Source organism: Gigantopelta aegis, chromosome 8 (assembly GCF_016097555.1).
Source record: "Gigantopelta aegis isolate Gae_Host chromosome 8, Gae_host_genome, whole genome shotgun sequence".
Classification (NCBI taxonomy): domain Eukaryota; kingdom Metazoa; phylum Mollusca; class Gastropoda; order Neomphalida; family Peltospiridae; genus Gigantopelta; species Gigantopelta aegis.
Genome location: NC_054706.1, coordinates 7,592,580 through 7,664,668, shown reverse-complemented (window position 1 = coordinate 7,664,668; position 72,089 = coordinate 7,592,580). Strand labels below are relative to the sequence as shown.

Below are 72,089 nucleotides of genomic sequence, written 5' to 3'. Positions count from 1 at the left end.
CAAATCATGAACAAAGTCAACTAGAAACAGGTGGAACCAAGCCTGAATACAGTGTTCAAACCATGAACAGAGTCAACTAGACACAGGTGGAACCAAGCCTGAATAGTGTTCAAACCATGAACAGAGTCAACTAGACATAGGTGGAACCAAGCCTGAATACAGTGTGCAAACCATGAACAAAGTCAACTAGACATAAGTAGAAGCAAGCCTGAATACAGTGTTCAAACCAACAACAAAGTCAACTAGACATAAGTAGAATCAAGCCTGAATACAGTGCTCAAACCATGAACAAAGTCAACTAGACATAGGTGGAACCAAGCCTGAATACAGTGTTCAAACCATGAACAAAGTCAACTAGACATAGGTGGAACCAAGCCTGAATAGTGTTCAAACCATGAACAAAGTCAACTAGACATAGGTGGAACCAAGCCTGAATACAGTGCTCAAACCATGAACAAAGTGAACTAGACATAGGTGGAACCAAGCCAGAATACAGTGCTCAAACCATGAACAAAGTCAACTAGACATAGGTGGAACCAAGCCAGAATACAGTGCTCAAACCATGAACAGAGTCAACTAGACATAGGTGGAACCAAGCCTGAATACAGTGCTCAAACCATGAACAAAGTCAACTAGACATAAGTAGAACCAAGCCTGAATACAGTGTTCAAACCAACAACAAAGTCAACTAGACATAAGTAGAATCAAGCCTGAATACAGTGCTCAAACCATGAACAAAGTCAACTAGACATAGGTGGAACCAAGCCTGAATACAGTGCTCAAACCAACAATAAAGTCAATTAGAAATAGATAGCTGCTTAGGTTTCCAGCTTGTTTCACCAATGTCCAGTGTGCATGGAGATTTACCAAAAATGTAAAAATAGTTAGATAAACTATCAATTAAGGTCTTGGGAGTTTCTTGGTAATGATCACTGTTCTGGTGCGGGCAGACGAGGTAATATATTATAACAAACCAACTATGGGTGGGTTGCTAGTTGTGTCACGTGCTGTACCTATGTTATATACAAGCCAACTGACTCACCCGTGGGAACAGCCTTCACCGCTTCCTCGTAAACCTGGAGACATTCAGCTTCATCCTTCTTGGTCACTCCTGAAACATGATAGTATGATACAAACAAATAGTTTTAAAATATTAAATGTGTTAATAGAAGATTCGTCACTTGGGTTTTTAAATGTGAAAAAGATCAACCGAGTCCATGTTAATCAGTATTATAATTGTATAATTATTAATATAAACAGTGTAGACAGCTATGAAAGAGTCACATTTATGAAAGACACAATGAAATATATTAATTTATTAAATGTGAAAAAGACAGAAATAAATGCTATGGTCAGAACATGAAAACAGTGTATGGAGCTGTGGCAGACAAAACAATATTACACTGAATTATCAACACAAAATGATAAACCAGTTTGAACTATTATCAGAGATAGGTGGGCCCATTGGGCTATTTTTCATTCCAGCCAGTGCACAACGACTGGTATATCGAAGGTCGTGGTATGTGCTATCCTGTCTGTAGGATGGTGCATATAAAAGACACCTTGCTATAAATGGAAAATTGCAGCTGATTTCATCGCTAAGATTATATGTCAAAATTACCAAATGTTTGACATCCAATAGCTGATGATTAATAAATCTCTAGTGGTGGCGTTAAATAAAAACAAACATTAAACCCAGATGCTTATAGAACTAATGTTAAATGTTCAAGAGACCTTCTTTTTCAGGTTGTCCTCGATATCGCTGGTATAAATGTCGTTTTGCCAGAGCATCCCAAGTCAGTGGCAAATTTGAGTACAAGTCTTGCAAACTGAAATGATATTTTTTGAGAATGTTACATTTAAAACATGTTATAAAACATTTTTCCTGGAAAGGTATTGAAAGATTCAGAGAAGTATTTTTTTGAAATGTTACAGATTTAGGACAATGATTTTGAAGTGTTCCATCAATATTTAATATTTAAAAAACACAAAGTGTCAATAATGCCTACTGGTCGCATGGCATTTGACAGGCCGCAACCATAAACAATCGGCCACCAGTTGTAATAAATATAGAGAATGTTTACACTATGATGCTACCCACAAACTCTTCTAATGTCAAGTGAAAAGGAAAGAAAATGTTAAAGTAACACTCAAAATATTTAAATAAAATAAAACTTACACTTGGAACATGTGTTCTTCCTGGTTTTGTGTGAAGTCAAACAGTTTACAGATTGGAATGAATGACAGAAGAAAATTAACATCACCTGAAGATTGGAAAATAAGACAGAAAGGTATTTTCAAGTAAATATTTGTTAAAATCTATATATTATCATTATTTTGAAACGAATTCAACACAATTACATTAAATTCAATCAAACTGGGAAAGGAGCCCAGAAATCACTGAAATAGAAAAATGAATCTAGAATAATACAAGTATAAGCCAAGCCACAAACAGTGCAAAAAAACTAAAACATTTCAGGCATTCATAAATCATCAGAAGATTCCTGTTTCTGTCAACACTATTAACCTAACCCTTTAAAATAACACTCCCAACCCTAGCTTAACACAATAAATATCTCTAAAGCTTTTGTTTAGTACAAACATAACAAAATACACAAAAAGTACAAAGTGGTCTCACCCTGAAGCAAATAACATACAAAGACTGAGTTCTCATACAAATTTAATGATAAGTGTCATTTTAAACTTATGAGAGATGCTGTGTATACTTATTTAAGCTACATGTTTTAAGCTATACACTAACACTATTGACAATGTAATCATTTGATAACCTAGTTATCAACAACCTCCAAAAGTTTAAAAGTTGACAGTTTAGTGAGAAAGAGATTTGTATTACAAACTTAAATAAACAAAGTTCATACCTGAAATGGATTCAAGAGCATTCTTGTAAACTACAAATGCTACTTTCCCCTCAATTATTGCATCATTGTCCTTTTTCTGCAAATAACAACACTTGCTAAATAAGAAAATGTACCTTACACTTTATTTACAGTACGGTACTTGAACTTACGAGCACAGCTAATTTATAAACTTTATTCACAGAATTGGCAAACTGTCAGTTTTACCACAGATAGAGTATACACACATTTACAGCAATTATTTTTCATAACAAGTAATCCATCAACCATCCACTTGTATATTAAACATCTGAAAGTAACTTAAGCTGAATATTGTCAATGAACAAAATAAAATGCTTTTATAACATACTGGAATAATCTAGTGACTCAGTCTGTGAAATAAATTTGCAAAAACAGTGACATATTCAATAAAATTAATGGATTAAGTCATCTAATCAAGCGATTAGATTCTAGTAATAATTTAATTTGCAATAAATATATCTATGAAGGACATAATACTGTAAGAACAGTGCATTTTTGTTTCTTGACACAATAAAACATTATACTTTGACTTGAATATTTTATACTTTGAATTGAATATTCTATACTTTGAATTGACTATTCTATACTTTGACTTGACTATTCTATACTTTGATTTGAATATTCTATACTTTGACTTGAATATTCTATACTTTGACTTGAATATTCTATACTTTGACTTGAATATTCTAATGTGACAGACATTTTAATTCCATCCAGACAGTTTAAACATTAATTTAGATGCTCATGTCCATTCCACTGCGATAAATTCTTCTGAAACTCCTCAAAATAATAAAACAAAGACTTACAACATTTTCAGCAATCCCCAAAAGAGCTTTTCGTTTCCGCAACTAAAAATAAAGTATGAAAACACACAGGCTCTGTTTATTAAAGTAAAACAAACACAAGTAAACTAGTTTGATACACATTTGTCATCAGTAAAAGAAAAACACTAAAAGTATACTTTGTACAGCTACAAACTGATGTAAGCCATATGTACAATGTCAACTACAAAAGACTGAAAATGTGTCACCAAATACAGAAGAGACAGATCCGAGAGTTTGTAAGGATATATGTTAATTGGAACACTGATAGAAAATGAATGCAATTAAGTGTTGATCCAAACTGTCCTGCACAATGTATGCATAATTAACATGAGTGGCTTTACATCATTTTATTACAAAATCAATATTACATGATAACCCAAATAAACAGAATAAGAACTTACCATGTCTGTGTATAAAAGTTCTAGCCTGTAGTACTGAAAAAGGAACACACATATATTAATGCATTAAGTGGTATGTATGCCAGTTAAATATGTTAAACCTGACACAACACTGAAAATATTCTAAGCTTCAATATTGCAGTTACTTAGGGCTTCTGGAATTTTTAGAAAATCCATTAGCCATACGATCAGTTATTTTAAAACTTTAATAGCCACAATTAAAAATTCACTAGAAGCCCTGAGTAACTTTCCAGCTTCTTAAAGAAAACTGTTAAAAGTTGATAATCCTACAGAATGAAAAACAACAGTTATCAGTGTTCTCGCTGTGTAAAAATTAAAGGAGGGGGGCGGCCGCGCGGCACCACATCCTTCAAAAAAATGGGCTGCCCCGCTTCAATGGAGCAGCAAGAACCATGGTTATATTAATACAAAAGCTAAAAAAATAAATAATGTGAAAACACAACCACTAGAGAACACTCATTTGTTAATCATCGGCTATACTGGATGTCAAGTATTTAATACACTCTGACATATAGTCTTGGAGGAAACCACTAGAGAACACTCATTTGTTAATCATCGGCTATACCGGATGTCAAGTATTTAATACACTCTGACATACAGTCTTGGAGGAAACCACTAGAGAACACTCATTTGTTAATCATCGGCTATACCGGATGTCAAGTATTTAATACACTCTGACATATAGTCTTGGAGGAAACCACTAGAGAACACTCATTTGTTAATCATCGGCTATACCGGATGTCAAGTATTTAATACACTCTGACATATAGTCTTGGAGGAAACCACTAGAGAACACTCATTTATTAATCATCGGCTATACCGGATGTCAAGTATTTAATACACTCTGACATATAGTCTTGGAGGAAACCACTAGAGAACACTCATTTATTAATCATCGGCTATACCGGATGTCAAGTATTTAATACACTCTGACATATAGTCTTGGAGGAAACCACTAGAGAACACTCATTTGTTAATCATCGGCTATACCGGATGTCAAGTATTTAATACACTCTGACATATAGTCTTGGAGGAAACCACTAGAGAACACTCATTTGTTAATCATCGGCTATACCGGATGTCAAGTATTTAATACACTCTGACATATAGTCTTGGAGGAAACCACTAGAGAACACTCATTTGTTAATCATCGGCTATACCGGATGTCAAGTATTTAATACACTCTGACATATAGTCTTGGAGGAAACCACTAGAGAACACTCATTTGTTAATCATCGGCTATACCGGATGTCAAGTATTTAATACACTCTGACATATAGTCTTGGAGGAAACCACTAGAGAACACTCATTTGTTAATCATCGGCTATACCGGATGTCAAGTATTTAATACACTCTGACATATAGTCTTGGAGGAAACCACTAGAGAACACTCATTTGTTAATCATCGGCTATACCGGATGTCAAGTATTTAATACACTCTGACATATAGTCTTGGAGGAAACCACTAGAGAACACTCATTTGTTAATCATCGGCTATACCGGATGTCAAGTATTTAATACACTCTGACATATAGTCTTGGAGGAAACCACTAGAGAACACTCATTTATTAATCATCGGCTATACCGGATGTCAAGTATTTAATACACTCTGACATATAGTCTTGGAGGAAACCACTAGAGAACACTCATTTGTTAATCATCGGCTATACCGGATGTCAAGTATTTAATACACTCTGACATATAGTCTTGGAGGAAATCACTAGAGAACACTCATTTATTAATCATCGGCTATACCGGATGTCAAGTATTTAATACACTCTGACATATAGTCTTGGAGGAAACCACTAGAGAACACTCATTTGTTAATCATCGGCTATACCGGATGTCAAGTATTTAATACACTCTGACATACAGTCTTGGAGGAAACCACTAGAGAACACTCATTTGTTAATCATCGGCTATACCGGATGTCAAGTATTTAATACACTCTGACATATAGTCTTGGAGGAAACCACTAGAGAACACTCATTTGTTAATCATCGGCTATACCGGATGTCAAGTATTTAATACACTCTGACATATAGTCTTGGAGGAAACCACTAGAGAACACTCATTTGTTAATCATCGGCTATACCGGATGTCAAGTATTTAATACACTCTGACACACAGTCTTGGAGGAAACCCATTACACTTTTCCATTAGCAGCTAAGGATCTTTTATATCGAGTTTCCCACAAACAGGACATCACATACCACGATTTTAAATATACTAGTTATGGGCACTGATTAAGACAGGGGAAAAACCCCATCAAAGAATGAGTCAACTGAGGCAGCTTGACCCTATGATCTAAAAACCTCAGGTCTACCAAATGAGCTCAATCCCAGCACCACACAATGGGATGAACGTGTTTTGTTGTGATAACCTAACGAAGGTGTTCTTGCACATACAGCAGGTCTAAAAGATGTTAAATTTAAAAAAGGAAACGTAGATGGAAGCTAAAATCACATGAATAAAACCTTGCTGTTTCTGACAAGGAAAGGAAATGTTTTATTTAACGATGCACTCAACACATTTTATTTATGGTTATATGGTGTTGGACATATGGTTATGGACCACACAGATATTGAGAGGAAACCCACTGTCGACACTTCATGGGCTACTCTTTTCGATTAGCAGCAAGGGATCTTTTATATGCACCATCCCACAACAGACAGAATAGCACCTACCACAGCCTTTGATATATCAGTCGTGGTGCACTGGCTGGACCGAGACAGTAGCCCAATGGGTCCACCGACGGTGTCTCTGACAAATGTACTGAGTATCTCAAGCGTGTTTTTAACTATAGAACCCTCTAAAGAACAAGAATTCTGCTGAGGTACATCATGTCAGGGCTAACTCCGGGTGGTCAGAACATTTATCACCCAATTTTTTTCGCCAAATTAAAATAGAATTTGCCAATTGTCCTTAAAATTTGCAATCTGCAAATTTGACAAGTGGCAGAGCTAGCCCTGTATGTCTGTCAATGGTAGGTCACAGTGACCTAGTTATGGTACGTGACACACTGCTAGCCCTGTATGTCTGTCAACGGTAGGTCACAGTGACCTAGTTATGGTACGTGACACACTGCTAGCCCTGTATGTCTGTCAACGGTAGGTCACAGTGACCTAGTTATGGTACGTGACACACTGCTAGCCCTGTATGTCTGTCAACGGTAGGTCACAGTGACCTAGTTATGGTACGTGACACACTGCTAGCCCTGTATGTCTGTCAACGGTAGGTCACAGTGACCTAGTTATGGTACGTGACACACTGCTAGCCCTGTATGTCTGTCAACGGTAGGTCACAGTGACCTAGTTATGGTACGTGACACACTGCTAGCCCTGTATGTCTGTCAACGGTAGGTCACAGTGACCTAGTTATGGTAGGTGACACACTGCTAGCCCTGTATGTCTGTCAACGGTAGGTCACAGTGACCTAGTTATGGTAGGTGACACACTGCTAGCCCTGTATGTCTGTCAACGGTAGGTCACAGTGACCTAGTTATGGTACGTGACACACTGCTAGCCCTGTATGTCTGTCAACGGTAGGTCACAGTGACCTAGTTATGGTACGTGACACACTGCTAGCCCTGTATGTCTGTCAACGGTAGGTCACAGTGACCTAGTTATGGTACGTGACACACCGCTAGCCCTGTATGTCTGTCAACGGTAGGTCACAGTGACCTAGTTATGGTACGTGACACACCGCTAGCCCTGTATGTCTGTCAACGGTAGGTCACAGTGACCTAGTTATGGTACGTGACACACCGCTAGCCCTGTATGTCTGTCAACGGTAGGTCACAGTGACCTAGTTATGGTACGTGACACACCGCTAGCCCTGTATGTCTGTCAACGGTAGGTCACAGTGACCTAGTTATGTTACGTGACACACTGCCAGCCCTGTATGTTTGTCAACGGTAGGTCACAGTGACCTAGTTATGGTACGTGACACACCGCCAGCCCTGTATGTCTGTCAACGGTAGGTCACAGTGACCTAGTTATGGTACGTGACACACCGCCAGCCCTGTATGTCTGTCAACGGTAGGTCACAGTGACCTAGTTATGGTACGTGACACACCGCTAGCCCTGTATGTCTGTCAACGGTAGGTCACAGTGACCTAGTTATGGTACGTGACACACCGCTAGCCCTGTATGTCTGTCAACGGTAGGTCACAGTGACCTAGTTATGGTACGTGACACACCGCTAGCCCTGTATGTCTGTCAACGGTAGGTCACAGTGACCTAGTTATGGTACGTGACACACCGCTAGCCCTGTATGTCTGTCAACGGTAGGTCACAGTGACCTAGTTATGGTACGTGACACACTGCTAGCCCTGTATGTCTGTCAACGGTAGGTCACAGTGACCTAGTTATGGTACGTGACACACTGCTAGCCCAAATTGAACATGCATACAAGGTTTGATGATCCTATATGAATTGATAAGAAAGACATGCTCCGGAAACTTTACAGATGGACATACGGAAAAACGCTAAAGGTAATAACAACACAACACAGTTCGTACGATATCTACTTAATTCTTTGACCCTCTCTGAAAAGATTTTCAAGAATTTTTCTACTATCATCAACATTTTACAAGTTAATAATATTACAGTGTTTTTAAACACATTACCAGTCTCTTTTTGTTATTTTAAATAACTTTAAATGAAAAACATATTAATATCCTCAAGCGTTCACTTTTCATGAGGCTAAGCATACATGCAATGGTTACTAATCACTCCGACAAAAATAAAAAATAAAGCAAAAAACTATTACCTAATTTTTATTCAAAAACTTTCTATGACCCAACAAAATATTCCACAACTTTCCAGTAATTCCCTGACCAGTATGAACCACATACAAGTTGGATGTAAGAGTTACCTCAAGCCAGAGTTTCTTCGACTCAGGATTAAACCGGAGTCCTCTCTGCATCAGACTGCGAGCGTTGTCGGGACTGATGTTTTCCTCAAACTCCCATTTAGCAGCCAGAATCCACAACTCTTTGAACACAAACAAAAACTATAACTTAGCTATCAGTGATACAAAACAGAAAATTAATATGGACTCTGAGTGTATTGCTAAAGCAATAACATGTCCCCTAACAGGCCCAAATATTTTTGGTATCTCCTAAGTCCAAGGGCCATAACCATGCCAAAAATAGGTATATAGCCTTGAAATTCAAACTTTAATTATAACGGTACATAATAAAGCAATAAACAAAATTTCAGACCAATATCTTGAGGCATTCCGATTTTTTCCCTCAGAAAACAAAGTTTTGAATCTCCTACGTTCAAGGACCATAACTCTGTCAAAAATGGGTAAATTGCCATGAAAGTCAAACTTGATCTGTAACAGAACATGATAAAACTATACCAAAAAATCAGTCCAAGACATTGTGATATAACTATCCAGAAAACAATATTTGGATCAGATGAATGGACAGACAGAAGGATGGAGATGGACCTTGAGGGGACTAATAAAGAAAAGTATGGAGGAGAGGGGGGCTAGATGCGTGTTTAACTTATTGTACCAGGTATCTTCATTCTTACAATAAAGAAAGTGTTTGTCCAAGTAAAGCACTTAAACACAGAATGAAAATATTTTTTTCTGCTTTTCAATCATGAGGCAGAAAGTCAAGGACTTTTTAAGATTTGGAACAAACCCAGTCTTGATCTCTGTATCCACAAGAACTGGAACTTTAACATAATATAGAGACACACTAACTTATTTTTTTACATTCAGTATAATTAATGATATGTTGTTGAGACCATGGTAGCAGGGTTACCTAGACCAGTGGTCTACTCAATGATATGTTGTAGAGACAGTCGTAGCAAGGTTACCTAGACCAGTGGTCTACTCAACGATATGTTGTAGAGACAGTCGTAGCAAGGTTACCTAGACCAGTGGTCTACTCAACGATATGTTGTAGAGACAGTCGTAGCAAGGTTACCTAGACCAGTGGTCTACTCAACGATATGTTGTAGAGACAGTTGTAGCAAGGTTACCTAGACCAGGTCTACTCAACGATATGTTGTCGAGACAGTTGTAGCAAGGTCACCTAGACCAGTGGTCTACTCAACGATATGTTGTCGAGACAGTGGTAGCAAGGTCACCTAGACCAGTGGTCTACTCAACGATATGTTGTAGAGACAGTGGTAGCAAGGATACCTAGACCAGTGGTCTACTCAACGATATGTTGTCGAGACAGTGGTAGCAAGGTTACCTAGACCAGTGGTCTACTCAACGATATGTTGTCGAGACAGTGGTAGCAAGGTCACCTAGACCCGTGGTCTACTCAATGATATGTTGTTCATACTGTGGTAGCAAGGTTACCTAGACCCGTGGTCTATTCAATATCTTGTAGAGACAGTGGTAGCAAGGTTACCTAGACCCGTGGTCTACTCAATGATATGTTGTTCATACTGTGGTAGCAAGGTTACCTAGACCCGTGGTCTACTCAATATCTTGTAGAGACAGTGGTAGCAAGGTCACCTAGACCTGTGGTCTACTCAATGATATGTTGTTCATACTGCGGCAGCAAGGTCACCTAGACAAGTGGTCTACTCAATATGTTGTTGATACTGTAGTAGCAAGGTCACCTAGACCCGTGGTCTACTCAATATCTTGTAGAGACAGTGGTAGCAAGGTTACCTAGACCCGTGGTCTATTCAATATCTTGTAGAGACAGTGGTAGCAAGGTCACCTAGACCCGTGGTCTACTCAATATCTTGTAGAGACAGTGGTAGCAAGGTTACCTAGACCTGTGGTCTACTCAATATCTTGTAGAGACAGTGGTAGCAAGGTTACCTAGACCTGTGGTCTACTCAATATCTTGTAGAGACAGTGGTAGCAAGGTTACCTAGACCCGTGGTCTATTCAATATCTTGTAGAGACAGTGGTAGCAAGGTCACCTAGACCCGTGGTCTATTCAATATCTTGTTGAGACAGTGGTAGCAAGGTCACCTAGACCCGTGGTCTACTCAATATCTTGTAGAGACAGTGGTAGCAAGGTTACCTAGACCTGTGGTCTACTCAATATCTTGTAGAGACAGTGGTAGCAAGGTTACCTAGACCCGTGGTCTACTCAATATCTTGTAGAGACAGTGGTAGCAAGGTTACCTAGACCTGTGGTCTACTCAATATCTTGTAGAGACAGTGGTAGCAAGGTTACCTAGACCTGTGGTCTACTCAATATCTTGTAGAGACAGTGGTAGCAAGGTTACCTAGACCTGTGGTCTACTCAATATCTTGTAGAGACAGTGGTAGCAAGGTTACCTAGACCTGTGGTCTACTCAATATCTTGTAGAGACAGTGGTAGCAAGGTTACCTAGACCTGTGGTCTACTCAATATCTTGTAGAGACAGTGGTAGCAAGGTTACCTAGACCCGTGGTCTACTCAATATCTTGTAGAGACAGTGGTAGCAAGGTCACCTAGACATATGGTCTACTCAATGATATGTTGTTCATACGCAGCAGCAAGGTCACCTAGACCAGTGGTCTACTCAATATGTTGTTGATACTGTAGTAGCAAGGTCACCTAGACCAGTGGTCTACTCAATATGTTGTTGAGAATGTGGTAGAAAACAAACCTGACTTCTTGTTGTGAACTTGTAGCATTCTTGTAAACAGCCGACTAACAGTGGCCTTTTCATTCTGTAAAAACAAAAAAGTCTTACAATTTGAAATTAACCCTTTCCTTTTCTGAAAGGAATCTAATGAAAAACAACTTTTAAAGTTAAAGCAGCTGATACTACTGTGTCTAGTTACTAAACAGTGTAAAATATGTCTGGTTATTACAGCTTTTTTTTACCATTGCCATGACTTTCAACGTTTAACTTAAATTATTTATTTTGGCAAATCTAATGCGTGTCTTGTTGTCCTGGTGTTTGTAGTAGTTCAAAATACAGTTTATACAAAACAGACATGGTATTATCTCGAAAAGCAGAATCACATGCTTTAATGCTTTTGTCTGAACCATAATAGAAGCAAGAAATGACAAAATGGGTAATGGAATATTTTTTTAACCATAATAGGTTTGGGTAATGTTATGTTCATGTTTTTCTTGTCTTTACACATTCATATATTGAAACAGACTTTAATATTTTAAAATTAAGAAAAAAAAATACAAAAATAGAACACCTACCCCAGCTTTGGCAAATTGGATGTGAGATAACCAAAGTTTGACATCATACTAAAAGGATAAAATATTCACATAAACAGTGTATGTATTTAACATTGTAAAACATTCACATAAACATTGTAATATATTTAACATTGTAAAACATTTGCATATATTTAACATTGTAAAATATTTGCATAAACAGTGTATGTATATTTTAACATTGTAAAACATTTGCATAAACAGTGTATGTATTTAGCATTGTAAAACATTCACATAAACAGTGTATGTATATTTAACATTGTAAAAAAATTGTATAAACAGTGTATGAATTTAACATTGTAAAACATTCACATAAACAGTTTATGTATTTAACATTGTAAAGCAACCACAACCACCCCAGCAGTCATTATCTTTACAGACAAATTAAAATTTGCAAAACCTATAACCGATCCAAGGACACAAGCACTGTTTTTTCAACCTTTAATACACTTATCTAAAAGAATGGTAGCAGCTATGCAAGACAAATTGATTGATTACATGCATATTTGATTTGGAGATGTTACAATTTTATGTGTCAAATATGGTCTCAAAGTGAAAAAATTAAGTAAGTACTGCACATAAGTTACTCTTTTATTTTCATCATGTTCTGAACACTTATCAATGGAAGAAGACCGGTAGGAAAAGGAACAAAATAAATTGAGAAAATAAGGTTTGAACTGCAGTGCAAAAATCAAATCAGTCCACTTTATCTTCTGAGGCAGCCAAAATGAAAGATATTAGATTCTGTTTTTGATATATATAAATGATATTGTAAGTGATATCACCTCAAATATATGACTGTTTGCTGATGATACTTAACTTTATATAACTGTTGAAAATCCTAATGCATGTTGTAAAATTTTAAACACAGATTTAGAGTGTCTTAATAGATGGGCAAAAAAATTGTTAGTAAAATTTAGTCTTAATATGTTTCAATGACTTTCAGTCGTAAAAATGTAAACACTGATAATCCTAGGTTATTCTTAGACAATGTTCAGATATCTGAGGTTGAGGTTCATAAACATTTGGGTTTAACGTTTCAAAAATCTGGAGAATGGGACTGTCATATAAAAGATATTGTGGATAAGGCTGGTAAAATGATAAATTGTCTTCGTTCATTCAAATTTAGATTATCTAGAAAGGCATTAGAAAAAATATACAGATCATTTATTCTTCCCATATTTAACTATGCAGATATAATTTGGGACAACTGTACTATATATCAGGCAAACACCCTTGAAAATCTCCAATTAGATGCTCTCCGTACAATTTGTGGTGCTGTTAGAGGAACATCTCACCAATTGTTATATAGAGAAACCGGTTTCATACCTTTACTAGAAAGAAGGAAGTGACATAAACTCTGTATGATATATAAACTTTCAAATAACATGTTACCAACTTTTTTAACTTTACAACTACCTCGCTCTGCTGCAGAATGTAATGAATACTACATGCGTAATGCTTTACAAATGAACAAACACGACCCTGCTGTTCCATCTTATTTCTATGAAGGTGATAGATGGCAACAGATTCTACATAGCCGACTCCGTTTGGGTACCAGTGATTTGTATGGTCACAAATTTGTACGACATGTAACAGATACCTCTTCTTGTACTTGTGGCCATCCAGTTGAAGATGCAGAATTTTTTTTATGTTTTTGCCCAATATATGCTGCAGCTCGCAATACCCATTTACTGAACTACTATAATCTCAAGTGTCATACTTTCATATTTAAGTGTCCAAGATAATATCTCTATATTTAAATCTGTTCAGAATTTTCTTATTAATAGTAAGCGTTTCGAGATCAATTAACCATTTAACCATTCTAACTGTTTGCTATTTATTCTTTGTTTCTTCTACACCTTCCTCTCTTCTATTCCCCCAACTATTCGTGTTATCTTTATTGTAATATTGTTTCTAGCCATCTTGATGTATAACATGTATATTTGTTAAATGTAGGGAGAGGCCTTAATATAGGCACTTGCCTGTTGGCCAATCCCAAATTTGATTTGCTAATAAATATTGTTTACACCAAAGATGTTAGAAATTTTAACACATACCTGGAATCTATTGCACACCAGCTGAAAGAGTGAAATAAAATACTTTACATTACATACAATAATTAATTGATAACTCAGGTATCATAATAAATAGATTTAGCAGGATATTTCACTTTTGTTATACATATTAATGCCTGAAAACTGACGGTAGGGTTTGGGGGATTCAAATGAAACCCCTAAAATTATCAGAATCTTGTTCCATTTCAAGGTCTAAGATACGCACCCATGTTATTAAAACTGCACCCAAGTGTGAAATAACCCCTCGTCTTACATGCATATATAAAGAAAGGTTAAACACGAGTCCACAGACTTGATCCACTTGCAAAAATCACAAAATCCCTACATGTATTTCAATATCCATGCTAGTGTAACTTTATTCTCCTAAGTAAAGCCGAAGTAAAAAAACCTCACATTACTACAAATGCTAATTTACTTGTATGTCTGCCAATTGGTTACTGACATATTGAGAAAGAAAACAAATGCACGTTACCCGAAACAACTTGTGAATTCTCTGCATAATGGAAACTTCAATTTCCAGTCTTTTGAAGGCATGGTGAAGTTTCTGAAGAACAGAAAAAGTTTATATTTATTCAATTTATCTACGTTTGTTACACAAATTAGTAACATGACAAGAGCTACAAACACTTGTACCACATTTTATTACCATTTCATGCATCTTAATTTCATTTCGTGTTTGTATTTCATTAAAGTTCAAGCATGCTGTCCTGGGAAGACACGTCAGCTCTCTGGGCCATCTGTCCAGGACAGCGGGTTGATGACTTGAGGTCATGGTTGGTGCACACTGATTACAACTGATGATCGATGATGACATCAGCTCTCAGCTCTCTGGGCTGTCTGTCCAGGACAATGGGTTGATGACTAGAGGTCATGGTTGGTGCACACTGATTACAATTGACGATAGATGATGACATCAGCTCTCTGGGCCATCTGTCCAGGACAGTGGGTTGATGACTTGAGGTCATGGTTGGTGCACACTGATTACAACTGATGATCGATGATGACATCAGCTCTCAGCTCTCTGGGCTGTCTGTCCAGGACAATGGGTTGATGACTAGAGGTCATGGTTGGTGCACACTGATTACAATTGACGATAGATGATGACATCAGCTCTCTGGGCCGTCTGTCCAGGACAGTGGGTTGATGACTAGAAGTCATGGTTGGTGCACACTGATTACAACTGACGATCGATGATGACATTTCAACCAAGTTGTTTACATATATTTTTAGGGCTAGCTCTGGGTAAGCAAAACATTTCGATAAATTGTTTATTAAACTTAAAAAATTGCAGAAATCAACAGTTATTTTCAAAAAAAAAGTCAATTATTAAAAATAATTATTTTGCCAAATTAAAATAAAATTTGTCAACTGTTTTCAAAATTAGCAATTGGCGAATTTGGAGAGTGACAAAGCTAGCCCTGACTTTGCTATTAATAAAATGTCATAACTTTCCACAACTTTTTAAAGGCATTTCCCATGACTTTTCTTTTAAAATACTGTAGGAACAGGAAAAGTTTGAAACACATTTGTCACAATATTTCCTACTTCTGCTGCACCAGCCGCCTTCATCATATAACTGTAATTCTGTCACTTATTTAAAGGATTTTCAGTTTTTCCAATCATCAACATAACATGATCTAATATCAATATTATCTTTTTACACTAACAGCCAGTCTCTTTATATGTCATTATAAATTTAGACATTAACTTTTTTTTTATATTAATTATGAATAAATTTTTATTTTTAATAACTTTCCATGATCTAACTGAAAATTCCACGATTTTCAAGCCTCAAAAATAACATAGTTAAATTCTACGACTTACATGGAGACATTTTACCACAGTATTAACTCACCCTCCACTATGGGAACTTTGTATTTCAAACATATATAATAAACATACATTCCATCATACCATGCATTAATATTACTGCAATAAACTATTTGAAACAAGTGGCGTACCTCCCTTCTGTGCTTCACCATGGCAAGGACATTGATCTCGTACTGAAAATAAAACAAAGTTAAAGTCTATTTAAAGTCTATTTTGTTTAATGATACCACAAAGCACATTGATTTGTCAATTACCAGCTACTGGATGTCAAACATTTGTCAATTACCAGCTACTGGATGTCAAACATTTGTCAATTACCAGCTACTGGATGTCAAACATTTGTCAATTACCAGCTACTGGATGTCAAACATTTGTCAATTACCAGCTACTGGATGTCAAACATTTGTCAATTACCAGCTACTGGATGTCAAACATTTGATACTTATAACATTTAGCAGGGCTTCTAGAAGTTGTATAAAATCCACTAGCCATGGTATCAGTGATTTAAAAAATGTACTAGTCATGATTAAAAATGTACTAGTCCAACTTTACTTTAAGTTAATACAATTTTACTAAATAATAGTAATAATCAGATATGCCATCTAAAGAGGGAAATAGAGCTTAAAACACTATCATTGGGGGGGGGGGGGGGGGGGGGGGGTGTTACAGGATATTGATATAAAATTTACAAAATAGACTTAATTGCAACATTTGACCCAAAAAATTCACTAGCCGTCAGGCATACCAATAGTAGTTATTTACTAGCCCAACATTGAATATCACTAGTCACAGGAATGGGGTTACCATAATCTAGAAGCCCTGCATCTAGCAATAAGTTTTTTAGGCATTTTCTTTTTACCCAGACAGAACAGCACACACCATATACCAATCCTGAGCTATTGATTGCTAGAGGAGAACAATCCAGTGAGAGATGGTATTCAATCCTACAGCTCAAGCACCTCAGGCCAGCATTCTAGTATTTCTACAGACTGTTTCACATCCAACAGCCGATGATTAATAAAACAATGTGCTCTAGTGGTGTCGTTAAACAAAACAAACTGTTTTTCTACCCACTGAGCTCGATCCTGCCCACTAACAAACACCAAGCAAAAACACAATACTGCATCAAGGAGAACCGATCACACTGGGCAAAGGAAATGCTTATTGTATGCATGTATACAACCCACAAAATCACATTTTAATTACACGAAGTATGTACTGAACTGCAGCACACGCACTCTGCTTCAAATAAAACTAACAGCACATTTAACCTCCCCTGCATGATCAAGACCAGTACAGTAGGAATAGATGAGTAGGAACGTGAACCATTTTGCAGAGTGCCTGTTAAATACAATTTATCTTAAACTGAGATGTTTCAAAATGTATCTTGTGTTGTATATATTTATTAGTTAATAAATTAAAGTATTTTATGGGGCCATTCAACAGTTATGTAACACGTTTGGGGGGAGGGGGTATCCCATAATGCATTATAGACATTACAGGTGTGGGAGGCAGGGGTTTGTGAAGAGTTAAATGTGTTTTCAAAACAAACTCTCTGTCATTGCTATTTTGTTATTTAACACATAAATACAAAGAATCAATCTAATAATATTGATCATTATTGTCGTGATAACAGAAAAAACATGGGGTGGGAGATACTGACAAGCATTACAACATTTTACTGATGGAGTTACAAAATGCTACACAGTGGGAAGGGTATAAAACCAGCCAAATTCTGAACTACACAATTGTTTATCAGACCCTATTCTATGTCCATGTTTAAAAGAAATTTAAATGTATTTTCCAACTAAACGTTATTTACAGCACACACCCATTTGCTTAGTTACGTTAAATATATCATATAACAATCAGTGTCACAATTGTTCATTTTAGTGGATGATACTTCTATAGCATTGGTATCTGGGATATCTTTGTGGAACAACCTATGAGATGTCTTTAAATACATATTCCACGTGTGGGATATCAATATATGACACCATAAATCACACATGGTGATCTCTTCAATGGTGAGTAAGAAACTTAGTATAATTACCTGAATGTATTGCAAAAAGTCTTCTTTACACTTTGTTTTTCTTCTCAGTTTGTATTCAAATGCTTGTCGCTTCTTTAAAATTTTCCTGAAAACAACAACATCTGAAGTATGAGATTATATATATAAATCAATATATGTCCCCTACCAGGTCCAATAAATTTTTATATCTCCTAAGTTCAAGAGCCATAATTCTGTTCAAAATTTGCAAATCCCTAAGAAAGTCAAACTTGATCTGTAATGCTATACAATAAAGCTAAACACAAAATTTCAGCTCAATTAATATCTTCAAGCATTGCGGAAAAAGAATCCATAAAACTATACTGGTGGTAAATATTTCAAATGTTTTATTGATGTTTTATTGAGGTTATGTCTTCAGATTAGGTCCAAATATTATGGTGACTTGAGACTTCTCACTACTGCTAATATTAACACTGCGACTTGAGCAAACATTTGGCAAAGAAAACATTAATTTTGCCAGTTAGATTAGGTCCTGCACATTTTTACATGAATTACAACTAACATTGTGACCAGAATAATGGAAATACATGGTAAAGAGTGTTCAGGCCAGCTCAGTTTGTCTTAACATCTCCATCATTTTGGCAGAATGTGAAGATTTGCTCCAGCACAGGGGCCAACTGACCTTTCTGATCCCCTCATATCCGACACATATGGTACTGCATATAAAGTATCCCCACTGCTACTGAAAAGGAACAGCCCACACAAACATGGATTCCCAAATGATGTCAACATTATCATATTTGATATTGCTTTGAACAGGATAAAATAATGTAGTCTGGACATGAAACAGTGGCCTGCTAAAAAGCAGTCCATTTTGTAGATCTAGCACCACAAAGGCTACTCTTTTCAATAAACAGCAAGGGATTTTTTTTTAATATGCACCATCTCACAAACAAAAAACTTTACACCACTGCCTTTGTGACACCAGTTGTGGAGTACTGGCTGCTAGCCTGAGTGTCTGCCATTCGAGAGCTAGTCAGACATGTGTACGGTTATGAATCATATGATCACTCTCTCAGTCAGAGATTAAGCTATAGCGAAAACACGGAATGGCTGACTACCACATGGAAGACAAAGATTCCCGCTCTAATACAACAATAATCCTATGTTTGACACTAAATACCATTACACTGATAATTTTTTAGTTCGCCGATAACAAATATTTTACATAGTAACCACTAATTACACAAACTACATGAAGAAATCTGACAGCACCCTCTTTCAATAACATTCCGATTAAATATCTGACGGGTTTCTTCCTGTAGAGTGTCATACTGTGTATTAGTGGTGAATAAGCAAAATATTTGTTATTGGTGAACTCGAAAATGATCAATGAAAAAGTATTTAGCGTCAAACATAGAATTATCATTGTATTAGAGCAGGAATCTTTGTCTATAGCCCGAGTACTCTGACAGTAAGAGAGCTAGAAAAACATTTGGACAGTTATTAACACTCTACAGTCAGAGACCAATCTATACAAATACTGACCAATCACTGTGCACCAAACGTTAGTCAAAGATTCCCGCCCTAATGTACAACAATCCTATGTTTGACGTTAAATACCTTTAAAAATTACATCAACCATTTTCTTGGTACCTGTCTAAATGTCCATCTAGCTTAGTACACAGGGCACATTATGACAATATTTTTCTTAAAAACCACACTTACTATGTCCCTCCGGACTACGTCTAGCTCTCCGACTGTCAGAGTACTTGGACTACTTTGTCTACTGTGTCAGCCATTTCATCTTTTCGCTATAGAATAATATAAAACTGAGAGAGCGACCATAACCATAAAAATGTCCACCTAGCTCGCAAACAACAGAGTACTCGGGGCTACAACCACCCCACACCTTTACTTTTACAAATGTTTTAGTAAAATAATTAACTTCGGAGTCTTTCCTATTATTATTATACAACTACACGTTGAGTAGTATTGTGTATCACGGCATCACATTAATGCTACACTCACCCACCCCTTTATAAAATGCCAGACTCGCGCCTGACAAAGTGATAGAGTAAACTCGGTAAGACTCTAACTTAGAGTCCAAGTGTTCATTCAGTGTTCTAGTTCCAAACTTCAAAGTAGAAATTCTGTAATATGACGCATTGATCAAACCTTGTTTCAGACTTTTCAAAAAGTCCAATCCTTTGCATTTGCTCCAATTCTGGAATCATTTCCTCAATACTTTGCTGAACAAATTCTGCCATGGTGCCAAAAAGTCTTGTCTAACGTTCTAATGTTACTTCAGATGTCAACAACAAAACCACGTGCTAATATCAAACGGAAGTGCAGCAATATCTTATTTTTCACATGCAAGAGTTTATGCAAGGGACGTAATAAAGATCGTTTTATTTTATTTTTGTTTCGGGTGAGGGAGGGTTAATCCTGAATACAACTGAATAAAAATTGTTTTATTTTAAACAGTACAAACATACGAGAAAATTAGTAGTAACGTATAGTGTTTTTATGTTTACTTGTTTTATTCAGATCGATGACTCAGTCGGTATAGGTTTTGTGTGTTTTATTTTTATTATCTTCCTTTCTTTTTCTAAACTATACCTGGGTGGGGGGTTTTGGGGGGTAATTCTGGCTCTTTAACTTTGCAGACGGTGATCAAACGTCTAGTAAAAATAAAAATAGTACAAAAACATGGATTTGGAATGGTATACCAATTGTTTACTGTTTTAAATCGGGATCAGCCTTAGAGCTTATTTTAATGGGTTGGGGGGTTTTGGGGGGAGGGGTTTGTTTGTTTTTTTGTTTTTTGTTGTTGTTGTTGTTGTGGCTTTTTTAAAATGAAATGGTATATTAACATTTGAGCAGTAAAAACTTTGAATAATCAATAAAAGTTAACAGATTATCCACAGTAATCGCCACTTGTATGTGAGCTGTCGGTATTCCACAATTTATCAAGTTATCCTGAAAAACACATGAGAATATCAGCACACGAGAACGAAATTAAGAAAAATATAGCCTATAATATGGTTCAGTTAGGGTTAAAATATCAAATTCAAGTGACAATAAAATAAAATCTAATCAAATTCATGAGACACGGATTTCTTCTCCCCAAAACCCTTTAAAATTAAAAAAATCTAATGAAATTAATGCATTTGAATGGAATGGGAATGAGAGCAAGCTGTTGTAGCGCACGCCTGTCCTGGGCACAAGTACCGGCCTCAGTCGGTTCTTCCGTCCAGGACAGGAAAGGGTTGGGGTGGGTGAAGGAGGGACCGCCTGCACTGGCAGGTACAAGGGAGCACCAGCAGTCCAACCGTAGCCGGTAACAGGCGGGAGGTGGCATGGTGCTATGTAATTTGGAATGTCCCGTAGGATTAAACCAAGGGAAATGAGTGCGCATTTTGATGAAGGAAGTTTGGTGCAATTTTGATGGATGTTCTAAAGAATAAATGCATTTGAAATATCTCACAGAGGTAATGTACAAACCATATGATCAAATAAAAAGGTGTTCATAGCGGGCAATCGTATATGCCCAAAACTCTAAGTGGCAGATGCATCAGGCGCCTATAAGAGCCTTTAAAGAGACATTCCTGAGTTTTCTGCAATTTCTAAGATGTTATCAACTAACAGACTTTATAACGATTGTAATTACATATCAAATATATTTTTCTGTATAAAATATTAGTGGCTGTGTATTAAACATATTTCTGATCGTTCTAATATTTGTACTATGTTAAATTTCATTTGATTTCCTAAAAAAAAATTTTTTTGACAGCCTACGTACGAAAATATTTTAGGACAAAATCCAGTTTGAGCTTCTTACAAATATTAAGACGACTAGAAACACATTGAATATACAGACACTGATATTCTAAACAAGAAAATATATTTAATATATACTCTTCAAAAAAAGAAACGCAAAAGGGTACAAATGGGTTATAACTCCGATTTTATGTTTCCTACCGGTTCATGCTTTGTGAATATAAGGTCATTGCATGTCCCAAACACATTCCCACGCTTACATTCGATAAAACGCAGCTACTGTACAATAAAGTTCCAAAATGTGAATATTCGCAAAAACGCTGCCACGTGCAAACCATGTCACCACTGCACGTGCGTTGTCTGCACGTGCAACATGAACACCGACAGTATAAAAGTGCAGGGTGTTCGCTTGCCTGGCCTCTGTATCTGGCCGACAGTTGACAATCCAGGACATGCCACGTCTCAGTGAACCGCAGAGAAACAATGCCATCTGCCGACTAGACGCAGGCGAATCCAGAACGGCCGTTGCCAGGGCATTCCATGTGTCCCCAAGCACCATCTCCAGACTGTGGGACCGTTACCAGCAACATGGATCAACACGTGACCTCCCTAGATCCGGTCGACCACGGGTCACTACCCCCGGGCAGGACCGCTACATCCGGGTACGCCACCTTCGGGAACGATTGACTACTGCCACCTCCACAGCCGCAGCAATACCAGGTTTGCGCAGGATATCCGACCAGACCGTACGGAACCGCCTACGTGAGGTAGGAATTCGTACCAGACGTCCAGTTCGAGGTGTCATCTTAACACCACAACACCGTCGACTCCGACTGCAGTGGTGCCAGATTCATCGACAATGGCCTCAACTGCGATGGAGACAGGTGTGGTTCAGTGACGAGTCCCGATTTCTGCTCCGACGTCATGATGGAAGATGTCGCGTGTATAGGCGTCGTGGTGAACGTTATGCGGCAAACTGCGTGCAGGAAGTGGACAGATTCGGCGGGGGTAGTGTCATGGTGTGGGCAGCCATCTCACACACTGGCAGAACTGACCTGGTCCACGTGCAGGGCAACCTGAATGCACAGGGCTACATTGACCAGATCCTCCGGCCACACATCGTTCCAGTTATGGCCAACCCCAACGCAGTGTTCCACCATGACAACGCCAGGCCTCACACAGCACGTCTCACAACGGCTTTCCTACAGAACAACAACATTAATGTCCTTCCTTGGCCATCGATATCACCGGATTTGAACCCAATTGAGCATCTATGGGACGAGTTGGACCGACGCCTCCGACAGCGACAACCACAGCCCCAGACCCTGCCCGAGCTGGCAGCAGCCTTGCAGGCCGAGTGGGCCACCATCCCCCGGGACGTCATCCGTACTCTGGTTGCTTCAATGGGCAGGCGGTGCCAGGCAGTTGTCAACACACGCGGAGGCCACACCCGGTATTGACTCCAGATGACCTTGACCTTGGTGGTGTGTCCTATCACTTACTCACAATGGACTAGAGTGAATTGTGAACAATCCTGCAACATTTGGTAATTATCGGACTCACCATTCAATAATGAAATCAATTCTCCAAATGTTACGACAATGTGGTTTTGCGTTTCTTCTTTTGAAGAGTATATAAGTTTAATCGTAGAAATATTTTATTAGTCGGAAACATCTTACAATGCAGCAAACTCAGGAATGTCCCTTAAAGTCCTTTAACTAAAGACTCGTATACACTGGATGTGGCACGTGTGTGCAGTGTGGCTAAAATATTTTTAAAATACATTCGTTTTAATGAATGTCCATGTACACTGGAATGAAATAATTGTATGTGGTATACATACAGACACACAATGAAAACGCAAAACAGATATTTTTCAATATTTTGTTGTGATTAACGAAAAATATATTTATTGGACTTAAAATAACAATTTATGAGAGGAAGATGGTGGATGATTACCATTCTGGAGAGCAAACTGTAGTCTCGCAGCACGATGTCGCGGTGTCATGATGTTACCAATCTAATTAAAATTCACTCCACTATTATATGTGGATCTAACACCAGCCAGTTGGAGCTCATGTCCACCAATCAAAACCTTACTTGCAGAATCCTGCCAGTGATTTAAAAATAATTTGAAAACATTCCGAATTATCCTGAGGATATACGATATGTTTCATGTGAATTACGAATGCCTTATTTAGACCAGTAGAACTAATTTTAATCGGATTGCTAACAACACTGCGTTGTCCCCAATGTCCAGGTAACATTTCGTCTGTAAATAATAATTTAAATATTGACCAATCACACTTCACCTTTTATAACGTTATTTGGGAGCATACAAATTCGAAAAATATCGGGCGAGTCTATTTTGGTGGCCGCAGTACAGCGAACCATACCAATACGTACGGGGTGGGTTATCAGTCTTCAATTTTACATTAAAAATTATTTATTTAGTTATAAAAAAACCCAACTATATCAGTCTTCAGTTTTACATTACAAATTATTTATTTTATAAAATAAAACATGTTTTACGGCATTCGTAATTCACACGAAACATGTCGTATACCCTCAGGATAATTCGGAATGTTTTCAAATTATTTTTAAATCACTGGCAGGATTCTGCAAGTAAGGTTTTGATTGGTGGACATGAGCTCCAACTGGCTGGTGTTAGATCCACATGTAATAGTGGAGCTAATTTTAATTAGATTGTGATGTTACCGTTGTACGGGCGTCTGCATCCGAGTCCAGCCGTTCTGAGTCGACATATGATCGTCATCGGATGGATAGGCCTTCCATGACGTCCTATCGTGTTGCTTGCTGTCATCGTCGCAGTTCTGAAGCGGTCACGGAGGTGGTGTCATCGAATCTGCCGATCTTGGCGTGGGGTCGTAACGGGACGTTGACCAGGTCGAGGTCGATCACGGACACTCCTAGCCTGTTGATGACGTTCAGCAAGTCTTCCAATAGTTGATGGATGGACTCTGAAGGTCCTAGCAACTTGGCTTTGCGAAATCCCCCCATGAACCATGCCCAAGGCTCGCTCCCTTTGTTCTTCTCCGAGTCGTGGCATTCTTAATATGACGAGGAATACGACACCATTACGTGACTTTTATGTGTCCACATACTGGCATTTCACGTGCATTGCATGCAGCATGATTGAGCATGTAGTGAACGAATTTCACACCATTTTGTGTTTCTGCTATTGTATGTGTAACGAGAACAAATCCAGGATTAAAACCCAGACAAAAGTACCAATCAATGGCTTCCTCTCATAAATTGTTATTTTAAGTCCAATAAATATATTATTCATTAATCACAAGAAAATATTGAAAAATATCTGTTTTGCATTTTCATTGTGTGTCAGTATAGATGCCCAAAACGCACAGGCACTAGCCGCATCCAATCTATATGAGCCTTAAGAGCCAACAACCATATATTTGTATACAGGCCTGTACTCAGGGGGTGTGTGTGCGTGCGCGTACGCACGTAGCCCCCCTCCCCCGTTTTTTTTTTTTTTTTACCAAAGGTCCATATTTTATCTATCAAATTTAGATAACATTATGTAAACATTGTTTGTTTTTTTCTTCGCGTTAAAACTACATTCCCTGGAATATTTTTTATTATTTAAGCATATAGAACAGAAAAAACAATTACGTTTGGTGCATATATGACGCCGCACTACGCTGGCTTATCCAGGTCAAAAACAAAGCCAGTATTTTGAAAGTGGGACACTTTTGACGGGCTCGTACCGATCTCGGTTTTCATTGGCTTATCACAAGTATAGAATTTCCCAACAAGAGATCACGTGAGATTTCGCAATTTTTTTTACAAATTTAACTGTCTTGATTGAGGGGTTGTCTCACATCTCCAAAACATATTTATATCCATAGAGGTATGGTACAACGCCTTTCCAGGGGTCGGTGAGTGGGGGATTTGCCTTGAAATTTTGACAGTGGCCAGCTGTTGGCATACGCGTTACATGTAAGGGGGTGTTACTAATTACGTAACGCTCTAGGGATAGAGGAAGAGGGTACCCTGTTCGATTTACGTAACATTTTTCAAGACTATATGTTATTTTTATTCATTACTTAGACCTAAAAAGGTGGTTTTTGGAAATGCGCGGTCAGTCTAGGATCGATCCCCATCGGCGGGTATACAAAAAGACCATGGTATGTGATATCCTGTCTGTGGGATGGTACATATAAACGATCCCTTGCTATAAAAAAAAATGTAGCTGGTTTCCAAGGCGCGTGTGCAGGGATTTCAGCAGGGTTGGAGTTATAGACTGTGTTGAGCGAAGTTTATATGGGGCCATGCTCCCCCCCCCCCCCCAAAAAAAATACATTTCAGTTTTTTTAAAGCTTGGGCAAGTAAGGGTTTCGACCTCCAATACCCTCCCCCTGCACATGCACCCGATTCCTCTCTAAGATTATGTCAAAATTACCAAATGTTAAACATCCAACAGCAGATGGAAGGAAGGATAGGATATGTTTTATTTAACGACGCACTCAACATATTTTATTTACGGTTGTATGGGGTCGGATCATTATTAAATCAATATGCTTTATCTTTGATGTTGTTAAACACCCCCCCCCCCCCCCCCCAACTTTACCCTTTCCAAATGAAATAATACTTATTTGAATTTTAACTAAAGACTAGTACCGTATCCTCAACCGAACGTTCTTCGTACAGCACAAGATTTCTCTTTTAATTTTTTGAGACGAACCCTACAATTCGAAATCGGCAAACGCACGTGTTAACTGAAACTGACAACAAGCAGTAATTTGTGCTTTGCCGAGCTATGGCGGCACAGGCGACGAATCAAGCGTATACGTTTGACGATGTCCGTTCATAGCGAACACACACAACTTTTTTAAAAGTGCATTCGAGTTTGTATTTCACATTTGTACATGATGTTATAATATGGTAACCAGAGAATGTAACTTTAATTCTTACAAGTCTTAGCAATTGTTGGTCTCATCACGAGGAATTCACACCCCTATTAAAAATCCTGCGTATATTATATGACAAAGCAAAAAAACAAAAAAAACCCCACCCAAAAACAAGACAAGCATGTACAAAAGAATATATGTATATTACAAGCAATAAAAGTACAAAATACAAAATGAATAGGAAAATAATTGCATGTACATTAGTTTACTGTTACAAGCTTCAACATGCTGGGCCCAGCACAAGTCCATCTATAGTAAAATGAAGTGGAACAGCTAATTTACATGTCTGTTATTGTTTTGTCATTTTGTTATTTTTTGTCGTTGTTATTATTTTATTTTGAGGGGGTGTCCAAGGTGGCTGTCACTGCTCCAAGGACTCACATCTCTGAGAGCGACTGTCACAGCTGAGGGTGTGTCAATTCTGAGGGTGAATGTCACATCTGAGGTGAATGTCACATCTGAGGGTGACTGTCACATCTCCGATGGTGGCCGTCAATTCTGAGGGTGACTGTCATAATTCTAAGGGTGACTGTCATAGTTCTAAAGATGACCATCAGCTGAAAGTGACTGTCACAGCTCTGAGGGTGACTGTCACAGCTTTGAGGGTGGCTGTAAGTTCTGAGGGTGGCTGTCACAGATCTGAGGGCGACTGTCACTGCTCTGAGGGCGACTGTCCAGCTCTGAGGGTGACTGTCGTAGCTCTAGGGATGACTGTCACAGCTCCGAGGGCAACTGTCACAGCTCTGAGGGTGACTGTCACAGCTCTGAGGGCGACCGTCACAGCTCTGAGGGTGACTGTAACAGCTCTGAGGGTGACTGTCACAGCTTTGAGGGCAGCTGTTAAAAAATTGACAGGTTGTCACAGCTCTGAGGTCAGTGATAGCTCTAATGATGACATCAGAGTTGCTTTAGCTTCCTTTATTGCCTTTGTGGTAAGCTGGACACTTAGTTCTGCAGAATTCTTTCAAACCATAAACTGATTCAGTGTTGATCATAGTTGCGGCCACAGATGTTTATCTCAATGCATGTATACATTAAAAATAAGAAAATAATTTTATTATTATAATAAAGTTGTTGTTAACATTTAAAAAAAAATAAAAATGGAATGAATATTCATAGATACTGTACAACTATGAATAAAGTTTCAGTGATATAAAACTTGTAGTGTGTGACAAAACAGAACTAAACATGAAAAATTAACATTAAGCAGAGTGCAAACGTTGACAAGGTTGAAAACATCAGAAACATGACCATTTCTCACCTTTTCACTTCATCAAGGAAAGAGAAAAATGAGCCAAACTAAGAGTCAAATGGACAAAATCAATAAATGATACATTACTAACGAAGACAAAGTATAGAGATCCAAAAACCATTAATCACATTGGTTACATACTATGTTTGTAATTTGTCTTCATGGTGTTTTTCTCCATGCCAACCAGTGCCTCACAACTCTATAATAAAGGTCATCAACATGTTGTTTCAAACAAATTTAATTAACAACATTTGGTGATCAGTTGAAAATTTAGTAGCAGCTACTACTGTATTTATCATTTTAGAATGTGCATAGTAAATCGCGACACAATACTGAAAACGTTTGTATAAAAGATCCCTTGCAGCCGTTTTGACAGGAGTAACCCTATGTGGCATCAACAGATTCCTCTGTGTTAAATCAAACATGGTTGACATCAACTAGCGGTAGGGGCGGGATGCAGCCCAGTGGGGATCGATCCCCATCGGTGGGCTATTTCTCGTTCCAGCCAGTGCACCACGACTGGTATATCAAAGGCCGTGGTATGTACTATCTTGTCTGTAGGATAGTGCATATAAAAGATCCCTTGCTGCCAATTGAAAAGAGTAGCCCATGAAGTGGCGACAGTGGGTTTCCTCTCTCAATACCTGTGTGGTCCTTAACCACATATTTGGTGGTTTTTTGTCATCCAGAATTCTGCAAAAATCTATATATTTTTTTATCTCATGGTTATATATTGGTTTCTTTGTCACGAGGAATTCTGAAAAAACCTACATATTTTTAATTTTTAATTTTTTTGTTATCCAGAATTCCAGAAAAACCAAGATGTTTTTATCTCATGATTATGTATTGTTTTGTCCAGCACTACAAAAACCCTCAGATGTTTTTATCTCATGATTATGTATTGTTTTGTCCAGCACTACAAAAACCCTCAGATGTTTTTATCTCATGATTATGTATTGTTTTGTTATTCAGAAGTCAAGAAAAAACCCACCAATGTTTTTCAATTCATGATTATGTATTGTTTTTCCATCCAGAACTCTGAAAAAAACCAGCATGTTTTTTATCTCCTGATTATGCATTGTTTTTGTTGTCCAGAACTCTGAAAACCAGCAGATGTTTTTCAATTCATGCTTATTTATTGTTTTTTTCATCCAGAACTCTGAAAAAAACAGGATTTTTTCATCTCATGCTTATATGTTGTTTTTGTTGTCCAGAACTCCGAAAACCAACATATGTTTTTTATCTCCTGATTATGCATTGTTTTTGTTGTCCAGAACTCTGAAAACCAGCAGATGCTTTTCATCTCATGATTATGTATGGTTTTCTTTGTCATCAAACATAGCATGTAGCAACTTCTTCTGACTGTCCCCGGATCGAAAGAGACGCATCATCAGAGACGGTTTCCCTGGAGACGGGACGGTCTCATCCAGCTGCATGTTTTCCTCCTCCACGTGTGGAGAGCTGCTCTTGAGGATGAAGTCCGGAACGTTCCTCGGGTTGAAGTCACACTTCCTCTGATGGTTCGACAGCTGCTGTAGCTGACCCACAAACTCACACCCAGACAGACGGAACGAACACGCAACCTGGAAACAAACAAATCTGTAGAATTAAATCTCTTGTTTACCACACTCACACCCAGACAGACGGAACAAACACGCAACCTGGAAACAAACAAATCTGCAGAATTAAATCTCTTATTTACCACAAACTCACACCCAGACAGACGGAACAAACACGCAACCTGGGAACAAACAAATCTGCAGAATTAAATCTCTTATTTACCACAAACTCACACCCAGACAGACGGAACAAACAAACAACCTGGGAACAAACAAATCTGCAGAATTAAATCTCTTATTTGCCACAAACTCACACCCAGACAGATGGAACAAACACGCAACCTGGAAACAAACAAATCTGCAGAATTAAATATCTTATTTGCCACAAACTGGACTGGTGTCACTCATGGTGCTACCCATCTCAAAGCTTGGTTTTTAAAATAATTTTTATTAAATCTTAAATTAATTTTATAAAAAAAATATTTTATTTAAAAATTGTGATAAATCTACCTATATGTTGGTTCCGAACTCATACCGTGACAGACATGCAACCTAGAAACAAAACATATTAAATGAATTAAATGTCTTACCTACTATAAATTATATTAGTGTTGCTCATAGTTGTACCCATCTTGGTGTATTTTTAATACAATAATTAAATACATTTTAAAAATTAAGTTCTTCAAAGAAATTTGTGAAATAAAATTTGTGATTAATCAAGTTCTATGTGAAAAACAAAATAATAATTAATTAATTAAAAATATAATTTAACAAGTCATTTTTTTTTTTTATCACGCATCGAGATGAACACCCATAGATGTGACTTTATCCAAATTCCAATTGTAGTGATCCAGGTGTTATAATTTGTGAGAAATGGGTCTAAAATATCAAACTGTATCTTTATCTTGCTGTTTCAAGGTTTCATCATTACCCAAGTAATAACTATCATTAAACAGAAGCTCAATGTGGTGAATATGTTCCATCAAATTTATTTTTTATTATTATTAATTATTTTTCTATTGTTTCATAACAATTTAGTAATGTTAGGGGCCCTGAAATCATTACTTACAAAATTACAAAGTTTAGTAATATCCATTTACTACACACACCTTTTCATACACACACACATACACACACACACACACACGGACTCACCCACACACACACACCTACATACAGTGCATATATAAGTTTATGTACAAACAAAATGTGCTCTCAAAACATATTAGTTAACTCGAGAAGTCAAATGTTTATTGAGCCTTCATTTTGTCATCAAATTTGCCAAATTGGTAACAATTTTTAGTGCATCATAAACTCCACTTAGCAGCTTGCTTTCTTTCTCACTCCACATTTAATTTTTTATCAATTATTCAGGGCAACTTTGTTTCTTTCTCCCCCCCCCCCCCCCCCATTTTTTTGTTTTTTTAAGGTTAGCCTCAGCTACAAACTTTACTGTTAATATGGCTTCACCAATTTATTCAACAGACTGTGAATTAAGCAGGATTCCATGCTTTTGCATATCTCATATATAGCATCAGGGGCCTCATTCACTAAACCCTTGCAACTTTGCAATCTTGCAGTGCAATGCTAAAAGACTTGCAAAGAGGATGCTTTGTTGTCTAGCAGAGCCTAAGAGACCTTTGTGAATTACAGGCCGTCAAGTGAGGCGGTGGGTCAAAATAATAGGAAAATAGGAATTTTTGTTGCCTGAAGATAGGAATTTTGCCCACAAAATAGGAAGAAAATGGGAATTTTGTATAAAAGTTAATGTTCCAAAATAGAGAATATTGCAGGGGTCAAGTGAGTGAGCCATCTCAAAAAACTAAATATGGAAATAGAAAAACATTAAAAAGATAACAATACAGGAAAATAAGACAATGTGTATATCATAGGAATAAAATAGGCACTTATTTTGTTTTAAGATGGCCTCCCCAACACCCCTTATAGCCATCCCGATCCACCACTTTTTATTCAGACAATGCAGTGGTTGAATTTGGTTCTTTGGAGTAAGACTTTTAAAAAGCAACACAATGCAGTATTCCTTTTATGCTATTGAATAATACAAGTTACAAGGTCAAATTTTAACAGGGATGTTGACAGAAAAAAACAACACAACAAGGCATTGCTGACCCAGTGACACCATCAAAAACAGCAGCAATGGCAGTGTGTGTGTATGTGATCAACTGGATAATATAGCTGGATTTAGTAGCTGTGTGCTAACTGAATTGGTAGAAATATGTCAAATAATTATGATACTGCAGGTGTGCACATTTAATAGAATACTTGTTACAGTAAGCAAAGCACAACCTGTAAATGAGCACTGAAGTCCTACTTCCTTTGACTCCATGCACCAGTATATCAGAAGTAACCCTAACAGCTTCAGCCTGACTTCGTACAATATAGACGTGATGAGAAATGTGGAAAATGTAAGATATTTGCACAAACACCCACCCACCCAATTTAGCAGTTGTTTTGACTGTTTCATGATCATTCTTCAATATTTTATATAATATAGGAACCAATATACAATGAGCAGATAACTGAAATGATAACTGTAATTGTTTTTCATTTTATTTACCCTTGTTTAAAGGAGACCGTAACCTATGACAGCCATCCTCTCCAATGGTTTTATACATTTTAAAACGGTTAATGACCACATTATAAACTGAAAGTAGGTAACCATAGGGAAATTCAGTTTTATGATCAACTGGTTATGAGAAGTATTATACTGCATTATATATTAGTATCATCCAAGATCGAAGCTGGAGGTTTTTAATGGCCTTCTCACTCCCCTAATAGCCACCCTGCCCACCCCCATAATGAAACAGTGAATATTTTAGTATGCCTAATTTGAAAAAGGATCATGGTCAATGACAGATCAGTCCAGTTACTGCAATGTGTTTGCTAAAAACTTTAAATAATAGCATACATGTATATACACAATACAATTACATCAATAGAGTTTATACTACCTAGGAAGCAGCATCACATGCAGACCACCACCAGAACCTATACATGTTTAAAGCAAGAAATGATTAGTATGTAGCTCAATGCATAGTTAACCATCACACATGGTAACACAACTATCCACCAGCTAGCAAGCTAAACTGAGCATTTATCAGTCTTCACTAGAGCAACTGCATGTAAGCTAACTCGAAAGCACCATTAACTGCAGATAATGAACTAAAAAAAAAATTAGTATGTAGCTCAAAGTCACTAGGCCTAGACTGAAAGGGTTGCCATATCGTTTCAACCTTCCAGTTTTGAGCATTCAACAAGATCAGATATTACCAAAAAACAGAAACATATCCATAAATTCAGAAATTATAAAGAAGAGGACTTTATATTGCATTGTGAAAATTAATAACTGGAAGCCTGTAACCATGCATCCCATCTGCATATTCAGATTTCAATGACTATGCCATAAATATCACAATATGCCTCATAGCAAGTCATCTGGAGCAAATGGTGTGAAGAGAGAAAATATGGTGTTGCTAAAAAAAAAATTAAGAAATAAATAAATATGAAACTGGTCAAAAGTGCCAAAAAAAGGGGGAAAATAGGAATTTTCATAAAAAAGAGGGCTAAATAGGGACTCATAAAAAAGAGAGGAATAAATAGGAAAAAGTAGGATACTTGACGTCCTGGAATTAGGCCCCTGATGTGTAAGATGGAACTCTATATCTATATCTATAAATCTATAAATATCTATACTACATCATGTTTATGATGGAACTCTATATCTATATCTATAAATCTATAAATATCTATACTACATCATGTTTATGATTTCGGTAGAATCGTTAAAAAAAAGAAGAAATTCATAAAATTCAATGCCGGACCAACATTTTCTGCCCCTGTATTTACAGTACATGTACTATATACTTCATCAGAAGTTTTGTTACCATTTGATCGCCAATAATGTTTTCTAGTATGAAGTCATGGTGCAGCTCATTTGCATGAAGGCTTTTTCTGAAGAAAAAAATAAAATGGAATTGAGAAGAAAATAAAAGGAAAAAGCATTTTTCTATTAATTGTCGCCTGTTTATTAAATTTAACAGTGAATTTATAGTTTTACTATACAATAATTGCCTGAAATACTTTCATTAAGCTCTTTAAAATACAGACAACCTTCATCTTAACAACATGTTCAAGATCCTAGTTGTCACGTACAGTCAAACCTCCTGTAGCGGGGGGTGGGAGGGGGATATAGCCCAGTGGTAAAGCGCTCGCTTGATGCACGGTCGGTTTGGGATCGGTCCCAGTCAGTGGGCCCATTGGGCTATTTCTCGCTCCAGCCAGAGTACCACAACTGGTATATCGAAGGCCGTGGTACATGTATGTGTTATCCTGTCTGTGGGATGGTGCATATAAAAGATCCCTTGCTGCTAATTGAAAAGAGTAGCCCATGAAGTGGCGACAGCGGGTTTCCTCTCTACATATCTGTGTGGTCCTTAACCATATGTCCTTAACCATATAACTATAATTAAAATGTGTTGAGTGTGTCATTAAATAAAACATTTCCTTCCTTCTTCTTCCTCTAGCAGTGACCTGCATTAAGCAGCCACCTGTGTTAAGGGCTCACATTTTGATTCTCCCAAATCACCTGACGCTTTTTGGTTTGTTTAACACCACTATAGCACATTGATTTATTAATCATCGGCTATTGGATGTCAAACAGTTGGTCATTCTGACTCTTAGTCAATAGAGGAAACCCACTACATTTTCTTAATGCAGCAAGGGATCTTTTATATGCACTTACCCACAGACAGGAAAGCACATACCATGGCTTTTGACCAGTTGTGGTGCACTGGTTGGAACGAGAAAAAACCCAATCAGTTGAATGGATCCACTGTGGCGGTTCGGTCCTGCGATGCAAGCAACTTAAGCGAGCGCTCAACCAACTGAGCTAAAACCTGCCCCTCATCTGACGTGTATATTAAGCAGCCACTTTTTGATACTACTTTTGGTGGCTGCATAACACAGGTTTGACTATATCTCGGAGCTTAATTATGGAATCATCACATTCTTATTTAGCTCAGTTGACAGAGTACTTGCCTGAGGTGCTGTGGTCACAGGGTCGAACTCATCTGTGGACCCATTCTGTGATTTATTTGTTTCTCTCATTCCAACCATTATCCCTCAACTGATATATTAAAGACCATGGTATGTGCTGTCCTGACTGTGGGAAAATGGTTTTAAAAGATCCATTGCTGCTAGTTTCTTCTCAAGACAATGTGCCACAATTACCAAATGTTTGACATCCAATAGCCGATGATTAATAAATCATTGTGATCTAGTGGTGTCGTTAAGGAAGGAAGGAAATGTTTTATTTAACGACACACTCAACACATTTTATTTATGGTTATATGGCGTCAGACACATGGTAAAGGAACACACAGATTTTGAGAGAAGAAACTCGCTGTCATTACTTCATGGGCTACTCTTTTCGATTAGCAGTTAGGGATCTTTTATATACACCATCTCACAGACAGGATAGTACATACCACGGCCTGTTACACTAGTTGTGGAGCACTGACTGGAACAAGAAATAGCCCAATGGGTCCCCTGACAGGGATCGATCCTTGACCGACCGCACATCAAGTGAACACTTTACCACTGGACTATGTCCCGCCCCTGGTGTCGTTAACTGAAGGAGAATTGATCGTACGACACCAGCAGCTCGGTGACACTCTGGGCGGGCCAGGCCGCCAGCTAAGTGAAAGTTGAAAAATACGAAACCTGTCCTCTGGACATGTCTTGCTGTGTCTCAGCCACGGTAAGATACACTGAAAGTACAACAAGGAATAATAAGTACATGTAATCACTCACGAAACTTTCAGATGTGATCCAGAGATGAGTTTATGTTTATGTTCATGATAACTGGAAGTGTTTTCAATTGTCACGCTAGAATGATACTTCAGTAGGATGTACTTTAATAACACAAGTACATGTATCATCAAAATTCTGGTGTGCACCAAGCAATCACATCAAGACATGTCTTGAGTTGCTACAGACATTGAGAAACACTGCCACCTATTTTGATTAAATAACCTTCCAAAATTAATCTCATGGGGGCAAATGTAATAGCACCAAAACCAAACCTCGCCCGCTACTACCGACCCTGGTCAGGCTGCTTGTGCTCCCTTGCACATATCAGCGCAGGCGACCACACGTCTAACCACCCCAAACGTTTTTCTGTCCTGGATGGAGGAGCCGTTAAAACTTATGACCTGACCTGACCTGACCTGATCTCGGGATGGCACCATATTCTTAATTTATGCTTGATGGGTCTGTTGAAAACTGTCTCTCTATGCATAGGTGAGTTAAAAACTTTATTTTCGGAGGTGGTGATGGTTAATACACAAAAGTTGTTTCATAAATTTCTCATGATTTATATAAAAAAATTATTTGGGGTGGTGGTTATACACACAACATTGCCTCAACCTTGTGATGCCTTGGACAACCTCCTAGTTTAAAACACCCTGGACAAACCTATTAAAAAAATTACTTAATAGAGTCTGAACTCAGGACTTTTTTCTTTTTTTTCTTTTAGAAAAATAGTTTATTAACCCCAGAAACAAATATGGTAGTGTCCGGCTTGGGGGCTCTGATATTACTACCTTACAGTCATATTAATTTAAACATAATGTGAACACATATGGTACATTACAACAGTCTAAGTAAACATGGATACATTAAAAAATAATGTAAAATATGTGGTTAACAGTCAAGTAAAGAAAGAAAAAGGTTTAGAGGGAAAAAAGAAGGGAAAAAAGAAAGGAAGGAAGGAAGGAAGGAAGGAAGGAAGGAAGGCTAAGATAATATTTGGAAATAGAAAGTATTAAATTCTGTCTTGTAATAAATAGCTCTAGAACACTACATTGCTATGTCTTGTTTCCAGGTGTCCAGTATTCTTCATAGTCTTTAAACTGACAATGTTTGTAAAGTATATATTTTTCAATTGGTATTCTATCTTTTATAATGTTTAAAAGAAACTTTTAATGAATGAATGAATGAATGAATGAATGAAAGAATGAATGTTTAACGACACCCCAGCACAGACTTTTAATAAGAATCTGAGACTTTAACTCCATGGCAAGGCTGTACAAATTGAATGTGTGTGGCATCAATATAAATTAAGAGTCTAGACTAAACTTTTACAAGCTCGGAGCCTGGTTTCAATAAGGCGACATTAAGATACCTTTTTACAGAAACTGTGTCCGCAGGGTGCCCTCTGCGGTTCGGCAAACACGTCCTGACAGATGGAGCAGTACAAGTGACGGCTCACGGAATCAGGGTTCAGGAAATACCTGGGACTGAAAAACAAACATTTCCATTCATACAAGTGACAGCTCACGGAATTAGGGTTCAGAAAATACCTGGGACTGAAAAATAAAAACAAACACTTCCATTCATACAAGTGACGGCTCAAGGAATCAGGGTTCAGGAAATACCTCGGACTGAAAAATAAAAACAAACACTTCCATTCATACAAGTGACAGATCACGGTTCAGGAAATACCTCGGACTGAAAAACAAACACTTCCATTCATACAAGTGACAGATCACGGTTCAGGAAATACCTCGGACTGAAAAACAAACACTTCCATTCATACAAGTGACAGATCACGGTTCAGGAAATACCTCGGACTGAAAAACAAACACTTCCATTCATACAAGTGACGGCTCACGGAATCAGCAGGGCATAAAATTTGGCACGAACGATTTTGTCATTTGTCTGTCGGTTATGCAAAACCAATACCGACACGTGCAAAAATTAAAATCGCTCGTCAGAAAATGTAAACTGACGTGTTTTGGCTAATATAACTATTTTTGGAATAAAATAATAAGAGAACGGGCCTAGCATTGCAGGTGTGAGAAAAAACAATGTATCCGTTTGAACTCGACATCGCGGTCAATTACAAAGTCGGCACTGTCACTAGAAGTGTCAATAACATTTAGTAACATAGTCGCACATTCCCTTTGATCATTTCGCTACGTGCGGAAAACAATAAGTGGTTTGGAAATTAAAGCGGTTTATACAAACGAGGTCTCGTGGTAAATATTCTTGCGCACAATAAACTCGTGCAATAAATAGGAAGTGAAAAAAACATGTGAAGTTCTGTATATTTATTTACTTTTTGACACCTGTGTGGTTACATTGAAATATATGCATTAATTCTGAAACATGTATGGTAAAGAAAACATGTATAACCCTTGCTAGATCAATTTATTAAAATAGGACATACACAGCGAAGAAAATAGTACATTTAATAAGGGACTTTAAAATAATAAAGTGGAAATTAGAACATGATGAAACACCGACTTGCAGCATCGATTGGATCAATAGAGGATTCGCAGAACTTCAGGTCTTTCCGTTCAGACCCGGAAGCTCAAAGCTTCCGTGAAATCCCCGTTTCATTCACACTATTGTTTGACGCCAACAAGTACTCCCCTGTAACAGAACCGATGGGGTAGTGTGCTGAAATGTAAATGGCAGCTTTCAAGTTAGTCCCAGCATATCAAATAATAATAATAATTTAGTATTTATGATAAGAATTTGGAGAAAAGCTACGAAAATCACCCATTTGATTACTTTTGCCAGTTAACCTTTTCATTTGTATCTGAACCACTGGAGAAAATCGTTCGTGCAAACACTGAAATCACACGAACGACATATCGTTTGTCTGAAAAAAATTAATTTTATGCCCTGAATCAGGGTTCAGGAAATACCTTAGACTGAAAAATAAACACTTCCATTCATACAAGAGATGGCTCAAAGAATCCCGGTTTAGGAAATAGTGTAGACTGAACAACAAAAACACTTCCATTCATACAAGTGATGGCTCAAAGAATCACGGTTTAGGAAATAGTGTAGACTGAAAAACAAAAACAAACACTTCCATTCATGAATTGAAAACCAAAAACATTTAAATAGCAACACTTAAGATTACAATGAAATGTATGTGAAATCTCCTGGGGTTTAGGTTTGTTTTCATGTGCATGTAGTATATGTATAGGAAACAGGTACAGAAGTAATTAAAGGTAAAATTAGCTATTTATTCAGGGTCAATCGAAATGAACACAATACATGTAAATAATATCCTTTGTAAGTTCATATGTATTTTAAAATACAAGTGTTTTCTTCATCATTAAACTTCAATTAGAAACAAAAGTTAACATTAAAGGTAAAATTAGCTATTTATTCAGGGTCAATCGAAATGAACACAATACATGTAAATAATATCCTTTGTAAGTTCATATGTATTTTAAAATACAAGTGTTTTCTTCATCATTAAACTTCAATTAGAAACAAAAGTTAACATTAAAGGTAAAATTAGCTATTTATTCAGGGTCAATCGAAATGAACACAATACATGTAAATAATATCCTTTGTAAGTTCATATGTATTTTAAAATACAAGTGTTTTCTTCATCATTAAACTTCAATTAGAAACAAAAGTTAACATTAAAGGTAAAATTAGCTATTTATTCAGGGTCAATCGAAATGAACACAATACATGTAAATAATATCCTTTGTAAGTTCATATGTATTTTAAAATACAAGTGTTTTCTTCATCATTAAACTTCAATTAGAAACAAAAGTTAACATTAAAGGTAAAATTAGCTATTTATTCAGGGTCAATCGAAATGAACACAATACATGTAATTAATATCCTTTGTAAGTTCATATGTATTTTAAAATACAAGTGTTTTCTTCATCATTAAACTTCAATTAGAAACAAAAGTTAACATTAAAGGTAAAATTAGCTATTTATTCAGGGTCAATCGAAATGAACACAATACATGTAATTAATATCCTTTGTAAGTTCATATGTATTTTAAAATACAAGTGTTTTCTTCATCATTAAACTTCAATTAGAAACAAAAGTTAACATTAAAGGTAAAATTAGCTATTTATTCAGGGTCAATCGAAATGAACACAATACATGTAATTAATATCCTTTGTAAGTTCATATGTATTTTAAAATACAAGTGTTTTCTTCATCATTAAACTTCAATTAGAAACAAAAGTTAACATTAAAGGTAAAATTAGCTATTTATTCAGGGTCAATCGAAATGAACACAATACATGTAAATAATATCCTTTGTAAGTTCATATGTATTTTAAAATACAAGTGTTTTCTTCATCATTAAACTTCAATTAGAAACAAAAGTTAACATTAAAGGTAAAATTAGCTATTTATTCAGGGTCAATCGAAATGAACACAATACATGTAAATAATATCCTTTGTAAGTTCATATGTATTTTAAAATACAAGTGTTTTCTTCATCATTAAACTTCAATTAGAAACAAAGTTAACATTAAAGGTAAAATTAGCTATTTATTCAGGGTCAATCGAAATGAACACAATACATGTAATTAATATCCTTTGTAAGTTCATATGTATTTTAAAATACAAGTGTTTTCTTCATCATTAAACTTCAATTAGAAACAAAAGTTAACATTAAAGGTAAAATTAGCTATTTATTCAGGGTCAATCGAAATGAACACAATACATGTAAATAATATCCTTTGTAAGTTCATATGTATTTTAAAATACAAGTGTTTTCTTCATCATTAAACTTCAATTAGAAACAAAAGTTAACATTAAAGGTAAAATTAGCTATTTATTCAGGGTCAATCGAAATGAACACAATACATGTAAATAATATCCTTTGTAAGTTCATATGTATTTTAAAATACAAGTGTTTTCTTCATCATTAAACTTCAATTAGAAACAAAAGTTAACATTAAAGGTAAAATTAGCTATTTATTCAGGGTCAATCGAAATGAACACAATACATGTAAATATATCCTTTGTAAGTTCATAATATCCTTTGTAAGTTCATATGTATTTTAAAATACAAGTGTTTTCTTCATCATTAAACTTCAATTAGAAACAAAAGTTAACATTCTAAAAGAGACATTTCTGACTTTGAATCAATATCAATATAAACGACGGATCGTTTGTGCAAAAGCTGTAATTGTTCATCAGAAAATCTAAAAAGATCTTATTTTATCACTGTTTTTTGGAAGAAAATAATAAGAGATTGGACCTACATTGCCGGTGTGTGAAAGATACAATGTATCTGTTTGAAATCAGCATCACAATCAACACAATAATTTCAGTCATCCAGAGAAATAGAAGTTATTAAATATGAATCGTACTAAATGACTATTTACAAATTTACATTAATTTCTTCTTACCTCTCATCCACAAATAATTCCTTTCCACTTTCACCTGTCTTGTGTTTCGGCATATTGCACAAATGTTAATAAGAACTACACCCATTTAATCTGAAAACAAAACACAAAAACAATCAAGAGTAGTACTGCATGGTGAGATACATGATACGTCTGTCAGGAGTTTGATAGAGAAAAATACACATTTATTTAAGGACACCACTAGAGCACATTGATTTATTAATTATCCGCTGTTGGATGTCAAATGATTTTGACATATAGTCTTTGAGAGGATTTTGTTTGTTTTGTTTAAAGACACCACTAGAGCACAATTATTCATTCATTATTGGCTATTGGATGTAAAATATTTAGTAATTTTGACATATTGTCTTAAGGAAACCCATACATTTTTCCATTAGGAGCAAGGGATTTTTTATATGCACCATATCACAGACAGGATAGCACATACCATGGCCTTTGATATACCAGTCGCGGTGCCTTGGCAGCAACAAGAAATAGCCCAATAGGCCCACTGACAGGGATTAATCCCAGACCGACCATGCATCAGGTGAGCAACGGGAACGGGCAACTCAATTAACGTGCCCCTATCCACGAGGGTTCAGGCACGCCCGCCCCGGATTTAGCCTCTGACTTCGCCAGTGACCAACTCCGGGGCTCAGGTGAGTGCTTTACTAATAGGTTAATCCCAGCCCAAAGCACACATTAATGTGTTACATGTATGACTGGATTATAAATATGTGAAATTTTATTTGGACTATCTACTAATGATACTGCACTGTCTGATTATAAGAAAGAAAGAAATGCTTTATTTAACGACACACTCAACACATTGTATTTACGGTTATATGGCATCAAACAAGCAAGCGCTGTACCACTGGGCTACATCACACCCCCAGTTTCCATTATCTTTGTTTTTATACATGTTGAGGTTATGCGTTAATTAATAATTAGATAATTCTCTATCAAAAGTTCGGTGCACCTCGAACTTTGACTCAGTCAGAAGTTATTTGGTTTAGTACTACCATATCACTGAGCTACACCCCCCACCCCCCCCCCCCCCTCCCCGATACAAACAGGTAAATTAATAAGTCTTCTAGCATTATACAAGTTTCAATCTCATGGCGGGATCAGCTTAGTGTTAGTGTTCACCGTAGATGCCATGGGTCCTGAGATCAATAATCCTTGGTTAAAAACCCATGTTTTTCCCATTCCAATTAGTGCCTCACAATTTCTGCTATATCAAAGGCTACTGCATCTGATAATTACAAGTAGGAAGTAGGTAGTTAGGAGTAATGTACATATATGTGACAGCATTACGTTTCGTCTCATTATATCTAAGTAATGTACATATATGTGACAGCATTACGTTTCATCTCATTATATCTAAGTAATGTACATGTATGTGACAGCATTGTTTCGTCTCATTATATCTAAGTAATGTACATATATATGACAGCATTACATTTCGTCTCATTATATCTAAGGAAAAAAGTCCTGATGGAATGTTATTTAATGATTCGCTCAACATATCATAGCACTTGATTGATGCACATTTGGTTTGGGATCGATCCCCATTGGTGGACCCATTGGGCTGTTTCTCATTCCAGCCAGTGCAACACAACTGGTATATCAAAGGCTGTGGTATATGTTATTCTGTCTGTGGGATGGTGCATATAAAACATCCCTTGCTACTAATGGAAACATGTAGCGGGTTTCCTTTCTAAGACTATATATAAAAATTACCAAATGTTTGACATCCAATTGCCGATGATTAATAAATCAGTGTGTTCTAGTGGTGTCGTTAAACAAAACAAACTTGTTTTTCTTTTCACAACACATTTTAAATATAGTTATGCAGTTAAGGATCTCACAGAGTATGAGAGGAAGCCTGCTGCCTCTTGCCATCTAGACCAAATGTGAAATAATCACGTTAGACAGTAAACAGCCGTAGTTTAAATTGCGCTGAGCTGTCATTAAACAAACAGTCTTTTCATTTATCCACATTACGTACAGGTATCTCATTACGTGTTGTCATGGTAACAAATATAGCAAACTACAAGTTTTAACATTATCCGCAAATATCAGAACCACTTCATCATTTTGAATTGGGGCAATGAAGACACCCTGTCATGTAATTGTTTTTCACCGAGTGTATGTGACTGGAGATCTTCCATAACGTTATCATACATTACAGATATAGGATTCCATTTAGCTATCCATCTCTGTACTCATATATTTCTGTTTTTAATGCAGTTTCTTCACAACCATTGAGACCATGTTTGCCATGAGCAAAATCAAGGTAAGCTGATGCACTTTCAGGTGAATACATATATATTAGACAGGGGCAAAGTCAAAAATAGCATTTAAATAGAATATAAACGAAATGTCCAACACACAAAAATTAGGGATTATTACATGCATACCAAAACCTAATAAACCTAAACACTTTTTAAAAAACTGGCGACCAATTACACTATTAAATTGTATATACAAAATTGCCTCTGGCTGCATTGCTGACAGAATTAAAAAAGTGCTAGATAAAATAATTTCAAAAGATCAAACTGGGTTCATTAAAGGTCAATTTTTAGCTGAAAATATAAGACTAATATAGGATATAATGCAATATACAGAATTTAATAAAATTCCAGGCTTATTGTTCCTGGTAGATTTTGAAAAGGCTTTTGACTCTGTCTCTTGGTCATTCGTTGAACAAGCACTTGAGTTTTTCAATTTTAAAATGTCAATTAAATCATGGATTAAAACATTTTATAATAACTCAGAATCAAGGATTTAAAAAATGGATTTCTGTCTGAAAGTTTTAAACTAGAAAGAGGTTGTAGACAAGGCGATCCACTTCCCCCCTATATTTTCATAATTTGCACCGAAATACTAGTTATATTAATAAGAAATTCAAAGGATGTAAAAGATATAACTGTAAACGGGCAAGAATATTTAATATCGCAGTACGCTGATGACACCTCCTTCATTTTAGATAGAACCCACAAATCCCTGGATAGCACTCTAAAAATATTAGACCTGTATGCCAACGTATCTGGATTAAACATAAACTACTCGAAATCAAAAATCATCTGGATAGGCAGTAAAAATATATTCAAAAGATATTTTTCATCATCCAAAATGGAAGTTAGAATGGGGTGCAGAAACCTTTTCCTTACTAGGAGTATATTTTTCAGTTATTATTGAAGAAATGATTCAACAACTTTGAACCAAAGTTAATGGAGATGAAAAGACTGTTAAAACAATGGTCCACTAGAAAATAACACATTTATTAATTGCATTACCAAATGTACCAGATCAAGTAACAAAACAAATAACTAAAATGTTTTTTAATTTTATTTGGCAAAACAAACCAGAAAAAGTCAAAAGAGAAGTACTAATACAAGACTGTAAATGGAGGCATCAAAATGCTAAACATTGGAAATTTTACAACTGCGTTAAAAGGTCAAGAAGACTTCTAATATCAAACTCGAAATGGACACATCTTTTCCAAGCTGTAACAGGTTTAATGACAGCAAATATGATTAAATATGGAGATTATTATATTCAGCTAAAAATAACAACAATTAAAAATAATTTTTGGAAAGATGTGTTACAAAGCTGGCTTACCATTCAACAGAAAGAAACACCTGATAATAATGAAGATGTAATGAGCCTAAACATTTGGTACAATAGCAAAATTAAAAAAACAACCGGCAAACCTTTTATTTATATGAAGTATTTGCAAAAAGGCATAATATTTATTCAAGATCTAATAAACAAAAATGGGACATTAATGAATTACAATACTTTCATAACAAAATATCAAGTACAATCCAATGTTTTAGAATATGCTTCTTTAATCAGAGCCATTAAATTATATATTTGTAAAACAACAAAATCAAACAACTAAAGTTTTAACACTGTTTGCAACCCGATTCTTCCGTTTAAATTAAAACTATTTTTAAAAGAGACAAAGATATTCAGTATTGGGGTTTGACTTCACTTCACAAGTATGGGGAAAATATTATGCTCTACCATTCAAAACTATTAAAGACCCATCTTTATTATGGTTTCAGTATAAAATTTTACACAGGATAACAGCTACAAATATATTTCTAAATAAAATAAAATATGTTGATTCTAATATTTGCGATTTTTGCCATCTTATGCCAGAAACACTGGAAAACTTATTTTATGAGTGCTCTAAAGTTACTGTCTTATGGAAAGCAGTAGAAGAATGGGCATTAAAAAAAGGTGAACAATTTCAGTTGGATAAAAACATGGTTTTATTTGGTATCATAACAAAAAAGCATTGTTTTATTAATTGGTTCATTATTAATATTAAGTATTATATATATAGAACGAAATTACAAAAGATCAGATTAAATAAAAAAGCAATGCTAAGATTCATTATTGATAAAATACAGATTGAAAAAAATATATTTTATAATATAAATTGCCTGTATAAAGACTTTGATGATCAGTGGGAACCTTGGCAGCAGTGCCTCAAACAAATTGTATAAATTCATGTATAAACTTATTAATAACAAAATATACGAATAAGCTAATAAAAATACTTTTATGCAAAATATCGCCAGTTCGGAAAACATATCTCGACTTTCTACTATTTCTTTTCTTTTTAAGATCGCATTGATCTTATTTATCTTTCAAGAAAGTTTTTGGGGTTTTTTCTTGTTCTTCTTCTTCTCTCACTCTTTGTTTCTATTTCTAGTACTCTTCTTCCTAGTCTCCAGAATATTTCCTCTTCAGTTATGTAAGGCTTTTGCATTGCTAATATCCTGTTTTACAGTATCATGTTAAGCCTATCTTTTTCATTTTAATATTGAATACTATGTATGTGTGCATACGTCTATCTTCGGCTTCATCCCTGTTACTCCACACGTCCATATCTGTCTGTCTGTCCCCCCCCCCCCTCTCTCTCTCACACACACACACACGCACATGCATATGTATACACATATTGTTTAATAAGTGCTTTATATACGAGTGTATAGCTTTAATTATGTATCATTTATGTATATACAATAATACCATGTACAGCAATGATTCAAGGCCCCAACCTTGACCTTGCTTATGTTTCTGGGGACAATAAAATTTTTTTTTTTAAATACTGGCATATAGTCTAAGAGGAAACCGGAAAAAAAAAAAAATAATAATAATAATAATAATAATTACAGTGAATCTACCAATACTGTACTATGGTATTGCTGAATGAAGCAACCCACCAGTGAACAAAAGTCAAAAATAGCATTTAAATAGTAGGATGTGTTTCACATTAAACTTTGGAATGTTTGACGTTGAAAATTAAATAATTAAATGTCAGTTATAAAAACAAAATTATAGTAAAATTTAAGAAAAACAAAACAAGCATGTAAACACTGACTAGAAAAAGAAAAAAAAAGGCTCTTTGGGCAGTGACCACATCTCCTGCTGTGCTGAACACCCTCTCCAAAACAGAAATAAAAAGCATTTTTGAACATTTCACTATTAATAAAACCATGGAAACAAACATAAATATAGAGGTGTGTGGATGTTTGTGGACAGTGTTGTTTTTCTTTCATTTCCTTTTTTCAAAACAAGAATTTGTGGGTCGTCCATATAGTATGTACACAAAAATATAAATATTTTGTACCCGTCCTCCCCCCACCCCCCATACATATAGCACAATAGCAATGAAACTGTGAACATACTCGTATTTAAACCGCCTTACAATCACAATTAGATCATTTAATTTAACTGACAAGTCAAAAAGATGGGCTTTTTTCTTTCTTTTTTAAATTATTAAGTTTTTGTAATAATAATAATTATTAATGAAGTTTGGCATGTGTTGATTTAGTACATGAAATGTAATACCCAGAATAAAACTACTAAAGTTACATGATTGTACAGTGTTGTTTTCATTTTCCGTGCCCCTAAGTGTGCATGCATGTCTACTCAAATTGACAATATAATGTTTTTTTGCATAAGTATGTATCTGTCCTGACCCACTCCCCACATGTTAAACACAGTGTACACAGCAGACTGGGAAAATGCTGTATGTACTATATGAGTTGGTACTTCTTTTCCAAATTGCACTCATTATCTCTTTAAAATAGCATTCCTTGTGTGTGGGGTTGGTTTTTTTGGTTTTGGCTTTATTAAATTCACCACTCAATTCTGCACCCACACAAATTTTGTGATTTTCATTCATTTTATTCAGCCATGTGATAGCTGTGATTTCAGCTTCTGGATGCTATATACACATTGTATTAGAAACTGATCCATTTACATCGAAAACACTTGTTTGCATATATTACTGATAATGAAATTGAAATTAATTTAAAATAAAGCTAACTTTGACAGTTTTGTGATGTCATCATGTCAGTCTTATGAATATAATATTTTATCTTGTGATCTTTGCAAATTAACTTTATTCAGTATATAGGTTTAACCATAATTTGCCGACATACACGTGCTGTTTATTTCACTTGACAACAAATACTGAAATGGGTATACAAAACTGCAGTTTAGTTCCATTGATTCGAACAATTATCTTTGTTTCTATAGCCAACTTTTAGCCACATGCAAATTTGATTAGCCTATTTTTGTAAAAATTAACCCATGACAAATTTGGCCAACATCTAATAAACACATATTAAAATCTCCAAAATTATGTGGGATTTTAATTTTAATTTTAAGATTTCATATTTGAATGCTCAATTCTGAAGTTCGCGTTAAACAGGTAACTCTTATTTCATTGAGCACCGCACATGGTTTTGACAAATAAATTTTGGATGTTATTTAGCCTCCAGAAATTGCGGCTCTTACTGCTGTTGAAAAATTCTCCTGCCAGTTAGTTGATTACCTAGATATAACATGCCACGACCTTTTGCGATATATATATATATATATATATATTATATATATGTGTGTGCATCCACACACACACACACTTTTTGGCACCTTCCTACGCCCATGACATATTATTAATATCTGCTGTGTATACTATCGCCTGTCACTTTATTTCTTACGTTAGAGAAAGAACTAGGATCAGACTATTTAATAATATTTTCTAAAAAGAAGTAATTTCGACATAAAATTTTGAACGGAGGGGGTGGGTGAGTATAATGTGGGCGGAATTTGGAATACGAATTTAGTAGTTAGGTCAAGGGACCTAAAGCCAAAAGGAGCTGCTACATTCGACTCATGTCTGGATAAAAGTTAAAATCCCAAAAATAATATTAGAGTGCTCGGCCAAAAGGTTGTTGGGGTGATTTGAGCAATTTAGATGAGCTGCCAAAGTAAAGTGTGTCGGACTGTTTACAAAAGACATAAACATAAAATTTTGAACCATGGCCAAAAGATTTAAAGTCCAACTAAGCCCCAAAAAGGAGGTTCCTGTCCTAGGAGAGGTTTGGCGAACTCATGGCGAGATGTTGGGGTGATCAGCCCGGAATCTCAGGAAGAAGTGAGGCAGGTCAATGTAGCACTCTCCCCGAAGTAAGGCTGGGAAATGTTCCTGAAGTATCAGCCTGATAATCCGATGGACAATTGGATTATCCGTGTCTGATTTCAGCAGTCCTTGCCGAAACACCCCGTTCTACTCGGACGTCAAGTAGAAGGTGCGACTCTTCTCGAAGAACTGGAACTGGTACCGCCCCTGACCAGATGGTGTTGGTCTCCAACTCTTGGCAGTTGGGAGGTAGCAGCGAACTCTCCCTTGACACACTCGCGGTACCATCCAGGAAGCTTGTCGCAGGCGATCTGCCATGTAGTGGGTTGGATATCAGACGGGTCCTGAACCGACACTTTCCTCTTCTTGGTGTCCCGCTCTGCAACAGCTGTCGCAACAACGCTTTGACATGTCCTGTCTCCATCGGCGCTGGTGCTGCAGGGGGAGGGGCCGCCACTGCCAGCTGAGCTGACAGATTAGGCCCCCCCACTGCCGCTCCTGGCGTCTGTTGCTTCCGAGTAGTGGGGGGTGGTGAAGCAGAAGGGACTGCTGCTGGCAGTTGAGCTGCCAGTTTTGGCCCCACCTGAACCGCCCCTGCCGGTCACGACTTCTTCTTTGAAGCAGGAGTGACCGCCCCTGGCAGTTGAGTCCCCCCTGAGCCACCTTCTCCTCCTACTGCTTAGTCTCTTCAGTCTATTGTCACCGTAATACAAGGTGACAATAGCTGAACTCCCATTGTGTTCAACTCGATACTTGGCCAAAGGACCAAGCTCGAGCAACACAGCCCCAAGGATTGTGGGGGGGGGGGGGGGGGGGGGGGGGAGAAACCTTGACATTCGCTGAACACGGCATTCGTCGCTGTCTCGAGTAGGAATCGTCACAACAAGCAAACATAAAAACATATACATGTATGTTTTAATAAAACACTTAACATTTTCGTTTTAAAAAGTTCTGGCTGTAATCTAATCCACTACATGTTTTAGCTACCGAAACGGTGACTTTGCTCATATTTAAGACTGTTGCAACAGTTCTTGATGCTCACACTGGAAACTTTCCTACATATCAGCTCATTTGAAGGGTAGAAATAGCAATAAAAAGCTAAGTATTTGCTTAACAACTACCGTACCTCTCTATAAATATTGATATACACAGTACTTTAGAATCGAGTTGCATGTGCCCATTGAAACTGATCCCCTATATCAAGTACAATACTTTTTTCTTTGTGTAAAATTAAATTTGGGCTACTCAAAAATTGTACGAGCAAGTCAAAAGTGCTGTCATGACTCACCCGAATGGCAAGTAAAAAACATAATCCAAGAGCACACCCTGTAGTTATGTTTCACAGCTCTTTACACTGTTTTACATACCTATACAATTTTAATTTTAATGTAAATAATCATATTCATATATACATACTCAATGGCTGAGATGATTTTTGAGCTGGAATGTCATTAAATATTAATTATTTAATTACATGTATATATGTAAAAACAATTACAGATATTACCAATCAGTGTCGATCATCTTTGAGAAGAGTTGACAGCCATACCTAGAACTGTGTTGTTGATGTATCTAATTGAAAGTATAAGAAGTAGCCACCGAAACTCAACACCTGCTGCCTACTAATTAACACACAGGGGTTGGGGGGGGGGGGGGGGGGGAGTGTCATACTGCCAGATACTAATATCATTAGTACACTCAAATATGATTAAGCAGGTCTTGAAATTAATGAAGGAAGGAAATGTTTTATGTTTGTGACGCACTCATCACATTTTATTTATGGTTATATGGCGTCAGACATATGATTAAGGACCACACAGATATTAAAAGAGGAAACTTGCTGTCACCACTTCATGGGCTACTTTTTTATTAGCAGCAAGGAATCCTTTATATGCACTATACCACAGACAGGATAACACATACCACAGCCTTTGATATACCAGTCATGGTGCACTGGCTGAAGCAAGAAATAGCCCAATGGGAAGAAGAAGAAGTTTGTTTTATTTAACGACGCCACTAGAGCACATTGATTTTTTATCTTATCATCGGCTATTGGACGTCAAACATATGGTCATTCTGACACTGTTTTTTAGAGGAAACCTGCTGTCGCCACATAGGCTACTCTTTTATGACAGGCAGCAAGGGATCTTTTATTTGCGCTTCCCACAGGCAGGATAGCACAAACCATGGCCTTTGTTGAACCAGTTATGGATCACTGGTCGGTGCAAGTGGTTTACACCTACCCATTGAGCCTTGCCGAGCACTCACTCAGGGTTTGGAGTCGGTATCTGGATTAAAAATACTATGCCTCGACTGGGATCCGAACCCAGTACCTACCAGCCTGTAGACCGATGGCCTACCACGACGCCACCAAGGCCGGTACCGACTAGTGATGGTGGCGAAATTATGTCGGGGGGGGGGGGGGGGGGGGGTTTGTTGGTGTACATTTAGGCGAGTGTGTGTGTGTGTGTGTGACAGAAACATTATGTAAGTTTAGAGGGTGACCCGGGATTGGCACTATAATTTGTATTAAAAATCCTATGCCACGACTGAGATCCGAACCCAGTACCTACCAGCCTGTAGACCGATGGCCTACCACGACGCCACCAAGGCCGGTACCGACTAGTGATGGTGGCGAAATTATGTCACGGGGGTGTGTGGGTTTGTTGGTGTACATTTAGGCGAGAGTGTGTGTGTGTGTGTGTGACAGAAACATTATGTAAGTTTAGAGGGTGACCCGGGATTGGCACTATAATTTGTATTTTTTGGCAAAAAGCCTGATTTGGAGGGGCAAAGGGTGTAAACTTGCGTTTTGTATCGTAATTCAGATTGGGCATCAGTGATGTCATGGTTAAGCCATCGAACATAAGGCTAGTAGGTACAGGGTTCGCATCCCCGTACCGGCTTCCACCCAGAACAAGTTTTAACGACCCAATGAATAGGACCACTACACCGGCTTGTCTCTCACTAACCACTAACAAATAACCTACTGTCCTGGACAGACAGCCCAGATAGCTGAGGTGTGTGCCCTGGACAACGTGTTCGAACCTTAATTGGATATAAGCAAGAAAATAAATTGAAATGAAATGAATGGGAATTTTTACACCAAAATTGGGAATAAAACACGACATAGCCTTGTAACTTTTGTCTTACGTTAAGTCACAATCTGAGCAATTATATATATATATATATATATATATACTACAGCAAGAAAGTTTAATAATACAATTAAAAAAACTAAAAGTTTTGTTGTGTTTAAAGACACAACTAGAGCACATGTATTGATTTATTAATCAATGACTATGGTACGAAGCGACAAAGTTAGGTACGAAATGACCATGGTACGAATTGACCAACAATAGTGTAGTCTTAGAAACTAATTTATTGTTATTATTACCATTGTATTACCAATTTTTGCGCTTAAGAAAAAACGTTACTTGACCTTCGGGCAAGAGGACAACACTTTCACTTGCCCTTGGGTTTTTTCACTTACCTGACTTAAAACTTTCTCAAATTGTAAAGTAAATATATTTATCAATATCATATACTATGAGAAAACATTTATTTTGGACATAGTCCAATATTTTAGTGTCAGTCAATAAAATAAAATTGAATTCACTTAAAACATAGTTAGCCAAATATTCCTCGTCTTGAACTGTATATAGTTTTAAAACGCCAATAATAATTACTAAATAGTTTTATGCATGTGCAGGGGTGAAGAAAGTACTCCCCCGCTTGCCAAATGCGAGTAAATATTCTGACGGACGAGATAAAAAATGCAACTATTAGTCTGACGGGCGATCTGTCTTTTTCTGACTGTAAATTTATTTTATGTATATATTTATTTTTGTTTTTTAACATTGAATCCGCGACTCCGCATCAACCATGCCAAAATTCTAAACCATTCAAACAAACTGTTCTGAATGATGATGAAATAGTTCAAAAACACAATTCATGTACCGCATTGACGAATTCGGAGTTCCGAACTCTGCAAGCAAAACATTCCAAAAACGGGTTATAGCGAAAACAGAACCATACCAAAACGGCCTCAAACGAAAACAGAACCAACTTGGACAAAACTGAACAAATACTATGACTATATGACTTAAACAGAACAATAAATTTTTAAATGTCTGGCTGAAACGGCATTACAAGTTGTGAACGATGATATCTTCAATGAAACAACAGCTGTATTATTCATTTATTACTTTATAACACCGTTTTTTTCTAATACATTGAAATGCAGTTACATGTATATCTATACCAGTCGATCCCATCCTCCTACACAAAAGTTTTTTGTAAATATTTCAGTTTGGTTTGACATAAGAAGGAAACTAAAAGTGTTTTGGTAATAGCAAAAATATACTATTTATGTGTGCAAGTTACAAAACAATAGGCTAAGAAATAAATAGGTTAATCTTAATGAACTAAGAAATAAATAACTTGTAGTAAAAATTAAAATTCCATTGTATGAAAAAAGGTAATCCCTGGGACGCACTATACTAAAAAAAAAGAAAGCAAAAAGAAAAAAGGTATAATTTTCACCTATACATTTAGGTGTCATAACTAAATCGGTTCCATTTTGACCAACGGAAATGGTTCCGTTTTGATAGTGGTTCCGATTTTGCCTCATTCTCCAGAAACAGAGTTAGTCAAAGGTCAATAGTTCCTAAAAAGTATTTGTTCAAAGCATTATTCAGTTTGTTTATAATAGATTCTTCTGTTAAATACTTGCAGGATATCACTTGAGTTTTGAAATCTACATGAAAGAAATGTGAAATGTGTATTTACTAGAATATTTTTAAATTTACTGTAAATCAAGGTTTGGGTTTGATTTCGTTTGTTTGCCACGTTATGTTATCACTTACCAAGTATCTTTAATGTTTTTTGTCATATATATATATATATTCCAGCCACTGCACCACGACTGGTCTATCAAACGCCGTGATATGTGCTATCCTCTCTGTGGGATGGTGTACATATAAAAGATCCCTTGCTACTAATGGCAAAATGTAGCAGGTTTAAATATATATATATATATTATATATATGAAAAAACAAATCAAAGTAGAAGTGCATGAACCTTCTAGAAATGATGGGTAATTGGGTCAGTAACTGGCAGGTTTCAATATACACATGTATATATATTTAAACTCGCCGGTGACTGACCAATTATATATACAGTGGACTCTGTCTAAACCGGACTCTGTGTAATCCAGATCTCTGCGTAAACTGGTCCATTTCTAAAGTCCCGTCCAGCTACCGTTTATCTCTTAGGTATAAATCTCTGCCTAATCCGTACTCTGTCTACTCCGGACTCCGGATCAAAAATCAAGAACGAAAGAACCGTTAATGCATTAATTACCTCTGTCTACACCGGATTGGGATTTGACTGAGCGACGGGCTGCTTAATTAGTTGAACAATGATCGTCACTTGCCGAGTAATCAGGACGCAAGATCAAATACAAACAGTAATAACACTCGTGTGAAGTTTACTCTTATTGCGGTAGGCCGTTAGATCTGGATTTTGTATTCAAATAATTTCATACGTACGAATAAATAATGTTTTAGGAAATAAATGAAATTTAACCAAATACAAATATTACAAAGACCAGAAACATGTTTAATATGTAGCCACTAATATTTTAGTCAATAACATCTTAAAAATTGCAGCAAAGTCAGGAATGTCCCTTTAAGTATTTGGCTTGTATGACTGTTTTCCAACCATCCATGGGTTCAAATGTCATTGTCGACCATGAGTTGTCGATTATTTAAGAACTCTGGATGAACTCTGTCTGAACCGGTCCTCTATGTAAACTGGACTATTTTGACGGTACGATGTGAGTCCGGTTTAGACAGAGTCCACTGTGTATATATATATATATAATTGGTCAGTCACCGGCGGGTCATATATTTTTAAATCTGCCGGTGACTGACCAATTATCCATAATGTCTAGAAGGTTCATCCACTTCTACTATCATTTGTTTTTTCAAACGTTCATGGATCTTTATGCTTTGATGCGTGCTCAGTTTGGAATTGATGGTAGGACTTTCCTTTGGCACTGTCATGTATAAAGAACATTATAAATACTTATCATAAACCAGAGTTAGGGTTAGGGTTAGTGACAGTGCCAAAGGAAAGTCCTTCCGAATCGATCCCCGTCGGTAGGCCCATTGGGCTATTTCTCGTTTCAATCAGTGCACTACGACTAGTATATGAAAGGCTGTGGTATGTGCTATCCTCACCCTGTCTGTTGGATGGTGCATATAAAAGATCCCTTGCCAAGTGGAAAAATGTAGCGACTATGTCAAAATTACCAAATGTTTGACATCCAATAGCCGATGATTAATAAATCAGTGCATGTGTTCTAGTGGTGTCGTTAAACAAAGACATTTCTGTGTTGCTCCGAAGAAGCTAGCAGAGGAATCTACTTACCAACTCGTAACATTTCATACTCAGTTTGCACATTCAGATCCTGTATTGTAATTCGGGGGGTTTTCATCTTTTTTTTCTGTATATTTTTAAAATAAAAGTCAAACTTAAAGGGACATTCCTGAGTTTGCTGCAATTTTTAAGATGTTATGGACTAACAGACTTTTTAACGATTGCAATTAGGCTACATATCAACTGTATTTGTCTGTATAAAATATTAGTGGCTGTATATTAAACATGTTTCTGGTCGTTCTAATATTTGTACTAGGTTAAATTGCATTTTATTTCCTAAAATACGTTTTTTTCCCGTACGTACGAAATTATTTGAAGACAAAATCCAGTTTGGGCTTCTTACAAATATTATGAAGACCAGAAATACATATTCTAAACAAGAACATATATTTAATGTGTAAGTTTAATCGTAGAAATATTTTATTAGTCGGAAACATCTTACAATGCAGCAAACTCAGGAATGTCTCTTTAAAATGCATCAATCAAATTAGGCGCCATTTTATATGTTATCAAGGGATATTACTCTATATCAAACATTGACAGAGTTGGTTGCACACCACAATTATTTTTCGTTGCACGCCTAAAAAAAGAGAAGATTTCTGCATAAACGCACAATCTAATTAAAATTAGCTCCACTATTACATGTGGATCTAACACCAGCCAGTTGGAGCTCATGTCCACCAATCAAAACCTTACTTACAGAATCCTGTCAGTGATTTAAAAATAATTTGAAAACATTCCGAATTATCCTGAGGGACAGAAATAATGTTCCACAGTGATTAATCGACCTTCCTGGAAATTGTCAAAATCGAGAACGACACCCACGCACGTGTACTGGGCAACTGCGTGATGCACGTGCAAACTATAGAATGTGTTTCGGTGTGATTATAAACAGACCTGAACGTTCTTTACTAGGAAGTCTGTGGTGAAAACGCATGTAGGTCTAATATAGTTGATATTAACATTAATATTTCAGGATCCCCTACTTTTGTTAAAGGTAGGGACGACGTAATTGGTCAGTTTTGTGATTTTAGATGGGAAAGTCTACTCAATCAAGGGTTTTACAGAATTACTTACAGTAATAACGCAGGGTGGTTGGTAATGTCCATTACGATTTGAGGTGTATCCGTGCTGTTATCACACAATACCCTGTGATCTTCATAAAAGAGGCACGTCTTTTTAGTGTACAGAACAGAACTGAACAGAACAGAACTTTATTTTACTCAGGCCGTTATTCAGCGGCATATGAGGTACATTAACAATAATTATATGACATTGACAATACGGGGTTTACAGGAGAAAATTTATATGTACAATATCAAAACAAAAAAGGTCTAATAATAATTATATATATATAATAATAGTAGTAGTCGGAATAAGACAGCATAAGCTTGGGAGACAATTCTTTTTAAGGTTTACCGAATTTATCCGTAATTTCTTTTATTAATTTGCACTACTTTTTTTGAAGACTTATTTTGTCATTTGTCATTAATTGTTTGAATTTCAGCATATTGGGTTTGTTATAATAATATGGCTTTAACAATTTTTTCGGGAGTTATTAAAGAAAGAGCATGTAAGTAGATAGTAAAATTCGTCTCCGGTCTCATTTTTGTTACATAGTGTACATAGTCTGCTTTCTACTGGGGTGTTGTTCCATCGTCCTGTTTCGATTGGTAAGTAATGGTTTGATGTTCTAAATTTTAGTAACGTAGTCCAGGATATTTGTGGTAATTTTATAATATATTTTTCTAATGTTAGATGTTCTTTAAATGTGGAGTACATTTTACCACTTGATGATGACGCTATGTCGCTATTCCATTGTTGTAGGTACTGATCATTTTGTCTTAATTTAACGTTATGAATAAGTAGTGGTATAGATGAAACGTTTTGTGACACAGTGTTTGGGGACCGTCTAAATATACACCTGCCAATCAGGAACAACAGGTACAAGCCACGGAAAGAAAAGACCAATTAACCAACAAAACACTCCGATTATTGTTTCAGTACGTGGGTTAATTTATGTATGAAACATAATACAGCTATTTCAACACTTTGACAATGGTGGTTTATTTTGTATTGAATAATAATATATAATTGGTGCTGGCTTACTAGGATGGATATTATTACAAAACATTGCGATGCATCCGCAAAAATCAGCTATGTTTTGTTTCTTCAGTTCGAAGACTAATTCCTGACGTGACACGTTAGGTATTACGTAACCACCAGCTCGCCAGAGGGCGTATTCACTGGGATGGTACAAAATGGCTGCGCCCGTTATATATAATAGCCATCATATTTAACCGTTTTATTAATTAACTATACGATTATATTTGTTGATATTAAGCAATAATGTGCATTATATATCGTTAAATACGCATACCAGGCCAAATGCCTTAATTGTCCCCTCCTTTAAGAGTGCACACACACACACACACACACACACACACACACACACACACACACACACACACACACACACACAGTTTATAAAATAGAATGGATACATATTCATAAAATACACATATAACAATAAAATAATTGATATTTTATAAAAAGGTCTCATATGTATTAATATTACATATCTGTAAATCCATTATATATTAAAGGTATACATTTATCAAAAACGTAATTCACTATTGTTTGGTATCTACGTATACCTTTTACAATATATATGAAGTATCAATAATGTTTTTTTTTTTTTTTTACCTTTTTAATATATTCGCAATAAAAAGTCGCGTTTTTCCCATCGCTTGTCAAAAAGCCTCTGAACTCCAAGAGTTAAGCCACGTGACCCCGTGACGTGCTAACCGGCATAACATGAAAGCGTGATGGAAGTGGAACACGTGTATTTTTAAAACGCGAAAATGTTATTCTATTGAATTGAATTGTATATGTGGAATATTATTTTGAAGATATCTTTCAAATGTGAAACATGGTGAACCATTGTTCGGTGTATGGATGTACAAAAGCTGCAGTTAAAGGCAAAAGAAGTTTGCATATTTTTCCGAAAGACAAGCCGACATTGTTTGCATGGAAGCGGTTCGAACACGTGCGTATTGGAAAGGACCGTCAAGGTGGGATACGATTTGCAGTGACCACCTGGGGATTACGACAATTATCTAAGATGCTCGATGGGAATGGCACCAAAATTTTTTTTAAAGAACCTGTCTGTTCCAAGCCTGTATATACACCTCAACACGATGCATTTATATATGTTAAAAAACATAAATGTAGGAAAAATATTTTTTTAGAAAAAATCGCATGTTCGAGCTGTACATAACGAAACCCGAACATCGCCCGAAGACAAAAACAGATAGGCCTACCGAATGTTAATGCGATTTTTTCTTTAAAAAATATATATATATATTTTTTTTAACATATATAAATGCATCGTCTTGAGGTGTATCTTTGTGCCAAATATGAATTTGTCGTTCAACATCATGTGTTACGTTTAAATTGTTAAATCTCACGTCCGTAAATATAGCTACACACACACACACACACACACACACACACACACACACACACACACACACACACACACACACAGAGAGAGAGAGAGAGAGAGAGAGAGAGAGAGAGAGAGAGAGAGAGAGAGAGAGAGAGAGAGAGAGTTTCCTATTGATGTTAGCTAAGCAGAACGTCAACATATTTATTTTTTTATCCCTTATTGGCTGTTATTTCTTTTTCCTCGAGACAAAAGCAATTGTTTTATCTCTTATTTCCATCATTAAAACATCTAGAAATAATTAATCATTAATATTTAATTTTATGTCAAAAGGTTGTTCCTTAGATAATGTATCAAAGTCAGAATGAACAGATAATGGCATATTGTTTTACAATGTCTGTAATAATTTAATTAACCATAAACATCTCTTGAAATGTCTAAGAATTTAAATTCAAGTGAAGTACAGGAGTGTTCAGTTCTGTAACCTGTTTCTATGGATGTAGTGCAGGTATTCGTTCAAAATGCATTCATTCATTTCAACTTATTTTCGCGCTTATCAATGTTCAAGTACCCTGTCCTGTGCACACACATCAGCTATTTGGGCTGTCTGTCCAGGACAGTACTTAGGTTAGTTGGCAGTTGTTAGTGGTCAGTGAGAGAGAAGAGGGTGTAATGGTCTTACTGAGTCGTTAACAGTCCCTCTGGGTGGAAGCCGGTACCGACCTGCGAACCCAGTACCGACCAGCCTAATGTCCGATGGTTTAACCACGACACCACCGAGGCCGGTGTCATTAAAAAGACTTCAGTGACTAATATAAAATCCAAACGACTCTGTTTAAACGGTGTGTTTGTTTGTTGCTGTTGTTTTCTCTTTTGTCTTTGGTTCTTTGTGGGGGGTTTTGTTGTTGTTGTTGTTTTTGTTTTGTTTAGGTTTTTTTGGGGGGTCTGTTTTGTTTGGGGGGGTTTCTGGGGTTTTGTTTGTTGTTGGGTTTTTTGCCGCCAAGTTTATCGTTTAATATCTGGATGTTGATAACGCCAAACATCTTCAAAATTATTTTTATTAATCAAATTTAAAACTTCGGTTCTAGCTTTCGGATTCTTTAAACTTATCTAAAATTAAATTCCATATTGCATTCCCCATTCATTTAAAAATTAATTCCAGATGGTGAAAGAAAATGTGGTCTATGTTTATCCTATAATTATGATACCACGATACCACTAGTACTAATAAATTTCCACTACTTACCGAATGTGCACAATAACATTAGGTTTTGGTATTAAAAAATATTGCCACGCCCCTCGAATTACTTTTAAATTCATTGAAATAAGTCAACTACTCACCACTGCGACCTCGTAATAATTTCTTGATCTTTTGTGTAGTGAGTATCTAGTAGTAAATATATTGTAAAGTGTTCATCTCTTAAATAGTTGACATCTTTATTCTTCTCAACAGTTTGAAGACCTTGCCAGTTATTAGAAATCAGTGTCCGTGTATCATCCATTATCAAACTGATCAGCTGTTACTAATATCTATAGTTCATTAAATAATTTCAGTTTGGCTGGACGTTGAAAGAAAAGGAACTGTTTGTTTTTTGGGTTTTTTGGGTTTTTTTAAAACACAGCAGAAATGTTCTGTTCCATGAGTATTTTGTAAAAACAGTGGGCAATATATATATAGATATATATATAACAGTAATGTCAACTCTTATGTTTTTGTCATGAGACTCACGGTTGTGTTTTGTGGTTGTTTGATTTGTGTTTTTTTAATTTGTTGTTCAACATCATGTTCTCACGTTTAAAGTGTTAAATTAGTTTCCTCTCTAAGACTATACGTAAAAATGTTTGACATCCAATAGGCGATGATTAATAAATAAATGTGCTCCAGTGGTGTCGTTAAAGAAAACCATTTTGTTTTTGTCCTGTGCTAGTTTTGATTTAATAAACTAGATGGGAGTGGCAGTCATCTTTTGAGCGGTGAAGGATGGATAGTGTCTGTTCTCCTATAAATAGAGATTCATGGGAGCAACCACTATTTTGCGAAATGTCCATTTTGCTCTGCATTGTGCAGAAATAGGTCTTGGTCGCGGATAACGGTTTTGCCGTTCAGATTTTGGGTGATACATTTACGAGTTGACTCACAAATAGTAACAATGTCTACTCGCGGAGTTTGAAATTATAATTTCTCGATTGTTTGCTTTTATCGTAAACCTATATATATATATACTAGGAGTAGTAATCGTAATCAAAATGTTTGAGTGTGTCGTTAAATTAAAACATTCCTACCTTTATCCAATGAGTACTCAGTCTTAGAGGAAACAGACTTAACAGAAGAATAAGCAAATTTAGAGTTTACTAGGATAAATTAACGACGCCAATGTAATTTCAAACTCCACGAGCTGACGTTCTTACTTTGGGTGCGTATTGCTGATTTATTTATCACATTATGTAACCTTTGACAGTTTCAAGTGGTAAACTGACCTCCCCGTATGGCGTCACTGACAACCGGTTTGGACCAATGATCATTCGCGTTTCACAGACTAAGGACGCAACTTTCGCCATATTCTTAGACAAAACAATGTGATCACTGTGTTACTGTTTGTTTTGGGGTTTTTCTCTAAAGTTACCGTTAAAATTAGTTCAGATAATTGTCTGCACCAACCAAAACAGTGTCAAGTCACCACCAACCAAAACAGTGTCAAGTCACCACCAACCAAAACACTGTCAAGTCACCACCAACCAAAACACTGTTAAGTCACCACCAAAGGGAGTATCAAAATATGAAGACATGTGGCTGCTTAATACAGGTCAGTTCATACTATATTAGATAATCTGGAAAAATTAAAATGTGACCTCTTAAGACAGGTGGCTGCTTAATATAGGTGGCCGCTACAGCAGGTTTGACTGTACCAATATGGTTAAGAATGACGAGATTGGTTAAGATCATCACCAATATCCATATAAGGACCTGCGAATAATACACTTGCTGTACTTAGCTCCTCCCTCTTCGGGTATATCACAGATGTATTTATGTGGCGACGAAGAAAATAGTTCGTCTTATCCAGGTATAACGTCGACGAAAGCGAAGTTATATTAATTCGCCTAGAATTCTGTTTTAAGAGTAAGTTACTTTATTTTTACTATTCGAGATCCGAAAGTTTGCAACTTCAAATTAAAAAACTATGTATTCGGAATCTACAGGACGACAATACTTTCTTGGCGTGCTTAGTGTCTGGTAGAGGATATTGCCAACCGCGAGTGAATAACTGTGACATGCAGTAAATGCTCTGAACGTGTCTTTCTACATTTGTAGTCGGTCTAGTTGAACGGAATTGCTCAATCAAAATAGTGAAAGCTGTTCAAAACAGTCCCTCTGGTGTTCTTAGAAGAGTATTCAAATTCCACGGTACCAAAAAACAGAAGGAAATCGCATCTAGGATCTGTAGGTAACGATCATAAGATCTACAAGAACTTATAGTTGACAGTTCTGTTGTCTACAGGTACCTATTGGGATCCGGATTTGACATTCCGATGGATAACGAGACTGAACTTGCGTACTGTGACTACGCCCCTCAGAGCGAATACATAGGATTCTGTGTGTCGATGCCAGTCATAATGATCGTGATGATGATATTCATCTGTGGAGGCAATTGCCTGACCATCATGGCGGTGTGGAAGACTCCCTCTCTGCAGACTATGCCCAACATGTACATCGTGTCGCTGGCCGTCGCCGACTTTATAACCGGGCTGGCATACGGATACGATTCTCTCTGGTACATCTCCTCGACTATGATGTTTATTTACAATTGCAAAGCTTGCTGTCTGGTCAGCATCTTCATGCTCTATACGGGTTTCCACGTGTCCATGGCGTCTGTTGTTGCCATAGCGATCGACCGTTACGTCTACATCATGCACCCGTTTTTATACAACAGACTAATAACAGCTTCCCTGATACAGATTATTTTAGCGGTTGTCTGGGTGGTCTCCACACTGTTTGCTGCAACGTCTTTCTTCATTAATAACTTCGAAGAGGTCGGATTTTGTGCCCATTTCGGGGTCTTGCCCGTCTGGTACCACGTTTACACTGAGATGAGCATTTTCGTGTTTGTCTTTTTGACTTGCGTGATAATCAATGGTGCCATTGTGCGCCTAACGTTGAGCAAAAGGCGTGAGATGCGGACGTCCAGTGTGACAGCTGCAGCGTACATCAAGCACAAGAACGACTGGAGGGCGGTTCGAATGATGCTCACTATCTGCGGCGCGTTCTTCGTGTGCTGGCTGCCCTATCACATCGCCATGCTCGCCAACCACTTCGGTGACATCTGGATGTTCATGTTTGATGTCCTTTCTCCAATCGCCATTCTCAATTCGTGTATGAACTTCTTCATCTACGTTTTCATGAATAGGATTTTCAGAAGAGCTTTCCGCAAAATCTTGTGTTGTTCGCAGGCTAACGTCATCGCTCCTATGTAAATGAAGACTGAATGATGATGATGATGACGGTGTGTGTGTGTGTGTGTATGCTCACACTGTTGGTGATGATGATGATGATGATGATGATGACGGTGTGTGTGTGTGTGTGTATGCTCACACTGTTGGTGATGACGATGATGATGATGATGATGACGGTGTGTGTGTGTGTGTATGCTCACACTGTTGGTGATGACGATATATAGTAAAGGGACATACCTTAGTTTTTAATCATTAAGGCATATTGTTTTACTATTAGAACCGATAACTGAAATAATACTTTACTTAGATTTTATTGTTTAGATTATCCATTTCCGCACATTCGAAGTGTTTTTAGTCATATTGGTGTTTTTAATATCACAAAATGCATTTCTCATATTTAAAAAAACGCACGTGCGTCTGAGAAGTAACACTTATGGAGTCGAGTTTTAGTCTATTTTTAGAGGGTATTTCACCATTTCAAAGTCACAGACTCTTGTTTTACTCAATTGTAACTTTATCCAAATGCAAGGCCGTAAAGAGAGAGAGAGAGAGAGAGAGAGAGAGAGAGAGAGAGAGAGAGAGAGAGAGAGAGAGAGAGAGAGAGAGATGGTGTGTGTGTGTGTGTGTGTGTGTATAGAGAGACAGAGAGAGAGTGTTTGTACTTGTGTGTCTACTTGTGTGTCTACTTGTGTGTCCGTGGACGTTCGGTTCCTGGTGTATGGGTGATTAGTTAGTATCATTCGATGGAACAATCATGTGATGCGCGTACGTTATATTGTCGTATAGTCAATACACATGTATGGCAATACAGCGTACGCGCATCACATGATTGTTCCATCGAGTGATACACATGATAGTATATAGCGTACGTACATGACTCGTTCTATCGTGTTATGGTATAGAGCAATAATTGTCATGACGTCATATTAATTAAGTCACATTGTTCGAAGGCTTGCACCCCTCTTAAAAAGTAATCCATAAAATAGAAGAAGCAAAAAAGCAGTCGACCAAAAATTACAAGAGATCTCAGCGAAGTCAATATAAGTAACATGGTTAAAATTTAGCATGTGAAATCAGTGTGATTAAATTTTTTTTCAAGATTTCTGTCTACACGAAATGTGTGGGAAATAAATAGTTTATTTAGTTGTTAACAATGTGGTTGTGTGTTTTATGTGTAAATATAATTATTATCCACATAGTTCAAGATATGCAAGGGAATAAATAGAGATTATTATCCAAGCTTGTGTGTCGTACTGATTTTACAAAACGAGTGTCAGGATTTTTGTATTACCCGAGCGAGAGCAAGGGTAATACATGAATCCTGACACGAGTTCCAAAACGTAATGACAAACTTCGATTTATAACAGATTTACGCGAGTTAAATTCATATTGTGATACACCAAGGTACAGGAATGAGGATATACGCGATGCTTTAGACATTTTGAAAAAAAACCCGACTGGTTTGTATCGACAGACATAAAAGATGGTTTAGTCCAGTAGCTAAGTAGCCATTTTCCCCTTAACCTTGCCAAAAATAACCCCAAAGCAGGTTATTGCTGATTTTGGTAGGGGAAGTAGTGTAGAATCAGAATCTGAATGATGCCCAGCAGGCATTTTTGAGCGTTTTGAGATTTTCAAGATGGCGTTCTTGATAACGGCGGCCGCCGTAACCCGAAAGACTAAAACATGCGTATGTTCGCAAGTTTAAGTTGGACTGTCTATTGTAATACATCGTTTTCAATGTTTTTAAGTCTAGAGAGGTTACAGAGAGGTTACAGAGCAATTGGAGTCCACTTAGTGTCTCAAATGATAGATATTGGCAACATTATGTCCAAAATTGCCGCCACAGTGAAGCGCTAAATAAACAAACGTATGTGTATTGGCCAATTTGAGCTCTATTGTGTATAGGTTATTGTAATAGCTTTTTTTCAAAGTTCTTATGGTGGATAAACCGATCTAGAGGGAATTGATCAAAATCCAGCTTAAATGTATGACCTTAATCATGTATGATATCTAGTATGATTTGCATCAAAACAATTTTACAAGCTTAGTATATTTATTACAACATTATCAACAACAATAACAACATTGTGCTATGATTTAAACATCTGCTGACGATTGGCAGAATAATGCCCGACCCCTCCTTCAGTTATCCCATTATCATCTACCATTCAATTAACCTTGTCATTTAATCACTGTTATATTCCTCATATTACCAGGACAGTTCTGATTTCTTCACCATGTTCATTTTCCTCTTCGTCACGGTCTGCTGGGGTATTATTGTTTATTGGATTTTCAGTTTGCTGTACGCATGATGGAACATTTACAGAAAATGCTGTACGCCATTCTAGATCGATGACATGAACACTTTCGGCTAGAACATGGCTCATTGGTGCTACATGTGCAACAAAATAGCTCCACTTACTATGGTCTCAATATCTATCTGGTCATTACCCAATGGTGGTGGCACGTGCCTTTACTGCCTTTACTTTCATGACACCATAGATTGAGCTGACAGTGTCACAGCCAGTCAGTGCATGTAAGGGCAGTACACGCGGCATGATTTCCTCCTCATGCTTCCTTACTGTGGTACCAATATTAGCCACATTCCTAGTCTTAGAACGTGTTGGCACCGTAGGTAATTCACTGGTAATGTTCAGTGTTTTGTACCAATAGTACAAATACATCTGTATCGTCACATACAATGTGAATAGTTTTATAACCCTGTCTGGCTGCCGACATCACTTGCTTGACGATGATGACGTCTGCCTCCTCATGACTGTTAGCCATCTCATGTCTCTTGATATGTACTCCTATGGTAATGTCATCAGAAATGGTGTTAGGACCAGTGATGATGTTTATTGTTGCAGAGATGCTCCTGAAAGTGTGCTGGCAAGTTGTCTCATATGACATCAATTAACTGCACTTTGTTGTCAGTGACAGTAAGAGACACGGACTGTGGTGGGAGCGGGGATTGCAAAATAAAATGATGACGGTGGTCAGTAATAACGGATGCTCTTCGACGACGAGTGCACCCGTTTGTGCTGTAGTCTAAGTATCACTCACAGTTCATCAGTCTAGCATGTATATATGCCGCCACGGCATTCACCAGATCCAGGAGTGTGCCAGATATCGACCAGTTGATGGTCCACAGTATTGCACAACCATCAAGCACTATCAAGTCAGGTTTTTCGCCTGTGCGAGATGACTCTTCGACTTGAAGATCATTCTTAAGTTTTGATTTTAAAGAGGCTGGTCGCATACTGCCATCATCTAAGAACAGTGACGTGGGAATTGGTGCTAGCTCGTGAGAGAACAAATCATGCAGGTCAAAGTCTCCTGAGCCTATAATGCCAAGCGTTCTGTTGAAGATGACTTTTGTGTCAACAGTTGTGGTTGCTCCCAAGTTAATCGTTTCCTGGTTGTAGCCATGGTGACCACAGGGCTACTTATTTTATTATAGAAACTCTGGGTGTATTTTGTTTTCATAGGCTTGCATACAGTCCTTGCCAATTTGTAGAGCATTCTGGACATTCACAGATGCAGCAGGCAGTTTTCCCAATACAATGTTGAACAGAGTGGGGGAATGACCAGCTGGGTCTAATGGATCATTGCACTGGTCTAGCTTTTCTCGCAACTTCCTTCTATCAGAGGTGTCAGCCTGGATACGTGCCTTGGATTCCTTCTTATCATGGGTCGGGTGCTCGGACAAATCATCTCGCATAGTTGTCAGGTCACGGATGAATTGGCTGCAGGAATGCAAGCTGAGAGGCCATCGCTTTGTAGCTTTGTCATTCAAAGTAATTCCTGTCAGGCCACCTTGACTATGCCCATACATGTTGATTCTATGAACATAGGCCAGGTTGAATTCGATGCATCGCACACATGTCTCATTGTGTGCTGACCCTGCAAAAACAGTGACTGTACTTATGTTGGAAGGGATTCGATTGACCTGAGGTAGAACAGACCATACCTTGCATAATTTTACATGTGCTGATGCAAAGAAATATGGAACCATTTGACTCGCAGCCTCTAGATGGGTTTATCCGCCATAAGAACTTTGAAAAAGAGCTATTACAATAACCTATACACAATAGAGCTCAAATTGGCCAATACATATACGTTTGTTTATTTTGTGGCGGCAATTTTGGACATAATGTTGCCAATATCTATCATTTGAGGCACTAACTGGACTCCAAATGCTCTGTAACCTCTCTAGATGGATTTATAGACTATTAAAACATTTTAAAATATGGATTACAATAGAAAATCCAACTTAAACTTTTAAGTGTTTTAGTATTTGGGGTTACGGCTTCCGCCATTTTGGACGCCATCTTGAAAAACTCAAAACGCTTAAAGATGCCAGCTGGGCATCATTCAGAATCAGATTCTATACTACTTCCCCTACCAAAATCAACAATAACCTGCTTTGGGGGTATTTTCGCTGGATATGTTTTATTTGTTGTGTACGAAGCCAAAACAAGGGTCTGAAAAGTTACTGTCGTCGATCTAAGTAACGGGTAAAACCCCCGCGGTTCGCCAAGTACGCACGAATCCGACGTGGTATGTTTCTGATTATCCTAAACGTCCAATAACATTTTGGGGGGGAATCCTGTCCCATTCCTCTTGAAAGGAAATGTTTTATTTAACGACGCACTCAACACATTTTATTTTACGGTTATATGGCGTTAGACATATGGTTAAGGACTACACAGATATTGAGAGAGAAAATCCGCTGTCGCCACTTCATGGGCTACTCTTTTTCGATTAGCAGCAAGGGATCTTTTATATGCACCATCCCACAGACAGGGTAGTACATACCACAGCCTTTGATATGCCAGTCGTGGTGCACTGGCTGGAACGAGAAATAGCCCAATGGGCCCACCGACGGGGATCGATCCCAGACCAACCGCACATCAAGCCATTCCTCGTGGAGAGCTGCGCTTAATTCAGCCAAGTTGGTTGGCTGACATTGATGTTCTCAGAGACGTCGTCCGATGATGTCCCACGTGTGCTCAATGGGTGAATGGTCTGGACTTAGGCTGGCCACGGTAGTGTGGTGATGTTCTGTTGCTGCAGATACGCAGTGACCAGTAGACTCCTGAGAAAACAAAATGGTGTCCAGCCTGACATGCGAAGGGCACAACGATCGGTGGAAGGATGTTGTCACGGTGCGTACTGTCCAGTGACCTTCCCATGAACAATATGCAGCTAGGTTCTGGCAGTCATGGTGATGCCACCCTACACCATAACGGACACTGCTCCAAATCGGGCGCGAGGACGAACGTTGGCGTAGCGTTCATTGAGACGTCGCCAGACACGCTGTTGTGGATCATGGAAGTCGTCTGCAAACATTACCCGAGCTCAACGCCTGTTAGCCCAATGTCTCCGCTGTGTACACCATTGACGTCTGGCACCAATGTGCCTCACCTGTACCCGAGCCCAACGCCTGTCAGCCCAATGTCTCCGCTGTGTACACCATTGACGTCTGGCAGCAATGTGTCTCGCAGTCAAATGTGGAGTAACTTGGCGTCGACATGCGCAGATGTTACTTCCATGCAGTCTGTTACAAATAGTCCGACCGGTAATAAATAAATAAATAAATAAACTGATATCTACATATATTCGCGCAAGTTGCTGATTGCATTTAATTTTTGACATTTTAGTATTATTGAAGTTCCAGATTGATTTTATTGACAAGTTTTTGTAGTCATGTTTTTATGAAATTACACAATTTTAAGAAAAAATAAACAAAACTTTATCTTGATCGACTACTTTTAAATGGGTGTTTGCTGAATTAGTTATGCGCTTTGTGGCTGTGGCTGTGACAGTGTGAGGATAACTGTCTGTCACATGTCCGGTATTATGATTTATTTAAAATAGTTTTGTATGTGTTACTTTTGTCGTTGAGTATTGTTAAAATATATTTAGTGTGTAGTTTGCATTAGTTTTGTTGTCGGGTATTGTGATATTGATTAGTATGAAATGTATTGCACGGACGGCATATACAAGTTGGAGAATGTGAACTTGAGAATGTGAACTTGAGAATGTTGTAGGGTATTGTTAAATTGACTAGTATGACAGTTATTGCACGGCAGTGTGTGTAAGTTGGAGAACGTGAACTTGAGGATGAAGTATGTACGAGCACGGGAAAGTTGGGCGGGAGAATGTTCATAATACGTTGAATTGTTGGGTGTCTGGCAGTGTGTTACTGGTTTTCATAACAGGATGAATTGTTGGGTGTCTGGCAGTGTGTTACTGGTTTTCATAACAGGATGAATCGTTGGGTGTCTGGGTGTTTTCTGATGCAGTGGGTGTGTTACTGGTTTTCATAACAGGATGAATCGTTGGGTGTCTGGCAGTGTGTTACTGGTTTTCATAACAGGATGAATCGTTGGGTGTCTGGCAGTGTGTTACTGGTTTTCATAACAGGATGAATCGTTGGGTGTCTGGCAGTGTGTTACTGGTTTTCATAACAGGATGAATCGTTGGGTGTCTGGCAGTGTGTTACTGGTTTTCATAACAGGATGAATCGTTGGGTGTCTGGCAGTGTGTTACTGGTTTTCATAACAGGATGAATTGTTGGGTGTCTGGCAGTGTGTTACTGGTTTTCATATGGGAAGAAGCTTTTGTGTGCTTGCGGTATAAGACGTTAGTGTTTACAATTATAGTATTTGCATTGTGATAAATTGATTGTTTAATAGATTAAATAATCAGTACATAGTAGTAGTTTATTTAAATGTGTATGTTATTTAAATTTGTAAGTACAAGTATATTGAAATGTATGCATAATGGTAAAGTAATTTAATATATGGATATTCCACACGATTTAGGAATGTACAAGGTTTAATTGAGTTGCGTTGAGCAATACTTAAGAAGTTCAAAAGGGAGTTTGGAATCCTGAGGTGGACGGAGATGGTGATATGCAGTCCAGGCATGGTGTGCAATCCAGAGGGGTATGCAATCCGGTGACAGAGTGTATCCGGAAGTGGTATGCAATTTAAGCAGATGTGGAATTCCGAAATAGAATGTTGTGAAGAAGAACTAGCAATATAGTTTGTGGTGAAGATGTACATTTATTTAGGCAGTCTTCAATATCTGAATGACAAATAGAATATTGTGACGTATGAGCTCATGAAAAGACAATGAACATTTAGATTTGTTTTTATTGTTTACGTTGTTTTGGGTGGTTGCTTGTTATAGTGGGAGGTTGTTGTATAGTGATGTGAGTGTGTGAGTGTGTGAGTGAGAATGTGAGTGTGGTGAGTGTGGTGTGTGTGGTGAGTGTGGTGTGTGTGGTGAGCGTGTGAGAGCTGAATGTGTGAATTGTGCGGTGGGTGATAAGGTGAATGGGTATTAAAGAGGAAGAATATTTCTTTGTTTTGTTGTAATAAATGTTTATAATTTAAGTGTTTGTCGAGTTTATCTTTTTTAAAACCTTTGGCATGTGATACTCTATGGAATCAAGCTTGATACATCTGGCTGCCTGCCCGTTTGTAGTCGTAACGACTAACTAAACAAAAGAAATCGTGTCACGTTACGGTTGGTAGACTTTCACACCTGCGATCGAATGATGTATTGTCAAGCGTGCCTTAGTTGAGAATTCAGACAAGCGATAACACAGTAAACGCTTTGAGAAGAAAGCATGATTTGAAAGTATTTTATTACATTTTATTACCATTTGTTTGTGCGAGAATGAATTTGGGCATGGCGACGATAATCAGGGGTATGGTAGCAACAAACAGCAGGGCGGTACAAAACTGGGGCAGGGCGCAGCTAACGCCCTTCTATTTATTGCAAAGTAAGAACACTGTGTTCATTCAGGTGCAAAAGTAAACAAGATAGATGCCATTTTGTGAATGTGTGGCTTCATTCACTTGAGTTTCATTCATTTGATAATACAGTCATGACGATTCCGTTTTGAAGGGCTATAATAGTAGAAGGATACAAGTTGTTTTATTATTGTGTCACATGTTGTACATAAATCATAGAATATAAATATATGAATATTTACAAAGGTTGGAAAGTACAGCATCCAGTAAAACAGCCCACGAGACACACCAAACATTTACAATTCTAAAATATTTAAAAGCACATTGTGCTAACTTCTAAGTAAAACATTTTTCTTTTCAACATCACCTGTCCTCAAACTAGTGCATATTACCCTAAGGATAGTAGTCTGGTCCGGATAGTAGTCTGGTCCGAACATCCCAACAGCCAATGGACTGGCATAAGATTCTTCTACTGTACACCCCCCTTTCTATTGCAGCCACATGGCTGTAGCTTCCTTCTTTTTCCTTCGCCGTTATAGTTCGGACGTCCTTGTTTTTCGCCCCGTCTTAATCAGAGCCATCTATTCTTTTTACTCGATTTATTTGAGACTCTGTAACACATTTCTAAATGTTGTTACTTTTATTTATTGCCGTTTAAAAACAGGTGAGGTCTGGGGATTGGTCAACAGGTGTTGACCTATATTAAGGCCTCTCCTAACATTTTATAATAGGAATATGTCACAAGCAATAAAATAAAACATGATTATAACTTGTTCCAAATTTACTAACAAAGACGGGAAATAGAAGGAAGAAAAAGGAAGAAAAGAAAAAGAGGATGAACAGGTTATTACTTTTAAGCATTTTACAATATTTAGAATTGGATGTCAGAAGAGAGAGAACAAATGTGACTGGTCAATTAATCTCAAAACGTTGCTATAGCCTCTATTAGAAACATACTTATCTGCCCTTGATTTGCATAGCGCTAAGCGGCCCCAGTCAGCCACTAAATAACTTCCGGCGCGTGTCACGCTCCAGTCGCTTGCAACAAAGGCCCTTTGTTACTACTGAATAATTGTGGAGTAGTCATCGACTATTTTTTTTGACGTTAATAAAGGTTGATAATACTATTGTTTGTCAGATTGTGTGCAATCTCCTTCTTTTACAGAAAGGAAAATGTACAATATGTTTTGCGCTCAACAGAAATACTTACGAACACGTCTTAGGGAGACCAAGAAAAAGGGACTCATTGATGACCGACCCGTTAAAACGGCATCTTAATAAAGTTTTGATATTTGCAATTAATATGCATGTGTTTTGTATATATATCACTGTGTACGAACGGAAGTGTACATTAATTTGACTAAATGACTAGCTGCGATTTTCTGTATCGCTAGCTGCACTATTAACTACGCCCTATGCAGTAAAGTAAAGTTTGTTTTATTTAACGACGCCACTAGAGCACATTGATTTTTAATCTTATCATCGGCTATTGGACGTCAAACATATGGTCATTCTGACACTGTTTTTAGAGGAAACCCGCTGTCGCCACA

At 37.1% G+C, this 72,089-nt stretch overlaps 3 protein-coding genes across 4 annotated transcripts in view; 1 reads left to right on the top strand and 2 right to left on the bottom strand.

Annotated features, from left to right (window-relative positions):
• LOC121380069 (U3 small nucleolar RNA-associated protein 6 homolog) overlaps nucleotides 1-20,547 on the bottom strand; it is a 199,061-nt gene extending 178,514 nt beyond the window's left edge. Inside the window, exons 1-14 of the mRNA XM_041508813.1 lie at nucleotides 20,396-20,547; nucleotides 18,260-18,344; nucleotides 16,338-16,379; nucleotides 14,849-14,920; nucleotides 14,359-14,379; nucleotides 12,281-12,328; nucleotides 11,727-11,790; nucleotides 9,019-9,137; nucleotides 4,123-4,155; nucleotides 3,704-3,745; nucleotides 2,880-2,955; nucleotides 2,180-2,264; nucleotides 1,735-1,829; nucleotides 1,043-1,111 (exon numbers count right to left, since the gene is read on the bottom strand). Of these exons, the coding sequence (XP_041364747.1) occupies nucleotides 1,043-1,111; nucleotides 1,735-1,829; nucleotides 2,180-2,264; nucleotides 2,880-2,955; nucleotides 3,704-3,745; nucleotides 4,123-4,155; nucleotides 9,019-9,137; nucleotides 11,727-11,790; nucleotides 12,281-12,328; nucleotides 14,359-14,379; nucleotides 14,849-14,920; nucleotides 16,338-16,379; nucleotides 18,260-18,344; nucleotides 20,396-20,487 (943 nt within the window). The 5' untranslated portion in view covers nucleotides 20,488-20,547. The remainder of the gene's footprint in view (nucleotides 1-1,042; nucleotides 1,112-1,734; nucleotides 1,830-2,179; nucleotides 2,265-2,879; nucleotides 2,956-3,703; nucleotides 3,746-4,122; nucleotides 4,156-9,018; nucleotides 9,138-11,726; nucleotides 11,791-12,280; nucleotides 12,329-14,358; nucleotides 14,380-14,848; nucleotides 14,921-16,337; nucleotides 16,380-18,259; nucleotides 18,345-20,395) is intronic.
• A 6,533-nt stretch (nucleotides 20,548-27,080) lies between these two features.
• Nucleotides 27,081-55,381, bottom strand: LOC121379356 (RING finger protein 151-like). Of its 2 annotated transcripts, XM_041507931.1 has the most exons (7): nucleotides 55,313-55,381; nucleotides 54,862-54,937; nucleotides 40,977-41,066; nucleotides 36,968-37,082; nucleotides 35,506-35,552; nucleotides 33,669-33,735; nucleotides 27,081-29,787 (listed from the first exon to the last, which is right to left on the bottom strand). In XM_041507931.1, exons 3-7 carry the CDS (start codon nucleotides 41,027-41,029, stop codon nucleotides 29,515-29,517), a joined length of 555 nt encoding a protein of 184 aa, XP_041363865.1. In that variant the 5' UTR covers nucleotides 41,030-41,066; nucleotides 54,862-54,937; nucleotides 55,313-55,381; the 3' UTR covers nucleotides 27,081-29,514. The 2 variants fall into 2 exon arrangements, with proteins under 2 accessions (XP_041363865.1, XP_041363866.1); XM_041507932.1 differs by lacking the exon at nucleotides 54,862-54,937 and having other exon boundaries at nucleotides 55,313-55,358.
• A 6,465-nt stretch (nucleotides 55,382-61,846) lies between these two features.
• LOC121378699 (G-protein coupled receptor moody-like) lies at nucleotides 61,847-67,662 on the top strand (the record flags this gene model as incomplete). Its single annotated transcript, XM_041506982.1, has 2 exons — nucleotides 61,847-62,770; nucleotides 67,639-67,662. Coding segments are annotated over exons 1-2 (948 nt in total), but the record flags the coding sequence as incomplete, so codon positions are not given.
• Nucleotides 67,663-72,089: the final 4,427 nt, after the last annotated feature.

Bases quoted from the DNA above. Each gene is read 5' to 3' on its own strand.
- LOC121379356 (XM_041507931.1), bottom strand. From the start codon at position 41,029: ATGCCGAAACACAAGACAGGTGAAAGTGGAAAGGAATTATTTGTGGAT. The intron at 33,736-35,505 runs GTTTCGTATTTT...TTTTTTCTTCAG, and splicing joins AAGACATGTCCAGAGGACAG to AAAAAGCCTTCATGCAAATG. The intron at 29,788-33,668 runs GTAACAAAACTT...GTTTGTTTCCAG, and splicing joins ACATTATTGGCGATCAAATG to GTTGCGTGTTCGTTCCGTCT.